This window comes from Aquarana catesbeiana, linkage group LG05, assembly GCF_042186555.1.
Source record: "Aquarana catesbeiana isolate 2022-GZ linkage group LG05, ASM4218655v1, whole genome shotgun sequence".
In the NCBI taxonomy this organism is placed as follows: domain Eukaryota; kingdom Metazoa; phylum Chordata; class Amphibia; order Anura; family Ranidae; genus Aquarana; species Aquarana catesbeiana.
The window spans coordinates 561,303,332-561,375,420 of NC_133328.1; the positions used below are offsets into that span (position 1 = coordinate 561,303,332).

At 43.8% G+C, this 72,089-nt stretch overlaps 1 protein-coding gene across 1 annotated transcript; it reads right to left on the reverse strand.

Annotated features, from left to right (window-relative positions):
- Positions 1-14,618: 14,618 nt before the first annotated feature.
- Positions 14,619-51,016, reverse strand: LOC141145336 (cytochrome P450 2D20-like). Its single transcript, XM_073631923.1, has 9 exons — positions 50,631-51,016; positions 36,393-36,555; positions 28,607-28,759; positions 27,913-28,073; positions 26,666-26,839; positions 24,707-24,848; positions 20,979-21,166; positions 17,646-17,787; positions 14,619-14,975 (listed from the first exon to the last, which is right to left on the reverse strand). The coding sequence occupies exons 1-9, from the start codon at positions 50,820-50,822 to the stop codon at positions 14,797-14,799; spliced, it is 1,494 nt and encodes a 497-aa protein (XP_073488024.1). The 5' UTR covers positions 50,823-51,016; the 3' UTR covers positions 14,619-14,796.
- Between the last annotated feature and the right edge of the window lie 21,073 nt (positions 51,017-72,089).

Sequence of the window (72,089 nt, forward strand, 5' to 3'; positions counted from 1 at the left end):
ATGATCTAACGTGCAGCCCTACAATGTAGATCATTTATAAGGAGTGGTTTTCAGTGCTCTGGCCTCCAGAATTGTTTAATAGTGTTTTGTAACAATTAGAGGGGAGGGCTTTGAGCTCTGTCTACAATTTTTAGTTTCTTTTTTTATCAGCACAGTTCACAGTCTTAACATGAAAGCACAAGTCTGCCTGGCTTTAGCACATATTTAAAGCCCAGAAGAAAGGCAGGCTCACCAACCAGGTAAGTTTCATCCAAGCAAGACTTTCAGTGAAATTTAGGCTGCTCACAGATCTCTCTGTAAACACTAACAACCCACTCCTCTCTGTTCAGCTGATTAATAAGCAGGGCTGTAAGGGAAGTACCCGTCCTCTACAATTAACCCCATCTTGAGCCTTCCCCAGGCTGACTTTCCACAATATATACAGTGCCTTGGAAAAGTATTCATACCCCTTGAAATTTTCCACATTTTGTCATGTTACAATCAAAAACTAAATGCATTTTATTGGGATTTTATGTGATAGACCAACAAAGTGGGAAGTAATTGTGAAGTGGAAGGAAAATGATTAATGGTTTTCAAGGTTTTTTACAAATAAATATCTGAAAAGTGTGGCGTGCATTTGTATTCAGCCCCCTTTACTCTGATACCCCTAACTAAAATCTAGTGGAACCAATTGCCTTCAGAAGTCACCTACTGTAATTATTAAATAGAGTCCATCTGTGTGTAATGTGATCTCAGTATAAATACAGCTGTTCTGTGAAGCCCTCAGAGGTTTGTTAGAGAACCTTAGTGAACAAACAGCATCATGAAGGCCAAAGAACACAACAGACAGGTCAGGGTTAAAGTTGTGGAGAAGTTTAAAGCAGGGTTATCCCAAGCTTTGAACATCTCATGGAGCACTGTTCAATCCATCATCCAAAAATGGAAAGAGTATGGCACAACTGCAAACCTACCAAGACATGGCCGTCCACCTAAACTGACAGGCTGGGCAAGGAGAGCATTAATCGGAGAAACAGCCAGGAAGAGGCCCATGGTAACTCTGGAGGAGCTGCAGAGATCCACAGCTCAGCTGGGAGAATCTGTCCAGAGGACAACTATTAGTCATGCACTCCACAAATCTGGCCTTTATGAAAGAGTGGCAAGAAGAAAGCCATTGTTGAAAGAAAGCCATAAGAAGTCCCTTTTGCAGTTTGCAAGAAGCCATGTGGGGGACACAGCAAACATGTGGAAGAAGGTGCTCTGGTCAGATGAGACCAAAATTGAATTTTTTTGTTTAAAAGCAAAACGCTATGTGGGGCAGAAAACTAACACTGCACATCACCCTGAACACACCGTCCCCACTGTGAAACATGGTGGTGGCAGCATCATGTTTTAGGGATGCTTTTATTCAGCAGGAACAGAGAAGCTGGTCAGAGTTGATGGGAAGATGGATGGAACCAAATATAGGGCAATCTTAGAAGAAAACCTGTTATGGGGCGTACACACGGTCGGACTTTTCAGCTACAAAAGTCCGACAGCCTGTCCGACAGACTTTCGACGGACTTTCGACGGACTTGCGGCGGACTTTCTAATGAACAGACTTGCCTACACACGATCACACAAAAGTCCGTCGAATTCTTACGTGATGACGTACACCGGACTAAAATAAGGAAGTTGATAGCCAGTAGCCAATAGCTGCCCTAGCGTGGGTTTTTGTCCGTCAGACTAGCATACAGACGAGCGGATTTTTCGACCGGACTCGAGTCCGTCGGAAAGATTTGAAGCATGTTTCAAATCTAAAGTCCGTCGGATTTGAGGCTGAAAAAGTCCGTTGAAAGTCCGGAGAAGCCCACACACGATCGGATTACCAGCCAGCTTTAGTCCGTCAGCGTCCGTTGGACTTTTGTAGACGAAAAGTCCGACCGTGTGTACGCGGCATTAGAGTCTGCAAAAGACTTAAGGCTGGGGCAGAGGTTCACCTTCTAGCAGTACAGCGACCCTAAACATACATCCAGAGCTACAATGGAATGATTTAGATCAAAGCATATTCATGTGTTAGAATGACCATGTCCAGACCTAAATCCAATTGAGAATTTGTGGCAAAATTGAAAATTGCTGTTCACAGACGCTCTCCATCCATCTGACAGAGCTTGAACTATTTTGCAAAGAAGAAAGTGCAAAAATGTCACTCTCAAGATGTGCAAACCTGGGAGAGACATCCCCAAAAAGACTTGCAACTGTAATTGCAGCGAAAGGTGGATCTACAAAGTATTGACTCAGGGGGGATGAATACAAACACACGTCACACTTTTTAGATATTTATTTGTAAAAAAATTTAAAAACCATTTATCATTTTCCTTCCTCTTTACAATTGTGTGCCACTTTGTGTTGGTCTATCACATAAGATCCCAATAAAATACAGTTACGTTTTTGGTTGTAACATGACAAAATGTGGAAAATTTCAAGGGGTGTGAATACTTTTTCAAGGCACTGTAATTACAAACTGTACACAGAAACAAGATTTTTTTTAAACATTAACCCTAAACATTTAAACTTATTTACATCATAGAAAATCTTTTCTGAGAGAAACATTGAGACCACCGCTACTGATCTACAAAACTAGACTTTGCTTTAAAACCCAACTCTGGGCAAAAAAAAAAATCCCTTGCAGTGGGGCTCTGCCTGCACTGTAAAGCCTGGTACACACTACCAGTTTTTTTCAGCAGGCTGAAAGAAAAAAAGACAAAGAGCTCGGGAGGAAATCATGTACTAACAATCCGATGTTAGTACAGCAATCTCCCCAATGAGCTATTATGTTCTGACAGGGGGACGACCCCCGCCAATACTAACCAGTTCAGACGTTAGCTGTGAATGCTGTTTGGATGCCGATCAGCAGACCTTTTTCGTTCATTATTATTATACAGGATTTATATAGCGCCAACAGTTTGCGCAGCGCTTTACAACATGAGGGCAGACAGTACACTTACAATACAAATCAATACAGGAGGGATCAGAGGGCCACTGTCAGGTCCCACAGTTACCAGACTGGTGAGTCCGCTTGGGCAGAGGGTAGGCTCCCTTACGTATCCGAATCGGGGCCCCTGATAGAGCAGACAGGAAGCCCGCGAGTACGGAGTGGTATGAGGGCCTGGTATGTGGATCCTGGAGAAAGGTGGACTTTCAAGCAGCAGGTAGGACTCAGGAACACTGGAACTGATGCTGAGCAGGAGCTTACTAGGCTGGTCACACACAGGCAGAGGTCGGCAACGGGCTGGCAGCAGAAGTACAAAAGGAGCAGGCAAAAGCGGGGTCAAACAAGCCGGGGTCAGGTTCAGGCAGCAGTCAAGGAGGTCCAAAAGGCAAGCCGGGTCGTAACAGATCAGAACTTCAGAGATACGGAGACACAGAGAGGATCACGGAACTTTGGCACAGAACTGTTGATCAGGCAGCACCGATCAGTGATAGAGGCAGACCTAAATAGGCTGATTGGCGCCAAACACCGCGCTCGTGCGTGCGCTGATACGCCCGGATGCCCGCGCACCTGCACGCGCCCAAGCGCCCCCAATCACTGGCGCGCATGCCAGCACCACCAGGCACGCCTGCAGTAACTCCCATAGGTGGACGCGCGCTAGCGCGAACGAGTGCGCGCCCGGACGCCACCCCGCACACCATGGCCGGCCAGACTAGACACACCAGCGCTCCCAGGAATACGCGCCCCAGCACGCACAGGAACGCGCGCCCCGGCGCCCAACCAGGTAACCTCTCTAACAGTGCCCCCCTTCTCAAGGGCAGACTCCGGCTGCCCAGCTGGGCCATCTTCGAGGCATGAGAAGCTTTGAATGACTGTAGAAGCTCCCTGGCATGCAAATTGCTTTCTGGTTCCCAAGAGTTGTCTTCGGGCCCATAGCCCTTCCACTTTACGAGGTATTGGACTTGGTTGCGTCTTCTGCAATCTAAAATTGCCTCCACCTCAAACTCTTCTTCGCCGTTAACTAGGATAGGCTTGGGTAGACCGATACTGCGGCCAACAAAGGAATTGGGAGTGACCGGCTTCAAAAGGGACACATGGAAGCCTGGATGTATCTTCAGGGAATTAGGTAGGTCAAATTCATAGGCCACGTTGTTAATCTTCCTTTTAATCAAGAAGGGACCCAAGTATTTAGGGCCTAGTTTTCTGGACAGACAGGCCAACTTTAGGTTAGTGGTGGATAACCAGACTGGGCTGCCAGGTTCCAGGACAAGCTCTCCACGCCTCTTCCTGTCGAACATCCTCTTGTAATCTTCCTGAGCTTTGGCCATGGTATTCTGCAGTAATTTATTGTTTGTTGAAAAAAAGTCCAAGGTTTCGGACACTGCAGGGACGGAGCACTCGGGTATTGACCCAGGCAAGAAGGATGGATGGAAGCCATAATTAGCATAGAATGGTGATTGGTTGGTAGCTGAGTGCAGTGAGTTATTGTAGGAGAACTCTGCGATGGGAAGCAGGGAGGCCCAGTCGTCCTGGGAGAATGCAGAGAAACAGCGGAGATATTGCTCCAAGGTCTGATTCGTCCTTTCAGTTTGTCCATTTGACTGAGGGTAATAGGCCGAAGAGAATGCCAATTCAATCTCCAAGGAGCTGCAAAGGGCTTTCCAGAATCTGGAGGTGAATTGGACACCTTGATCAGAAACTATATTGGTTGGCACTCCATGTAGTCTGATAATTTCTTTGATAAAGATGGTAGCAGTTTCCATAGCCGAGGGGGTGCCCTTCATGGGGAGGAAGTGGCCCATTTTAGACAGCCTATCTACCACAACGAAGATGGAAGAGAAACCTTCTGATGGGGGGAGTTCAACGATGAAGTCCATTGAAATCATGGACCACGGCCTCTCTGGGACCAGTAAAGGTTTTAGCAGACCCCGTGCCCGTGGCCATCTGTGCCTTAGGGGTCCAGCAAAACCGGGTTCCTTGTCTGATGAGTTCAGTAATGGGAGTTATTATGGAAGAAAATCCTTTAATGAACTTCCTATAAAAATTGGCGAAGCCAATAAAGCGCTGTACTCCTTTTTTGTCTACAGGTGCAGGCCAATCCAGGATAGCGGATACCTTTTGCGGATCCATCTTGATACCCTCTGGAGAGATGACCAGGCCTAGGAACTGAATAGATTGGAGTTCAAACTCACATTTTTCGAGTTTGGCATAAAGCCCATGTTGTCTGAGCCGGGTAAGTACGTTTCGTACGTGTCTGCGGTGGTCAATCAGGCAAGCAGAGAAAACCAGGATATCGTCCAGATAGACGATGACGTACTGGTCCAGAAAGTCACGGAAATCATCGTTGACAAAGTTCTTGAAGGTGGCTGGCACGTTACACAGGCCAAAGGGCATGACAAGCTACTCGTAGTGCCCAAATCGAGTACGAAAGGCCGTCTTCCGCTCGTCCCCCTATCTTATGCGGATCAAATTGTAGGCTCCGCGGAGATCCAGCTTGGTGAAGATGGTAGCGCATCCTAATCTTTGAAATAGTTCAGGCACTAAAGGTAACGGATATCTGTTTTTTATAGTAATTTTATTTAATTCCCGGTAATCGATGCTGGGACGTAAAGAGTGATCCTTTTTTTCAACGAAGAAGATGCCCGCACCTGCAGGAGATGTGGAGGGACGAATTAATCCTTTCTTTAGATTTTCGTCGATATAAGTTTTCAAGGTGCCAAGCTCCTGCTCAGTTAGGGGAAAAATCCTTCCGAAGGGAACTTCAGTTCCGGGTAAGAGCTCTATTGGGCAGTCGTAGGGCCTGTGTACCGAGAGAGTCTCTGCCCCCTTCTTACTGAACACATCCAGGAAATCCCGGTAGGGTTCGGGAAAAGTTTGGTAAAGCTTGGCATCAGAGTCTAAGCAGAGGCACTGAGATGGTGTCGTGGATGTTCCCAATAAGCAGTGTTGTTTGCAATAATTGGACAGAAACTGGATCTTGCCTGTGGACCAGTCGATGCTGGGATTGTGAGCTTGTAGCCAAGGCATTCCCAGGATGATTGGAAAGAGAGGAGAGGAGATGACATCCAGGCGTAAGAGTTCCTGATGTTCCGGGCCAGTAGTGACCAGTAAAGGAACGGTCTCCTGGGTAACTGGTCTGGAGCTGAGGGTGGAGCCATCTGCTAAGAATACTGCCAGTCCCTGGGCCTTGGGTTGGATAGGAATATTATGGTTCTCAACGAAGGTTCGGTCAATGAAACCGCTGCATGCTCCCAAATCAATAATGACCGGTACCGGGATGTTCCCTCCAGGTAGCTGTAACATAACAGAAAGTTTTAAATGATTACCGGATCTGGGTGAGACAGGTGCACACAAAGAAGAAGACGGCAGGCACTTATGTCTCTTGTTGGGGCAGGCCCTCACAAAATGTCCTGGTTCTCCGCAATATAGGCACAGATTGAGCGCACGTCTGCGCGTATTTTCTTCTGAGGTCAGAGAGGGACGGAGCAGCCCTAGCTGCATGGGTTCTGGAGCTTCCTGGGCCGGAACAGCTGAGACGGGAGAAGCTTGGTTCGGGGCACTAGGAACCCTGGGCAACATCCAAGTGAGACGTGGGTGGCCAACGGACCTCTCAGAACGTCTCTCTCTAAGACGGCGGTTAATCTGGATTGATAGGTTTATGAGCTCATCCAGCGTCTGAGGTATCCCCACACGTACCAATTCATCTTTAAGGGGATCGGATAACCCCAACCGATATTGGTGACGCAAGGCAGCATCATTCCACTCCGTATCAGAGCTCCAACGTCTGAACTCTACAGCGTAGTCTTCGGCCGCTCTGCGACCTTGCTGTAGAGAGTGCAAGGCGGCTTCTGCAGTAGCCGTTAGTTGAGGGTCCTCATATAGCTGAGCCATCGCTGAGAAGAGGTCATCCAAGGAGTCCAGAGATCTGGATTTTTGCTCCAGAAGACGGTGGGCCCAGGTCTGAGGCTCGCCGGTCAGAAGTGATATGACGAACCCCACCTTAGTGGCTTCCAGAGAAAATGTACAGGGTTGTAAGGCAAAATAAAGTTCACATGCGTTGCAGAATGCCCGGAACTTGCAACGTTCTCCAGAGAACTTTTCGGGTGTAGGCACCTTGGGCTCCGGGGGGAGTATTACTACAGAGGGTGCTGTGGCAGGGCCGGTAGGTGCTGCTCCTTGAAGAGATGCTGAGAGGGCCTGGACCTGTCCTTCCAGTCTCGTATAGCCTTCTTGTAGGCTTTTAACCGCCTGGGTGAGGCCCGCTAGGTGCCTACAAAGTTCATCCATGGGGGAGGCTCCCTGCCCGGACTCAGTCATGGCTGCCTGATACTGTCAGGTCCCACACTTACCAGACTGGTGAGTCCGCTTGGGCAGAGTGTAGGCTCCCTTACGTATCCGACTCGGGGCCCCTGATAGAGCAGACAAGAAGCCCGCGAGTACGGAGTGGTATGAGGACCTGGTATGTGGATCCTGGAGAAAGGTGGACTTTCAAGCAGCAGGTAGGACTCAGGAACACTGGAACTGATGCTGAGCAAGAGCTTACTAGGCTGGTCACACACAGGCAGAGGTCGGCAACAGGCTGGCAGCAGAAGTACAAAAGGAGCAGGCAAAAGCGGGGTCAAACAAGCCGGGGTCAGGTTCAGGCAGCAGTCAAGGAGGTCCAAAAGGCAAGCCGGATCGTAACAGATCAGAACTTCAGAGATATGGAGACACAGAGAGGACCACGGAACTTTGGCACAGAGCTGTTGATCAGGCAGTACCGATCAGTGATAGAGGCAGACCTAAATAGGCTGATTGCACCAAACGCCACGCTCATGCGTGCGCCGATACGCCCAGATGCCCGCACGCGCCCAAGCGCGCCCCCAAAAACCGGCACGCACGCCAGCACCACCAGGCACGCCTGCAGTAATGCCCATAGGCGGATGTGCGCTAGCGCGAACACGTGTACGCGCACGCCCGGACGCCACCCCGCACACCATGGCCAGCCGGACTAGACACACCAGTGCTCCCAGGAATACGCGCCCCAGCACGCACAGGAACGCGCGCACCGGCGCCCAACCAGGTAACCTCTCTGACAGCCCTGCTCGTTACAGCTTACAATCTAGAAAGGAGGGTCAAGTGGAAACAAAAGGTAATAACTGTGTGGGGTGAGCTGATGGAGAAAATGAAAATACAGTTGTTAGGTGGGGGTAGGATAGGCTTCTCTGAAGAGAAGGGTTTTCAGGGATCATCTAAAAGCTAATAAAGTAGTAGATAAGTGAGCAGATTGGGGTTGGGCATTCCATAGGATTGGAGAGGCTTTGGAAAAGTCCTGGAGGCGAGCATGGGAGGAGGTGACGAGGGAGCTAGAGAGCAGGAGGTCTTGAGAGGAACGAAGAGCACAAGTAGGTTGGTATTTAGAGACTAGGCTAGTAATGTAGCTGGGGACTAAATTGTGGATGGCTTTGTGCGTAGTTGTTAGTATTTTGAATTTAATTCTTTGGCCAAGCAGAAGCCAGTGGGGGGATTGACAGAGAGGAGTAGCAGACACAGAGCGATTGGTAAGGTGGATGAGTCTGGCAGCAGCATTCATGATGGATTGAAGAGGTGATAGACTATGTAGAGGTAAGCCAATGAGAAGGGAGTTGCAGTAGTCGAGGCGAGAGATGACCAGAAAGTGAATTAAGAGCTTTGTTGTGTCATTTGTTAGAAAAGGGCGTATTTTGGAGATGTTGCGGAGGTTGAGGCGGCAGGATTTGGACAGTGATTGGACGTGTTGCTTAAAGGGGAGTTCAGAGTCCAGGACTATGCCTAGAACCTTGGCATGTGGGGATGGATTTATAGTTGTGCCATCAATTATGACAGAGAGATCAGGGGAAGGGGCATATGGGGGAGGAAAAATTATAAGTTCGGTTTTGGATAGACTGAGTTTGAGGAAGTGGTGTGACATCCAGACTGATATAACTGATAGTAAATTATTGATACGTGAGGAGACAGAGGGACTGAGCTGAGGGGTAGAGAAATAGATTTGGCGTAGAGGTGGTATTGGAAGCCATGAGAGGCTATCAGCTGACCCAGGGAGGAGGTGTAGATTGAAAATAGGAGAGGTCCAAAAACAGAACCTTGGGGGACCCCAACTGAGAAAGGAAGAGGAGAGGAGGAAGTAGAGTTGTAATAAACGCTAAAGGTGCGGTTCGATAAGTAGGAAGAGAACCAGCGAAGAGTACAGTCACGGAGACCAAAGGTGTGGAGTTTTTTGAGGAGGAGGGGGTGGTCAACCATATCAAAGGCAGCAGAGAGATCCAGGAGTAGGAGTACAGAATAGTGTCGATTGGTTTTGGCTGTTAATAGATCGTTTGTTAGTTTTAGGAGAGCAGTTTCTGTGGTGTGTTGAGGACGAAATCCAGACTGAAGGGGATCATGAAGCCTAAGTTCGAGGAGTTTGGATAAGAAGAAGAGCAAGGAGATGGGGCATAGGTTGTTAAGATTGGATGGGTCCAGTGAGGGCTTTTTAAGTATGGGTCTTACAAGTGCATGTTTTAGAGAGTTGGGGAAGATGCCAGAAGAGAGGGAGAGATTGAAGATGTGGGTTAGAGAGTGTAACATAGAGCCAGAGGGTGAGCGTAGCATTTGTGAGGGAACAGGATCCAGAGGGCAGGTGGTAAGGTGGACATTACCAAGTAGTTTAGCAACCTCCTCTATAGTGGTGGGGTTGAAAGAGGGAAGTAATGATTGTGCCTGTGGGCATGAAGTGTAAAGTGTGGAGGGTATCAGAACAGTAGAGATCTCCTCGCGAATTGTATCAATCTTCAGTTTGAAGTGATTGGCGATCTCCTGGGCCGTGAGTGAGTTGGCGGGTGGAGGCGGTGGACGACGAAGTAAAGAGTTGAAGGTAGAGAAGAGTTGACGGGGACGGGATGATAAGTTGCTAATGAGAGTGATAAAATAGGTCTACTTGGCAGACAGGAGGCTGGAATTGTATTTTTGGAGGGCAGATTTATATTGGTTGAAATCTCTCTGAGACTTATGCCCCATACACACGGTCGGACTTTCCGATGGAATATGTGCGATCGGAGCTTGTTGTCGGAAATTCCGACCGTGTGTGGGCTCTATTTGACTTTTTCCATCGGAATTTCTAACACACAAAGTTTGAGAGTATGCTATAAAATTTTCCAACAACAAAATCCGATCCTTTAAATTCTGATCGTGTGTAGACAAATCCGACGGACAAAGTGCCACGCATAAATTAAGAGACGAAAGCTACTGGCTATTGCCCCGTTTATGAAGGGGTCGGGGCCTGATTTTGTGTGTAGTGAGGGGGGCCAGTGAGGCTAGAAGCGTTGGAGACAGAAGTGGCTAGGTTGGTGCAGGATAGGGGTGAGATTTTGTCCTAGAGGTTGTCGATAGCAGAGTAGAGAAGAGAAGGGATGAGATGACGTAGGTTTCTGCGGGTTACTTTTAGGTGGTTGGAGGGCAAGGAGGTGGAGGAGAGGGAGAGAGTGAAACTAATAAGGTGGTGATCAGAGAGAGGGAATGGATAGTTAGAGAGGTTGCATGGAGTGCAAAGGTGAGAGAAAACTAGGTCAAGGGTATTGCCTTTGGAGTGAGTAGGAGCATGTATTCACTGCTTCAGTTCAAAGGAGGAGGTTAGGCTGAGAAGTTTGGAAGTGGCAGGAGTGTTAGTATTACTAGGGATGTATAAGTTCCCGAGAATGATTGTGGGGATTTCAGAAGAAAGAAAGTAGGGTAGCCAGGCAGATAAGTCATCAAGAAAGGTTGATACTGGTCCAGGGGGCCTGTAGATCACAGCTATCCTTAGAGAAATTTTAGTGAAAAGACAAATGCAGTGTGCTTCGAAAGAGGAGAGTGACAGAGAGGGAGGTGGCTGAAGTACCTGAAAGGTGCTATGTGGGGCTAGAAGGATTCCGACACCTCCTCCCTTCCGTCCACTGGATCTGGGGGAGTGAGTCCAGAGAAGACCACCATGGGATAGGGCAGCAGAAGACGCAGTGTCGGATTCGTGGAGCCAGGTTTTGGTAATGGCGAGTAGGTTAAATGAGTTGGCGATAAAGAGGTCATGTAGAGAGGTGAGTTTGTTGCAGACAGAGCAGGAGTTCCAAAGGGCACAAGAGAAAGGGAGTCTGGTCTTGGGAAGAATAGAAATGGGAACTAAATTGTGTTGATTGCGGTTGCTGCCAGGGGGTGCAGGATGATGGGTGCATGGGGTAGAGTTAAATGATGAAGGCCCAGGGTTTGGGGATATATCTCCAGAGGTTAGGAGAAGCAGGAGGGTGAGGGAGGTAATATGGGAGTGGGATTTATATGAAGGGACATGCCCCAGGGTCTTGGGGATTTTTAGTGTGTGCATTTAGAATTAGCAGGAGTTGGTGGGTGCAGTAATAAGGAGAGGACAGAAGTGAGGGTGATATATATATATATGCTGTGGGGGAGTGGGGGGAGAGGGGTGCAGGAGAGATGGTTTTAGGATAGAGGACAGAGCTGTCAAAAGGAGTGGTAGAGAGTGCATATTACAAGGAGAAAGAGCTGAAGGGGTAAACTAGGTCACCTGATGTCTGTGTGGTGTTTTTCTAAGAATTTTCTTGTGTCCCTTTGCTTTGTGCATTTGCTGAAGTGCAGAGTCAGAAGTGCTCCCACTTATAGAAATAGCCCCACTTTGAGGAAGAGCCCCAGGGGCGAATGTTTGCCCCCTGCACATGCCCCTTCGACAGAAGCCAGACCGGCTGTTGTACACATGGGCCAAAAGTCGGCTGGTTTCTGTTGAACCAGTAGCGTAGCGTGGGGGGTGCAGGGGGTGCCGTGGCCCCGGGCGAGACATTTAGGGGGGCGCCAGTATGTGTCACTACCGGCTGCCTCCTCCTAATTTTAAATTCCTGTGTCCCTGGGCTCCGGCCGCCATGTTCAGTGTCCGGCACCCTGTGATTGGGCATATGGGGGTCATGTGAGGCGTAGAGCTGGCCTATCCTCGATCGCACCTGAAGTCCCACCTTCGCACATGACATAGTGTAGTATGGTGGGTCAGTCAGTGTAGTATGGTGGGTCAGTTAGTGTAGTATTTCGGGTCAGTTAGTGTAGTATGGCGGGTCAGTTAGTGTAGTATGGCGGTTCAGTTAGTATGGCGGGTCAGTTAGTATGACGGGTCAGTTAGTGTAGTATGGCGGGTCAGTTAGTGTAGTATGGTGGGTCAGTCAGTGTAGTATGGTGTGTCAGTTAGTGTAGTATGGTGGTCAGTTAGTGTAGTATGGTGGGTCAGTTAGCGTAGTATGGTGGTCAGTTAGTGTAGTATTGTGGGTCAGTTAGTGTAGTATGGTGGGTAGTTAGTGTAGTATGGTGGGTCAGTTAGTGTAGTATGGTGGGTCAGTTAGTGTAGTATGGCGGGTCAGTTAGTGTAGTATGACGGGTCAGTTAGTGTAGTATGGCAGGTTGTTAGTGTAGTATGGCGGGTCGTTAGTGTAGTATGGTGGGTCAGTTAGTGTAGCATGGTGGGTCAGTTAGTGTAGCATGGTGGGTCAGTTAGTGTAGCATGGTGGGTCAGTTAGTGTAGTATGGTGGGTCAGTTAGTGTAGTATGGCGGGTCAGTTAGTATGACGGGTCAGTTAGTATGACGGGTCAGTTAGTGTAGTATGGCGGGTCAGTTAGTGTAGTATGGCGGGTCAGTTAGTGTAGTATAGTGGTCAGTAAAGGAATCAGGTTGGTCAGTTTTGAAATCAAGTAGGTTAGTGTAGTGGTCAGTATAGGAATCGGGTAGGTCAGTACTATTGTATTTGAAGGGACTCAGGGGGTGCTAAAAGTCCACAGGTTAGGGGGGCGCAAATTATTTGCCTTGCCCGGGGTGCTGGCAACCCATGCTACGCCACTGTGTTGAACCACCCAATATTTGGCCCGTGTGTACAAGGCTTAAAGGTTAATTGCTAATCTTTGTCGGCTCCTCTCTAGCACTAGACTAGTCCCCGCCACTAGACCAGCCAACCACAGCATTTGCACCCTCATGCTCCACTGGTCTGGTCATCAAGACCAGTCTATAGTGGGAGAGAAGTCCAGACTGTGTGTGCTATAAGTCCACATCCTAGCAAATCATGTACAACTATGAACAGAATATGTAGTCATGGACTTTGTGTGGACAAATAGAAGAGAAACTGAGTACCATAAAAACAGCTTTATTATGTACCATTAAAAATCTATTGCACAACATTAAAAATTATCCTCCACATAGGCGTTCATGACATGCAAAGATTCCGATTACAGTTCATGTACATGTGGACTCAACAAAGTTTCAGGCTGGATGCATGTAAACTGAGTTTGTTTCTAAGATACTTATCAAGAGCCCCCTCCTTGGAATATATGTGCCTTGACTACGTTGACTACCTTGCTGACTTTATGGTGACTTACTCACACTGGGTCTGGATGGTTCCCCATTGGGAATTTGATCCTTTTATTTTAAGATTATGTGTACAAGACCATTGGCTGTTTACTGAATGTACTTTAATTTTCAATCCGAGAGGTAGTGGCTTCACCTTGGCTTACTCATTTGCACCTTTATGAGCAACATACACATGCTATGAATTCCAGTCTACTCTACTGGCTGATATTACTCTATTAAAAAGTGGGTCCCAGTGCATTGATTCTGTCACATGTGCTCCTGAAGAAGGAGTCCACATGTGAACTGTGATTGGAATCTTTGCATGTTGTGAACCCCTATGTGGAGAGTAACTTTTTATGTTGTACAGTAGATTTTTAATGGCACATACCAAAGTTGTTTTTATGTTACTAATTTTCTCTGCTATTTGACCACACAAAGTCCATGACTACATATTCTATTCATAGTTGTATATCATCAAGACCAGAGCAGGGTCCATGGCTCTTCTTTGGACGTGAGGACGCTGAGGGACAGTCTTTTATTAAACCCCAGCAGCGTGGGCGCAGCCTCATTGCAGTGGACAATTTCTCATTTGGCCAAAGCTGGGCTTTAATCTGATCACATCTATCTATCTATCTATCTATCTATCTATCTATCTATCTATCTATCTATCTATCTATCTATCTATCTATCTATCTATCTATCTATCTATCTATCTATACATATACCTACATACATACATACATACATACATACACACACACGAGGGGTCTTCAAAAAGTTTCTGCACTTTTATATTTTCGATGGAAAAGGTGAGGGCGGGAGGAGTAGAAATTGGTCATGTTTGAGAGTGTCATGGTACTAGTCTGTCTGGCAAGCTGGCTGACCTTGCAGTTTAGTAAGAGTTGTCACACTGTGATGAAGATGGCTGCAAAACGTAAAAAAAATGTGGAAACTTTGTGAAGAACCCTCATATATATACTCCCAAAAGGTAGTCACGGCACTCTATGTTTGAGACAAATGCACAGATGCTCACCCATAAAGAGATCCATGCAAATCCAAAAGTAGTATAGACGCACCCATGGGTCTTGCAGAGGATGTAGGTCAAAACAGCAGCTTGTTTTTATGGTCAACGTTTCAATGAAGCTCAGTCGATCTTTCTCAAGACTGTTTTCATCTACCTCCTCTGTAAGACCCATGGGTTCCTCTATACCACATTTGGATTTGTGTGTGTGTGTGTATACTGTGTATATATACACTTTAAAAGTAAAAATATTTTAATGACGGGCAGAGAGAGGTAATACATACACAATAGGCTGAGTGTGAAAGTGTGGACTTTAATTATAAAAGTAACAACTGTCTCAACGTGTAGTAATCAATCATTGTTCACTTGTACAGCAGAGCAGAAGAGGTTGAATTGGACGTTTGACCATAGGGTACAGCAGCCTGTCTGAGACCATTCTTTTCTCCAGTACTAAAAATCATCCTTCCTGTATTAGCGTACTTGGAGGCAGATTTGGAAGGGGTGTGGGCTAAAGTTAAACATAAATAAGGGATCGTGCCGAGGAGGTGGCTGTTTATCCGGGATGTAAAATTCAAAACGCTGCAGTAGAGATGTAAAGAAAATAAAAAGGTCCATTCTTGCCAGTTGCTCCCCCACACATATGCGACGCCCTAAAAAATAACAAGAGTAAAACTTCAGAGCTGAAACCGGAGTTCTGAAATCATGAAGAATAAAATACATACGTCAGGCTAGAACATTTTGTATTTAAAATGACTCACACAACACAGCATCACGTGATGAGAGGGGAGAGCCTACAAAATATAGTTGCACTCAATTTTTTTTAAACTCAGAATAAAGTATATACAGTTTATAGCCAAAATGTTTTTTTTTGGTTTAGTTTCGTATACAGTTGGAAAGTTATAATACACCTTTTCATTTTTTTTTGTGTCAATTTCTCTCCTAAAGAAACAATAGGAAGTGAGAGGAAATCTCCATGAAATGAGGGTAATTGTTACCAGAAGAAATATCTCATTGTAAGATATACCTCCACTTCTTGTTCTGGTGACAATTGCACAATTTTGAAATTCCCCTCACTTTCAATCCCAGTAATGGTCACCAGGAGAAATAGAGAAGGGGAATCTACCCAGCAAGGACCCCGACAGAAATTAAAAGGTGACAGAAGTTTTAACCCTTTACTGCTTTTCTAAAACTAAAAAAAATTCTGGGCTGTACTGTATATCATTCCTTTCTCCTCAACAATAAAATGCATAAGTCACACTTCTGTATTGGCACATAGGAACTCCAGAGCTAGTCTAAACAATTCCTCTCCTTTCTCCCCGTTTGATTTCCAGCTGCTCTCATACCCCCAACTACTTCAACTCCAATACCTAGTCTCAGTGCCAGAACAAGGTCATCTAAAGCCCAGGGCAAATCATGCCAAATCCCCCCCCCCCCCCCCAAGATGTATGAGCATTATGCGTCAGCAAAAATCCACTCCCCACCACAAACAAAAAAAAGTATTGAGCACTAATCTATATGCTTACCCCCTAAGCATAAGTTGCTTCTCCTCCCAATACAAATCCTCCTGCTGAAATACCCTTCCCAGCACGAATCCTTGCCCCAAACCCCCAGCTCAAAACCTCTCATTCCCCAGATGCCCCCAGCACAAATCCAACAACCCTGAAACAAATTCCCCCCTCCTAGTACAAATCCTCTATCCCTCAATTTTCCCCTCTGAGCACAAATCATGCCCCCCCCCACATTCTCCCCAATCCCCCATCCTAGCACACCCCCCCCCTAAATTTTCCCTCCTAGCACAAATGCCCATAATCATCCCTGCTAGCACAAATCCCCTGCCCCCCATCCCCCCATACCATATTACCTTATCTAACACAACCCCCCCCCCAAAAAAAAATCCCCCCTCCTAGCACACCTCTCTAAATTTCCTCTCCGAGAAGAATTCTTTTGCCGCCCCCCAAATTCCCCTTTCCAACACCTTGTGGTGCCCCCCTTACCTCACATGATACCACAGTGCCCAGGACAGCCACCCCTCCTGCTCTCCCCTTGTCCCAGCCCTGCCTAGACTCACCACTTCCACTATCCAGCTGCTCGGCCACATGTTCCCTTACTCACCAGTACTGTTCCACAATTATCCTGACCCCTTTACTTTCCAGTCTCCCAGCCACATGTTTCATTCCTCAACAGCACTGTTCCACAAGTAGCCAAAAACCTTCACTTTCCAGCTCCCTAGCTACATGTTCCTTTCCTCACCAGCACTGTCCCACAAATACCCCAGCACCTCCATATTCCCGGTTCCCAGTTCCCTTCCTTCCCAGCACTGTCCCACAAGTGTCCTGACACCGCAACAATCTCCCCAGTGGTGGAACTATATGGGTCGCTGCAGTCGCACCTGTGACTGGGCCCTGCCGTTCTGCAGCTGTGGGGGGCCCCAAGACCCGGCAACTCTCCCTGCACCCCTGACTGTCCGTTTAACATGCAGGAGGGGGAGGCGGTGATCGGCAGCTCTATGGAGCCCGCGAGTCACAGGATCTTCCTGGGGCTTATAGTTCTCTCTCCAAATGTATTCAGTGAGTCGCTCTGCTTCTACACTCTTGATGATACATGCCCCGGTCAGAGGCCCCTCCCCTCTCCACTGTATACATTCGGAGAGAGAACTACAAGCCTCAGGGAGATCACACTGCCGATTGCTGCCTCCCACTTGGGGGGGAGGTACAGAGATGTGCTGGGGGTCCAAGGTGCACAGCAGAGACCAGCCAGGTACAGGGGAACCTCTGGAAGGGGGGTGACTGTCTGGGGACCCTGATGTAAGGTGGGCCCTCTGGGGACCCTGATTTAAGGGGGGGCTCTCTGGGGACCCTGATGTAAGGGGGGGGCTCTCTGGGGACCCTGATGTAAGGGGGGGCTCTCTGGGGACCCTGATGTAAGGGGGGGGCTCTCTGGGGACCCTGATGTAAGGGGGGCTCTCTGGGGACCCTGATGTAAGGGGGGGCTCTCTGGGGACCCTGATGTAAGGGGGGGGCTCTCTGGGGACCCTGATGTAAGGGGGGCTCTCTGGGGACCCTGATGTAAGGGGGGGCTCTCTGGGGACCCTGATGTAAGGAGGGGCCCTCTGGGGAGCAGAGAAAGATCAGGTTCCCTCCCCTACCACACAGCTATGTGCTGTGTGGCATAGCTGTGTAGATTTCAGGACCAGATGGCCAGAAATACAAATCTTTTCGTAGGTAAAACATTGCAATGATATTTATTTTATATCTGCATTTAGCTGTTTGTCCGGAGTTCAGCTTTACAACTACAACTATCAATGACTGAGCTTACTTTACCTGCAGAAAATGGAATAAAGGCCTCTTGTTTTACAAACTTTCCGTCTGAATCCAGGAAGTGTTCTGGGTAGAACTGATGCGGCTTCTTCCAAATGGTCCCATCTTTTAAAACAGATGTTAGGTTGGGTATGATAGTGGTGCCCTAAAGTACAGAGCAAAGAAACCCATAATTATAAATATATATTTTATGTGCATTGTTTTTTGAGTATACACTACACACCCATACCTGGGCCTGTGATCTCATGTTTTTCAGCTGGTAACTTTAGCTCCATAAAGATTGTTTTATTAGAGTGGCATAACTAGGCAAAATGTCAGCTAGACAGGGTTTTAATTTGTATAGCAGGACAGGAAAGAAAGTGCTTTCTTCTCCTGGACTGTGGTGAATAACTGCTGTGGAACTTCTTTCCTTGTTACTGCTGTGCTATCCTTCTGCAGTGTGGACAGGGGTAATATTTAATAATGTAGAAGTGTAGCAGCCTTCTTTAAAGAGACCCCTTTGCAATGTTCAAAAAAGGAGGAAGAAAGAGGAATTCCCTCAGAAACACATCCCCTACCACCAGTACTTCTACACAAGGATGACTTTCAGGGGGGCAGGCACCAACTGACAAGTGGCATCTCCGTCATGCAGCCCGACGATAACAATTCTGCTGTGTACTCTGCTCCAGTGGTGAGGCTTTCCTGGCACTGGATCCTCCAGCCGCATGTGTGTGCTCCATCTGTCTTTCATGCCCTGTAAAGCTACACTCCTTGATGTGTCTGAGAGTGCAATTTACTTTTTTTATACAATAAATGTTGTTGTTTTAAAGCCTGTGTTCCATCAGATTAGGCGACCCGTCAAATCTTGTAACGGAAGTGTTGTTTCGTCACGGCCATCTTTGTACACTCCGCACTCTGCTGCAGTAAAGCTACAGTCTGAAGTCGCGAAGCGGGCATCTTATTACACCCACAGAAGTCTTGCATTTCACACTTATTTTTACAAGTAAACTGAGCTTATATCGTGAAACACAGTATTTAGAAGTCCGTGACACTGTTTTGATATTGAATTTTAAAAACAGCGGTCTTCTGTCAGATTAGCAAACATGTGAGATCAACAGGCTTGCCGCTGCTTTTAAAATTCAACATCAAAACAGTGTCACGGACTTCTAAATACTGTATTTCACAATACTAGCTCAGTTTACTGGTAAAAATAAGTGTGAAATGCAAGACTTCAGTGGGTGTAAAAAGATGTCCGCTTCGCGACTTCAGACTGTAGGCTTAGTGTGGCCGAGTGCGGGGTGTACCAAGATGGCCGTGACGGAACGTCACTTCCATTACCAAATCTTACGGAAAACCTGCTACACTATATCCTCTACAATCAGTTTTCTGTTTTGTTTATGTTTTGTACACTCCTATTGAAGTAATGCTTTCTCTACCTGCTTAGCACTAAAGTGTTAGCTGGTTTGTAAATGAGCCCAAGTACCCTGTATAAAGCCCCATTGCTTTCTGGTGTATTAAGAGGATGATTTAAGACACACCAGTCTTTTGCAAAAATCAAGGGTTCGAAAAGTCCCCTGTTCTATTCCTGTCAATAGATGCTGAAAAGGCATTTGACAGGGTAGACTGGGGATTTATGATGGAAACAATAGAGAATGAGGGAATAGGCCCTAAGGTGTTACAACAGATTAAAACCTTCTATAATCACCCTACAGAGTTATGCCGCGTACACACGGGCGGACTTTTCAACCGGACTGGTCCGACGGACTTTCCGACGGACTTCCGACGGACTTTTGAGCGAACGGACTTGCCTACACACGATCACACCAAAGTCCGATGGATTCCTACGTGATGAAGTACGACCGGACTAAAATAAGGAAGTTGATAGCCAGTAGCCAATAGCTGCCCTAGTGTGGGTTTTCGTTTGTCGGACTAGCATACAGACGAGCGGATTTTTCGACTGGACTCAAGTCCGTCGGACAAATTTGAAACATGTTCCAAATCTAGAGTCCGTCAGATTTTCGACCGAAAAAGTCCGCTACAGGTCCGATGGAGCCCACACACGGTCGGATTGTCCGCCGGATTCGGTCTGTCGGACCCGTGTGTACACAGCATTAGAAAAGGTTAATGGGAGCTTGTCATTACCCTTCAAAATGTTTATTTGAACAAGACAAGGGTGTCCGCTTTCTCCACTCCTGTATATACTATCGTTGGAGCCTCTATTGGTCACTATACCAAATAGTACAGATATAGGAGGGGTGAAAATCGGAGACGAGGAGCATAAAGTGGTGGCATATGCAGATGGTGTTCTATTTTTTATAACCAATCCTAAAACGCTACCAAATTTAATAAAAGAACTAAAAAAATATGGAGCACTGTCAAATTTAAAGATCAATCCTATAAAATCGGAAAAGTTTTTTATGGATGATAGCTAGGAAGGAAGATACTATACTGTGCAGCTCACAGGATGTGACAAGGACATTGCATTTCTGCAAGATCAACAGGTGTTTTCTGTATTTGCTGAAAATGTTTTAGCTTGAAAAAATAAAACTATCGCAGACACCACAGCTAAGGAATGTAATCTGCAATATATTTACATTTTTATTCTTGGGTTTTGTTATCCTTTAAGAGTGTTTTTTCTTTTGGGGGAGCATTTTTTAACGATGTCTCATTTTTTTTTTGAGGACTCGTACAGAAGCTACCTAATCTGCAGGCATCGCTATGTTTTCTCATTTATTGCATTTCATTTCATTTATTTCATTTAACAGAATATAAAACTCAAACTTTGTACAGTTTTTCTTCAAAGGATACAATGTAATCATGTAAAGTGGAAAATGTATTAAAGGAGAAGTGCAGCCAAATGAGCGTGACCCGTTTTCAGCAGACACCGGGCTGAAGCCAGCTGTCGGCTGACGTCACAGAGCTCAGGCAAGATTGCAACAATGAAGTCGGGATCCGCCCACATGCCTGGACCGGCACCCAGCTGAGCTTCTCAGGGAGTCGCTGAGAGCCTGAGCCAGCTTCTCCCACCCCCTCCATAGCCCAGCGCTCTAGTGAGCATGGGGGGGCAGAGGAGAGAGTAGGCAACTGACAGTCACCAGCTCTCTGATCAGGGAGCCCTGAGAACCGAGCGATCAGTAGTGTTTGGACGCTTGGTTCTCAGTCTTAAAGCGAGTGGGAGACAGATGCTGCATCGGACCGATGCTGCATCCACCTAGGCGAGTATGAGTCTTAAAAACCAAAACAAAATCATACTTCTTAACAGTTCAACTGAAAAAATATCCAGCTTTGTTCTAGTCTCTAATGCACATCGTTCACCTGCAAGTTTCCCCTTCTCCTTCACCCGTTCTCAGTCTTTACCTTGGGGATTTCAAAACCCTGGATGTTGGTGTCTCTGTATGTCATATGGAGCAGAGCCATAGGCAGGATATTTCCATAGCGCTGGACCTCATGAATGACTGCATTGGTATATGGCATATTGGACTGATCTTCTATTGTAGGCAACCTATCTCTTCCAATCACACGGTCTATTTCTTTATGAACCTTCTCTGTTTAAAAAGAAAATTGCGCATTATTATTCAGTATTTAGTTGGGAGTACCTTAATAATACCTTATCCCATCTTCCTAAACTGAGAAATGCTGTGTAAATTCTGTATTTGAACAGCTGTAGAGAAGAGAGGGCTGCAGATTTGCAGGCACAATATATGTAGGAGTTTTTGTTTTATCTCTATGTATCACCTCAGGCGAGCCACTTCAGTGGGTATATGTAAAGGTTTACAACAACTTTAAAAGAAGAAGTACAATCAAAGCTCGTTTGGCTGTACTTCTCCTGTAGATCACAGGAGTGCAGTTCGTTCTGCACTCCTGTGACCCGTTTTCAGCAGACAGCGGGCTGAAGTCTGCTCTCTGCTGACATCAAAGAGCCAGTCCAGGCTTGGGCAAGATCGCGACAATGGAGTCAGAATCCGTCCGCATGCCTGGAACGGCACCCGGCTCAGGCTCTCAGCGAGCCACTGAGAGTCTGAGCTGGATGCTACTGCCCCCTCTACAGCTCAGTGTTCCAATGAGCGAGGGGAGGGAAAGCAGAGAGCCATGACTGACAGTCACCAGCTTTCTGCTCGGGGAACTGGGAGAACCGAGTGATCAGCAATGTTCGATCTCTCAGTTCTCAGTCTTAAAGGAAGGGGGAACAGATGCAGCATCGGATCGATACTGCATCCACTTAGGTAAGTATGAATCTGCAAAAACCCCAAACCCCATACTTCCCTTTTAAACTACATCTCCTAGGAATCATTGCACAGGTTTTTCTACTGGGCACACATCCCTGACATCTTAGTGCTGATTCCTCCTATTTGTTTATCAATGGGCAGGCCAGAGCCAGTATGTAAAAGCATAAAACCACCTATCGATAAACCTGTGGGAAAAAAACAGCACAATGAATTCAGGGACGCATGTGCAGCTGGATCACATTCATGGAGTCCATCTCGGGAGAGGGCAGAGGAGTGTGGCTACTTTCCCACATACAGAATCAAGATAGCCACCTTCTAGCAGGAAGTTTCAACAGAGCAACTAGAATAAAGGATTTTGCTAATCTGGAGAAGGCGACAACAAAAGAAGGTACATTCTGAAATTAAGTATACATAATGGCAAACATATTTTAAATAATAAAATGTAAGTTTAGTTTCACTTTAAAACATGTGTAAACCCAAACAATAGAAACCTTGTATAATTTTTAAAATGTTAATGTATTTTGTATAAATTGTAGTGTTATTTTAATAGTTTTGTGAAGTGATATCACCTATAATGGGAAGTACCTGAACAAGGATTGCGACCAGGTATTATTTTAAAGTGTATATCAAGCCCAACCTTTTTTTTTTTCTAGTTTTGAATCGCAAAGGGCAGGAGTAGAAAACCTGTCTGTGTTTTTACTGATACAAGCCTCCGTTAGAGAGATTTACCCTCACTTCCTTCCTTTACTTACTGACACATTTTTACCAGACAAGAATGTGTTTCTTTAGTAGAATGGCTAGGACCCTTGTCAGACGTTTAATTTTGTATATGTCCCTTTTGCAGGTTCTTCCTCATTTCCTAACTGGTGAAACAGTTTTTGGCTTGACATACCATTTAAAACAACAACTGTCTGTTCCCGTCTCGCAATTGTTCTCCTGTGTTGTCACCCTGTCACATGGGCTTCTAGGGGAAAGTTTGAACAGAGATTATTACTCGGGCATGGTTCACGGTTTTCACCATTAGAAAACCCACCATGAGAAACACCATGCTGCTATCTCTGGAGTACATGCATGTAGACAGGACATGGCTACAGAAGATCAGCAGCAAGATACAACAAAGGATAAAAAAAAAAAGGTGAAAACAAGTACAGTATTTTATTTTTTTAAACTGTAGCTGCTTATAAAACACAGTGTTCTATCAAACTTAGGGCTGGTTCACACTGGTACGATGCCAAACATCGCATGTGATCCGCACAGCATTGCTGTGCGGATCACATGCAATGTCTGTGCAATGCAAATTCAGCCATACAAACTGTATGGCTGAATTTGCATTGCACTCGCACCAAACTCATGCAGGACCCTTTTTGTTGTCCGCAACAGAATCGGAACGCATGCGTTTTCACACCTATGCGATCCGATTCCTGTCTGAATTCACAGTTTGCACTGCGATCTGCGAACCGATCTGGGGTGTCATTAACTTTGTTAATGCGGTTCACAGAGGGCAGTGTGAACTGCCTGCGAGTCAGGTGCGATGCGGAAACCCGCAGTGGATTCGCAGGGTTTGCCGCTTCACACCAATGTGAACCGGCCCCTCAAAGTGTATTTAAACATAAATCATATATTCGTTTCCACAGTGAATTTCAATTATTTCTAGCCTACTCCTATTAAGAGTGAACAATCTTGAAGAACTTATTTTGTGAAGATCCCCACACATTTAGGACATATTCACACGTGACTTAATTTCTAACTCTTAACAAACGCTCCTATAGCGTTAATGCGCTTTAGTATGAGTGTTAGACTTGTGTTAATGCGCTTTAGTATGGGTCGAGTTAATGCACTTTAGTATGCGTGTTAGACTCCTATTAATGCGCTTTAGTATGGGTGTTAGACTCCTGTTAAAGTGGTTGTAAACTCAGATGAAAAAAAACAAAAAAACCTGCAAGACAAAAGCATGATGAGCTAGTATGCATTGCATACTAGTTTATTATGAAATATTTTTATTATGAAATACTTTAGAACGATGCTGTTGCAGCGATCCCGGCACACCTCTGTGACCGACGACATGTTGTTTCGGGTTCGCGGGCTCCAGCGCTGTGATTGGCCGGAGCCGCGATGACATCACTCCCGGCATGCACGCGCGAGCCATCGGTAACCACACAGCAGCTGAAGAGACAGCACGAGCGAGCCGTTTCTTCAGTGCGCATGTGCCGATGACGTTAGCACATGCGGATACAGTGAATATCTCCTAAACTGTGCAAGTTTAGGAGAAATTCACGGTACCTACAGGTAAGCCTTATTATAGGCTTACCTGTAGGTAGAAGTGGTTATACAGGGTTTACAACCACTTTAATGCACTTTAGTATGGGTGTTAGACTCGTGTTAATGCACTTTCGTATAGGCATTATTGCGCTTTAGTATGGGTGCTAGACTGGCGTTTTACTTACATATCTGACGCTTTAAAAATGCTCCCCAAACACCCTATGCGCAGCTTTGACCAGTAATGCCTTTTTTTTTTTTTTCTTTTTTTAAAAGGCTTATTAGTATGGGTGTTAGACTGGAGTTTTACAAGTCTTAATGATGCTTTAAAAATGCTCCCTAAATGTTCTATGCACAGGTTTGACGTGTTTGATGTATGTAGGCTCCAGTAACGCCTATTTATTTTATTTTTTATTTTTTAAAGGAAGTGACATTACAGGAAAAAATCTATTTGATGTGTAGCTTGTAATTGTGAGTGCACCACCCCACTCTCTACTATGGATGATGGGACTGGCTGCACACATACAAATTCTTTGCCATATTTGTATATTTAGGTGTTTGGATGCAGTCAGCTTTAACTAAGTAAAGACAGTAAATACTTACCCTGGATGTGAGGGTAGTGCAGCATCATTAAAAGTGACCAGCGTAACGTGTTTGAGGTTGTATCTGTGCCAGCTACAAAGAGATCCGCTGTGATATACAGAAGGGTCTTCTCACTAAATGTGCTGTTGGGATTGTCCTTATTCTAGTAATAAAAAGTAGAACATACAAAAATAAAGCATGTATATTGATATCAATTATGCTTATCCTTTTCAAAGAAGAATTGCATTTACATATACTGTATATTTTAACAAAAAAAATCTCTTGTTTTATTCAGATACATTTTAAGTAGAATACTACATGAAATGATGGTAACCTTTACTGTGTGACTTTATCTAATTCAGATGACCATCTCAGTGAGAACCATGTTAGATAACTTTGGGTCTTCCTTGAGACATCCCAGCCCCGATGGGCTAGCATTTCAAACCTCAGGATGGAATCCTTGAAATTGGGCAACAGTCAGTTTAGTACATTTCAGAGAATGTATTAAGAAACAATAAACTTAGGAGAAATGCAACTCCAGACTTCTCATGGCAGTCAATACAGGGACAAGGGCCTTTAAGCCCAAAACTAACAATCTATACTCTTCAGACAGAAAAATATCACCAGGCAGCACAAGTACTTTTAGAAGCAGCTCTGACTTCCTGCAATGTCCACCGGCAGCAGCCTTTACTCAGCTCTTCAGGAACACTCTCCAACAGTGACATTCTATCTCAAAATGCCACATACAGGCAGCAATCGCCCTGCTCCACAATTCCTGGATGGAGCCTTTTAGCAAGTCAGCCTATAACCTTTCTGGCTTCAAAACACAGCCCCATTCTTGGTCCCACTCTCCCTGGGCAGCAGGCAGCAGGCCTGGGAGGCAAAAGATCTCCAACACAGCCCCCTATTCTGGTTATAGCCCAGGACGTAAATAAGGTCACCATAAATATTTAGATCCTCTCCCAGCATGCACAACTGGCAATAAACCTCCTAGTGATTTGCCAATGAAACATACAGATTTTTAACTCAGTACTATTGTATTTTCTGTGTCTGCCTGCTATGAACACTCTCCTGCAACAAGCGGAAGTAAACAATAGTCTAAAGCTGAAAATAATACTTATTTATTATTACAGGTGTATATATATATATATATATATATATATATATATATATATATATATATATTTATATTGCATACTATTTGCAAAGCATTTTACATTCATACTTTACACTCACATCCGTTCCTACCCTCAAAGAGCTTACGATCTAAATTCTCTAACTCAGGTTTATACTTACACACTAATTAGGACCAATTAACCTATCAGTATGTATTTGGAGTTTGGGAGGGAACCCATGCAGGCACAGAGAGAGCATGCAAACTCCAGGCAGGTAGTGCCAGCGTTGGGATTTGAACCAATGACACTAGGGCTGCTAGGAAAAAGTGCCCCACTTAGCTATCCATAATACTTGCATACATTCATGCTAAACAATGCGGTTGGACAAAATTCCTGCTACAGGCTATTGTATTCTGACAGCCAGTGGTGCCAGCCATCAGAATAGCAGAACGGTGCCTGCATCTGATTGGATGTAGGCACTGTTTGGCCAACAATTAACAAGTCTAACAATTTTTTCCACCTGGCTCCTTTGACATAAGGGCTATCCACAGAGCAAGTTCTTCAGATTCCGCAAAAATTGTCAGAAATTCGATAAATGTATATGAAAATACTGTATAAATAATATCTTCCTGTAACTCTTCAAATGTAGCACTGGGCAGGATTTGGTGTGCTATTCCATACACCAGGTTGTCACAGAGGGAAAGCTAGCCAGCAGTGGCGATAGCATATCCATATGTGTATATTTACTTCAATAGAAAATTTGATGCAACATAATGGATTTTCCCTTTATCCCATCAGGTGACAAAGCAGTATGAGAAAAGACAAAATATGATAAAGAAAAATATTTCAGAAGAATCCTTCTTACTTTTTCCATCTCTTCAAAAAAGGCATCAATAAAATCTCTCCTGATGCTGGGATCCCAGGTGTCTTTGTGTTTTTGGATGATGTCTTCCAAGAAGCCTAGATAAGTGCATATAACTCGGAAAAGCTTCTGATGGGGTCCAGGGACCTTCATCAGCCAAGGGAAGAGTTTGTAGAACTACAGAAGAAACAACCAACAGGCTTATTTTTCATTGTTCTTAATAGCAATAAAAATATGGGGGTTGAGTCCACCCCTTCTACAGTCAATGGTAATGAATCTTCATACATGAATTACCCTTTGTGACAGACTCACCAGGGACAGAGGCTTTTGGAGGGGACTGAATGCCAGCCTCTTGCCTACTGATTATGGGCCCTGGCATTTGGGGGAACGGTGCTCTTTGTGAGCTGTATGCCTGGGGACACTTGAGGTGGTGTTACTTTGGATTCGGGTCCTTGTCCCCCAGGACACACAGACTCTGGGAACCCTGTGTATGCCATATGGGAAATGGTGACTGGGAGGGTATGTCTTGGATTGCTTAAAACGGGACAGTAATATTTCTCCACAATATCTTCCAGGATATATGTAAAGACTATTCTTGGTTTGTTTGATTCTGAACTCAACATGTTAGTTGAGAGAGCTGATCACATTGACCTCTAGGACTGGGTAGGAGCCAGACAGTCTACTCATACTATAGTTTGTTGCCCACTAGGCTGAGGAGGGGGGGGATCACTATTTGTATTGGTAATTGTAATTAGCTCCTGCTATTGTGAGGTGTCCTGTGTGTCTATCCTAAAGGTCATGTCTCTGAGTCACCTAGTCTGGGTAAATGATGTTAATTAGGTTTCTGGGTAAAGTTTTATTGTAAGCCTGCTGTATATATTTGTGTGTCAGTTCAAATAAAACAGTCCATGTTAGCAGCTAAACAAGTGTTGTCTTGTTTTGTGCTTGTGAGTGGTTGGAATATCTGATATCTAGATTCAGACTGGGAGGAAGTGGTATACTGACGGAAGCACTCAAGCAGAGTGTGGGACGTTATCGTTACACCCTTGTTACAGTACTTGTTGATACCGTTATGAACGCAAGATCACATTATGAGCCTAAGAATAGTTTAAATACTATGATTGGCTATCTGCTGTTAACAAGTTACACACGTTAAAGATGCAAAATAGTTGGTGAACGGTTGGTTCATTAGGTCTGTGTATTCGCAAATATGACAGCAATGCAGACACAAACTATACACGAATGGCTACCTGAGTAATAGGTTTTGATGCCAGTTCAAATGACTCTCTTAGCAGGTGGATCATCCTCTGGAATGATGCGTCGCTATAATCAAATCGGTCTCCAAATATTATGGAGCAGATAACATTGCTGACCGCATTATTAAGCAATATATATGGGTCAAAAGGTTGTCCTGAAGAGATATAATAACCAAGATTATGGTAGCATTATTCAAAAAATCTAACCTAATTACCAATAAAAATTAAAGAAAAGCTAGTATAAAGATTTGTTCATGGTAATCAAATTCTAGATATCATTTTGCTAATGCAAGCTTGTTCTGTATTTATTAGAGCACTGAAAGAAATGTCTTCAGGCTTGCTCACACCCAAGTATTCTCTCAGGTGCTTAGAATGTGCATCCAAACTGCAACCCAATTCACTATACTATACAAATGTGTGTTATTTCCTTGAATAGTCATTATTTTTAACCGTGGGACTGTTACATCTTTAGTTGCAGCCTTTAGTCACTTTTTTTCCATAGGAGTAGAGAGGACATCCTATACATCTAATTTAACACTCCATAGTGTGAATATGCATCACAGAATTCCACCATAATCATTACTACATACCCCCCTGTGCATTGTAACCTGTTATTCAGATATTACTTTGTTACCCCAGAAGAAAATATTGGATGCTGTACAAAACCTCTAATCACATGTTGTCTTACCTTCTTCATCCTGAAAAGCCGAGCAGAGGTAGCTGGCTTCCTCCCGTACACGCTCTTCAATAGATTTTTTTCCCATCCCGAAGTTTCTCAACGTATAAAGAGCAAATCGTCTTTGTTCTTTCCAGTGATGACCGTATCTGTTGAATGCGATGCCTACACCATAAAAACCAGGATTACCAGGATTGATAACATATAAAAAGTGAATTTAATTTATGTAACCTGGACTGTAGCTGATAACTGCTGCTGAAGCTCTTCTTTTGTTGCTGCTTTATTATCCTTCTGCAGTGTTAAACTGAATATTCAATAGTGCAGTAGCCATCTTCAAGGAGACTACTTTAGAATGCTCATCTATGGAGTGTCTCCAGTGCAGGGGGCAGTCATCTTGGCTGGGTTTGGGTCGTTCCTGGAAGGAAGGTGATTGGCTGCTAAAACAAAGCAAGGAGAGGAGGGTCTCCAGGCTGCTAAGATTAATAGAGAGGACAATCTTAAAGTAGGTGGAATGGGAAAAAGAGACAGGACTGCTAGCTGAATGGAACCCTGCTGACCACAATCAGATCAGACCTCATAGAGTCTGCTCATCACACAGGACCTTGCTCCTGAGATAGGAACTTTCTGCCTGTGAAGGCATGAAGTGTGATTTGAATGCCTGGTGAGATCGCACTGTATTACAGTGCACTCCCACCGCTTGAAGTTGTAACGGAGGAACCAAGGGACTGTATCAGCAGGAATGAAAGAGGGAAATTGCAACAACGCCTATTTCTGTCTGAGGCCTTGAACTAAATCAGAACACATGTCCAGAGACCCAGAAAAGAAAGTCCCGGGTCTGGTAAGAGACTAACATTGCACAACTTAATCTGTTTTCCTCTTGGGAACTGTAGTCTATTGTTCCCTAACTTTGCTGGCCAATGTTTTTTTTTTTCTTTTTCATCATTTACTGGCCAGTAGGATAAAATAAGGATTGTTATATCAAGTTGGGACTGCCTTTATATACTGTTGTTGAGCAATTTTTCTGCTGTATGCTCCCAAAGGACAGAACATACCTCTCCAGCTATCCAGATCTGCTTACAATCACACTACCACAGATTTGAAGCCCGCTCTATTACATTAATATTGTGAAATCTAGATTTTTAGTCGCTCTTTAGGTGCAGGATCAAGCTTTCCAGGCCTCAGTGCTTCCTACTTCCCTCCTTTGGGTATAGCACTCATTGACGCCCTCTTGTGCTACTACTGGCTTCTCAAATTAAATGATGCTTATTACCTTGAAGGTTGGGCGGACCAGCAGAACTTTAAGACTGTTTTTTAATGAAACATGGAATGTTCATCTATAGCACCATTTGATTTATTACGAATGATACCTCTCATACCCCTGATGAAGGAGCTGTCTGTTCTCTGAAACGCATCGGGTGGAGGAAGCTATACTGCATCATTATCATTCTAACAGTTGGTGTATCCAATGGCTGTTCATACCATGTATCTATGTTTCTTTTATCCAGTGATGTATCAAAAAAACTATTGTTTTTATCAAATTTATTTTTTCACTTGGTATATAATTAAGTGCTTACAACGTCCCACCAATAGGGGAACCCCCACTTTCTTTGTCTTCAATTTTCAGGGATGTGGCACCTAATGGAGTTCAGTTATCTTTATTGTTGGGTAAAAGAAATTCAGTTCTGTTAATTACGTATAGTCAGAATGCTGCAGGTGGTTAACCACATCTCTCAGAGTAACGTATTTGTCTTATTGTTTATTTGTATAAGTACATTTGCTAATCTTCTCTTCATTTAGGCTATGCTTGACCTAATAAATTATTTTAAATATATCAAGGTGTGTCAGTAAGTGCTGTGTGAGTGAGGTGTGTTATCTTCAGGTGGGCAGAGAAATCACATAGTGGCTCCTCCAGGAGAAGCGCTACACTAATAAGGGTTTTACCAATTATAATACTATGCTGACTGCACTGTTTGATGTCTGCACCAAGTAAAGTCCTTCATGGTAAAGTGCAGACAGCTCCTCCTGCCTACAAATACAAATCAGTTCCTTTGGGTTTAGGGAGGATGCTGGGTCCTGGGCCCTGGATGCATAGAGGTCCTTGACTTCCAGATAAAACCTCACTTTTGGCAGTGTGTATAATAATTAGATCTTGCTTATTGGAGAAGTCACAGAGGTAACATCATCAGAGATCTGAGGTCCCTCCATTATTCAATCCCTGTCTTAGAGAACTATGGCCTCTCATTATATAAAAAAATACATCTGCTGTGGCACTTAATTATAAGCACATTTGCATTTACAGTTGTCTTATGGCCCCCCTATGAAGTCCCACAAATACTACCTGTTGATCCTGCCATCAAAGTCATCCTAAAGTAGTTTCCTGTATCGGTATTGCACTGATGCTGCACTGCTCCTGAACTCAGAGCAGAATTTCACACTGAACACCCAGCACATTGCACTATGGCAGCAAAGGTGTCAGTGCATTGCCTGACCAATATATCAACAATACAAAAATGATCAATGCCCCCACCTATAACTGGTCTTTACGGCAGGGAGCACTGGAAGGGCAAACGCATGTCAAATAAAACCAAAGAATCTCTTTTTTTTTTTGTATTGTTGATATATTGGTCAGGCAACGCACTGACATCTTTGCTGCCATAGTGCTATGTGCTGGGTTTTCAGTGTGCTCCTGTACCTTTAAGGAGGGGTGGTCTCCCTCCAGTCACCTGCCCTCCATCTATCCATCAGAGTGCATGTGCTCCCACTGTGGATACTCTTAAAAGTTAAAGGTAGGGACTGCAGGTAACAGGGTGCCTTGCCGGAGCCTGCAGCTTACACATGTATTTGCAAATGTGTGCAACTAAATCCCTGTTTTAACGCATGCTGTTAGAGAGGTCAACTTGCTTGGTTGCAGGCTGGTCGGTAAGTTGAGTTTGGAAATTCTTTGGTTTTATTTGATATGCGTTTGCCTTTCCAGTTCTCCTTGCTGTAAAGGCCAGTTATAGGTGGGGCAGTGACTATTTGTTGTCCTGTATGGTAGAGTGGCAAGACGGAAGCCACTTCTCAGTAAAAAGGCACATAAGAGCCCACCTGGAGTTTGCCAAAAGGCACTTGAAAGACTTTCAGACCATGAGAAACAAAATTCTCTGGTCTGATGACACAAAGATTGGACTCTTTGGCCTGATTGGCAAGCATCATGTCTGGAGGAAACCAGGCGCCGCTCATCATCTGGCCAATACCATCCCTACAGTGAAGCATGGTGGTGGCAGCTTCATGCTGTGGGGATGTTTTTCAGCGGCAGGAACTGGGAGACTAGTCGGGATCAAGGAGAAGATGAATGTAGAGAGACATCCTTGATAAAAACCTGCTAGAGAGCGGTCTGGACCTCAGACTGGGGCGAAGGTTCATCTTCCAACAAAACAATGACTCTAAGCAAACAGCCAAGATAACAAATGAACGGCTACGGGACAACTCTGTGAATGTCCTTAAGTGGCCCAGCCAGAGCCAAGATTTGAACCCAATTGAATATCTCTGGAGAGATCTGAAAATGGCTGTGCAACAACGCACCCCATCCAACCTGATAAAGCTTAAGAGGTCCTGCAAGGAAGAATGGGAGAAACTGCCCAAAAATAGGTGTGCCAAGCTTGTAGCATAATACTCGGCCTTTGTTTAATACTTTTTTGCAGCACCTTTGGCACCAATTACAGCCTCAAGTCTTTTTGAGTAGTGATGAGCTCGGGCGTGTTCGGATTAAACCCACTAGGAAGCCGGCACTGCACACCGCCAATCATAGGCAGCGTGTGTATGAGCAGCTGCCGGTCGGAAATGCCTCACTGCCTACGATTGGCGGTGTGCAGTGACGGATTCCTGGCGGGTTCGATCCGAACATGCCCGAGCTCATCACTACTCAAAAAGTCTTGAGGCTGTAACTGGTGCCAAAGGTGCTTCAACAAACTATTGAACAAAGGCTGTGAATATTTATGTACATGTGATTTTTTTCATTTTTTTATTTTTAATAAATTTGCAAAGATTTCAAACAAACTTCTTTCACGTTGTCATTATGGGGTATTGTTTGTAGAATTTTGAAAAAAATAATGAATTTAATCCATTTTGGAATAAGGCTACAACATAACAAAATGGGGAAAAAATGAAGCGCTGTGAATACTTTCCGGATGTACTGTATATTGTTTGGTAGACATGACAGGTTAGCTTTAGAGTCACCTCGCCCTTTGGTTGGCTAGGATACTGACTGACTTTGTATACCTCTCAGGGAATGCAGCGGAAGCATCTTTATGCCTATTAGCTTTCATTGGCCTTGGGTGCTCCCTACTTCTCCTCCACTGTGCCTAAAATTTACTGGGAAATCCATCACTGACAGGGGGATTTCCTTATAATGAATAACCATGTTAACTCATGTGAAGAAATTGTCACTAGATTGTCTTTGGCATACTGTATGAGAAGCCAGAAACCGACTCAGCTCACCAACACCTACCTAAACCCTACACATGACTTTTAAGTGGACCTCTATCACAAGGTGCAAAATCTGATTAATCTGCTTAATAACTGGCTATGCAAAAACAATTTTTGCTACCTGTCCACCATCTTGGTGTTCTAAAACAAACTCCAAGAATACAAAAAAAATGTATTAGCTACTGTACTATTCTAGTGGTAGTAAAGCCACACGATTTTTTAGTTTTGGATATAATAAGTAAGGCTTTAGATCCCCATCATTCTTTTTAGCTGTCTGTATCTCATTGGGGAGATTTCCCTTCACTTCCTATCCCAAGAGACACAGCAGAAAGTAATGGGAAATGTCTCCAAAACTGTCCTATCATCTCTGTACCTGTGACAATTCTCATATTTTGGATTTCCCTTCACTTTGAATACCAATGCCAATGTTTACCAGGACAGGTAGAGATGGTGAATCTACTCAGCAGGGACACAGACAGCAATAAACACCTTACAGAAGTTTTAACATATCCCTTTTGCTATCTAAAACAAACAAGTTCAATACTGTTTGCCTAAAGTAGTGACGTGACAAGGAAATTTTTGTGCAGTGATGTAGTACTCTGGCACTATAAATACTGATGTCATTTCATCGTGTGACTCGGGTAGATGATTTCTGTGTTTGATACATCATGTTTATTGCCATCAGTGTAAAGTGCAACAAAGTGAAGCACATTTAGAGCTTGTTTACCAGACATGTGCCCACTGAAATATTTCGTTTCCAAATTTCGTTTTCGTCCGAAAAATAAATTTATTTCGTTACTCCCGAAATTCGTTTTTCTTTATTTAGTTTTTCGTTAAAAACTTGCATTCGTCCGAAAATCCAAATTAATTAAGGTCAAATTTGTCATTGAAGGCTTATGGTGTCTGTCGAATGTTCAAAGAAGATTCGACGGAGCAGCTAAACTGTACGATGCCGTATAGTTTAACTGCTCCGTCGAATCTTCTTAGAACTTTTAACAGACACCATAATCGTAAATGAAAGTAAGTTGGCTGTACGTGTGTTAGTTCTAGCTGTTTTACTGCCCCTCCTCTTTGGTTACAATCAGCCAATAACATTCATCATCATCATTATTTTTATTTTACTTCCCCCACCGTGTTGAATCTTTTCTCTCTACGTCGAATCTTTTCTCTCTATGTAGAATAAACTTGGAATAATAGAGTTAAGGTTAGGCACAATCGACCACAGGTTTGATGGACACAGATTGTTATTGTCAGCATCATGTCGAATCTCCTATCTATATCGAACTGTTGTAGTCACGAAAACGAAAATAAAGCATTTGTTTATGTCGGATCTTTCGTTTTTCGGATCCTGCACTTTCGTTATTGTTTGTTAAAACGATAACGAAAATACCTGAAATTCGGACGAAAATGCATTTGGACGGAAACGAATGCACATGTCTATTGTTTACACTTGTGGTTTGTGGGGGGGGGGGATTGAGAGTCTAATAGACCCCTGATGTCTAACCTGTCACCTGCCCATGCTATCACATAGTGGGCAAGTTAAAAAAAAGTATGGACAAAGCTTCTCTTTTGGGTCATAGGAGTACACTTACTTTGCTCTCCTATGACCCAGAGTCAGCTAATAGCAGGCGATTGCCCTCTATCAGCTGATGTGGCAGAGCCACTCCAGGCTCTGGAAGGATATGATAATATTGTTGGGATCCACCCAGCTGCCTAATCAGCAACTGGCTCTGCCTCTCGGTGCCCTGCTAAAAAAACCAAAGCCAACAGCTTCTACCCCCTTGCCTGGCACCCCTCTTCTACCCCCTGCCTGGCACTTCAGTAGCACTCCAATGAGTGCTGAAGGGCAGAGTGGAGAGAGTTTACTGATAGTCGCTGCTCTCCGCTCCAAGCAGACCAAAAACTGAGAGATCAGCGGTCATGTGATCAATCAGTTCTCAGTCTTAGAGATGTGAGACAGCTGCAACATCACACCAATGCTGCAGCATGGAGGCGAGTATGTATGAGAAGTCCATACTTTAAATAAAAAAAAAAGTTAAACAATTAAATTGTATAAAAATTTTAATAAAGAATTTAAAAAACACCCCCGCTCCCCCTACGCACACATGCAAATTTAAAGCCATAGAACCCACATGTATATGTAAACAGAAACCGCACCAAACATGCAATTTATCACTGTAAATGTCAGAGAGAGGGAGAGAGTAATCATTCTACGGCCATAATTCAGGGTTAAAGTGTTTGTTACCCCAACACTTCATATTCCTGATATGTGGCTGCTGTACCATGTACTTGTATGAGAAAGTATCCTGTTCTCTTTGTATTTCTTCCTTTGTGTGCAATCCATGGTATCCCCACCAGTCCCTCTGCTTTCCTATTAAAAACTGAACATACTAAGCAGGAGAGCACATCGTGGTCAGTTCTCTAGCTGTGCTGGGAAATCAGCCTGCTCTCCTCCAATCATTAGACTTGTCCTGACATGCCCCCCCTGCACAGCCATTCACTGGGAAGTTTAGTGTGATGCTGCCCCCCCCCCCCCCAGCTTTTATGCAGCTGAGAACAGAGGGAATGTGATCACTTATAAAAAAGGGAAAAAAGGTATTTACATTTTTTTTTGTATCTATACAAACATGTTTGACCTTTCATTACATTTTTAAACTGAATGGGTTGTTTTACAAGGTGATCGTTTACAATCACTTTAACTCTAAACCGATTGATTGATTTATTGATTGATTACCTGTAAAGGCTTTTAAAGTTTTAAAGCATCACCTAGGAAAAAGTTTAGGTACTGTGGTTTTTCACTATTTCGCAGAAACTCTCCAAATTATCTACAACTTCAGAGATGGACAGGGGCTTGTGTTTAAGTCCTTTTATTGATTGTTCAGAATATGAAAACACTTTAGTGTGCTTAATCTGGGAACAGGTTCACTTTAATCATGAGGTGGGGTAATGTCAAGGTCCAGTATACAGCTAGTCCCATCATCCAGTGTCCTCACCAGGCTCATAGGACCGAGCAGTAGAAAAGCATAGGCACTTGGTTCCTGCATGGTTGACAGAAAAACATGGCTACCATCGCTAACTGCCTGGCTGCCATGCCGATCCAGTTGGTTTAATACTTTTGATTCAATGCCCCAGAGTATGTGACATAAGATAAGCCACTGGACCAGACAACTTCCGTTTTTACAATGAGGCCAGCAATGGCGACCTGTATATTACTGTAAGTAGGGGTCTTCTGGAAATTATAAAAAAAAAAAGATCAATGGGTACACTAGATCATTGTGTGCCCCACCCCAAAGTAGCTGTCCTACCTCAACATCATTTTTCAGTTAATTACCATTATTTAATCCGACATGTTCAAACATGGGAATAGAGGGTCTGTCTGACGTGTCTTCCGATTTTGTGACCAAAGCCTCCTTAATGGCATCATATCCATTTAACACAACGGTCTTTTCAAAGAATATGTCAAGGCTGAATATGTCTCCATACTGCGTCCTCAACTGAAATCAGAAAAAAATATTACATATGAAAAGTGTGACACTGAACAGTATAGGTCATTATTTAGCAGCATAATAAAAATTCAGATAAGGGGGGCATGGTGGTGGTTCAGGATGCTACCATGTATCAGGCGGAGGCCCTCAGACAGCTGTCTGATAAGGATACATATTCTGAGCTTAAAAGTGATCCCACTAATGATTATAAATGTATTTTGAGCAGTTTGGTTTTGAAGGGGGTTTGTCTGGGCATTTTAACACAGAAGGAGGGTGAGAACATGGTTCCTTCAGCACCTATTGTGTCAGTATTTCACCATCTCCCAAGGACACACAAAGGTTTGGACCCACTTAAGGGACGCCCCATAGTTGCTGCGATAGGCTCCCTTAATGAACATCTAGGTTTATGGGTGGATTGTCATCTACAGCCCTTAGTGAGGAGCCTCCCTGGTTTATCAGGGACACCAAACAGTTGTTGCAATGTTGTGGAGATTTTGGTATGGGAGGATGGAGACACTTGGGTAACGTGTGACGTGACCAGTCTCTATTCGTCAATACCCCATCATTTGGGTTTGCATGCTGTGGAATTCTCTCTTGATCGCTTTAGCAATTATTAAGTGACTCACAAGGAATACATTTTCGAATGTTTAGACTTTTTTTTGACATATAACTTTTTTCTTTCGATGGGGGTTTCTATCTCCAGAGATGTGGGGCAGCTATGGGAGCTCGTTTTTCACCATCTTTTCCCAACCTGTACATGGGTTGGTGGGAGAGGCACCGCATTTTTGGGGATCGATCAAGAATAATGTTTTACTGCCGATTCATAGACGATCTGCTGTTCGTTTGCTCAGGCACTGTAGGTGATTTGGATCCTTTTTTGGGTTATCTTAATGACAATCATCTGAACCTGCAGTTTACTGGGCAGATGAACAGCGAATCTATTTCCTTTTTGGATGTCACTCTTTTCATTAGGGATGGTCATGTCCAGTCTAGCATATATAGGAATCCTAATTCTGGTAATGCATTACTTCGTGCTGACTCGGGACATCCCTATCATGTTACGTGTGGCATTCCTGTGGGACAACACGGAGACTATGCAGTAGGGATGAGGATTTTCAAAAATAAAAAAGCGGAGTAAAAGATTTTTGAAGAGAGGCTACGTTGAGAACATGCTTCTTAGGGCTATTAATATTGCAGAGGGCACAGAGAGGGAGAAACTATTGTGTGACAAAAAGCCTAGACGAGGTAATGTTAGTTTACCAGTGTTCTCAACCCCTTTTAGTCTTGAATTTAGGAAAATCAGGAATATTTTGACATGCCATATTCCTACTCTCTTTGAGGATGATATTTTTTCTAAAGTTTTGTCAGGTGGTTTTTAAAGCGGTATCCCATCAGGCCCCTTCCTTAAGTAACTCAATATCACCTAGTGAGTTTAGATCAGGTTTCACCACTAGGACTTGGCTCGATTTTAAAGGGGTCTTCAAAAGTGGCTCTAATAATTGCCCGTGCTGTCCTCGGGTTGTAAAAGGAGAAAAATTTCAATCCACATCTAGTAATAGAATTTATGATTTAACAAGTTTTATCAACTGCAACATGAGATATGTGATCTATTTGATCACATGTAAGGCTTGCAGGGTTCAATATGAGGGTCGCACTATAAGAAGACTGAGAGATCGTTTAAATGACCACATTGGAAATATTGATAAGAAGCAAGCTACTAATGTAGCCCCACAATTCAATAATTTCCAAAGTGGGGACACTAACCTGCTTCAAATACAAAGCATAGAGAAGATAACCACACCAAGTAGGGGAGGAGATAAGTTCAGTCCTGTGTAAGCGGGAAGTATTCTGGATATTTTCTCTTAGTACCAGAATTCCCCAGGGTTTAAATTTTGAGTGGGATTTACCCATTTTTATGATTGATGTATGCCATTGTACATATATTCTTTTGGTAATTTATCATTATTTTTTTCTTTGCTAACTATTTTTTTTCTCTGCTGGTCATTTTTTCTCTGCTGGTCATTTTTTCTCTGCTGGTCATTTTTTCTCTGCTGGCTATGTTTCTAGTTTTTCTGTGTATCTGGCATCTCATTCCTTTTGTATTAGGGAACATTCACTTTTTTGAGTAGTGTGTAATTTTTTGAGATCAGGGGGGAAGGATGCAGTTTCCTTTTCTTTTTCCTCCGCTCTTTAAGGTTTCTATATGGAATAGAATCTCTATCTTTTTTTGTGTTTCCGTTTTTGTTTTTAAACAATTTTCTGAACAAGAGATTTTATTGGTCTGAAGTTGCAACAGCTGAGTCTGATTTTTTTTCTCAAATAACATTTTTATTTTGTTTAGCTTATAAAGCAGAAGATAGACATAGCTTGTGCATTTCAATGTACAAAAATCAACATAATAGCCACAATTCAGCTTATGCACATATTGTATCCAAACATAGCATTGTGAGTGACATGCCGCCATATCTGGTCTACTGCTTAAATCATCAATTCTCAAACAACTTCTGCTACGTGCTATTATATAGCTATAGAAAGGCAGGGAACAAAGAGTAAAAGGAGATAAGAAAGACAGATTAGAGATTACAGAGAGGAATAGAACTAGAGAGAGGGTAGAAAGGAGAGGCATGAAGAATAGGGGAGGGGGTTCGACCCTCAGCTCAGGGTGGATCCTCATGGCTGTGCCATTCCTCCCAGACCTTATTGTGTGTTTCCAGCCTATCTTGTAGTCTAGCTGTCATCTTTTCCATAAGTTTTACATCTTTTATTCTGGCATAAAGGTCCTCTTGGGAGGGGGGGGGACGTCTTTTCCAGTGGAGGGCAACCAGGCATCGAGCAGCCGTCAGTATATGTCTTAGCAGTTTTTTAGAAGGTTTAGGAATCCATAAGGGAGACACCCCTAGTAGAAATAGTTTTGGAGTCAGGGGGACTTGTACTCCCAGTAGGCGGGATAGCAAGAGCTGTGTCCCTGTCCAAAAAGGTACAATTTTGGGGCAGCTCCAGTATACAGTATATGGTAGAGAGTGCCTTTTTCTCTCCCACAGCGCCAGCACCTATCTGAGCATGAGGGGTATATGACATGGAGGACGTCCGGTGTCAGGTACCAAAAATAGAGGATTTTATATGAGTTCTCCTTATAGAGGGTACAGTAGGAGCTTTTTGCCGCCTGAGACCAGATCGCCCGCCACGTCCCCTCAGGTATTAATTCCCCCAAAACTTTTTCTCAGCGTGGGTGGTGATGGAATGAGAGTTGAGCAACCGGTAGATATCAGATATCAAGCCTCGGCGTGCCGTACCTTCTAGGATTATGCTCTCGAAAGGGGATGGCGCTGAAGGTTGGAGGTTCGGGGCAATAGATTGGGCATAGTGACGTATCTGCAGATATGGATAAAACACCTGGCGAGGCAAGTCATGTTTTGTCTGTAATTGGGCAAATGATAGCATTCTACGTGTTCTGGGGTCCACCAGGTGACCCATGTGAAAAAGATTCCGTGTTGCCCAAGGAAGAGACATCTGGCGTGTTAGACCGGCAGGCAGGTCAGGGTTATAGAGAAAGGATGTGAGAAGTGACTGCTCTGAGCCGAGCCCATGGGCATGAGACAGTCTTCGCCAGAGCGACCTAAGTAGGGTCATTGACCCCAGGAGTCTCTCCGGGTCCACCCTCGTGTTCGCACTCCAGAGCAGGCTGTTTGGATGTATAGGAGCTAGCCATAGCTTTTCAATTTCTGCCCATTTATTATATGCCCCTTGGGGAAACCAGGAGGTAATAGCCCGCAGTTGAGATTGAGTCTGATTTTAATGAGATGCACTTGTGCTGTCATGTGATTTATGTGTTATAAATGTGCTTGTAGTATTTGCAACTTCTGTGGTTTAGCACTTCTATAGTGTGAAACGCGTCAACCTACCTACATTTCCTCTGCCTGTACCCATCCAGTGCTTTTAATATTTATGCTTCAATAAAACTTTATACTTTACTTTCTGTGTGGGTGTGCTGCCGATCTGAAGATTCTGTGTTCCAGTATAGGTCATTATATAGCAGCATAATAAAGGTTTCGGTTCTGTTTACTTTTCCTTAAAAAGGAAGGATTTCAGTTAAAGTCTACCATTATCCATACCAGGCACAGCAATATAAAGATACACTATATTACCAAAAGTATTGGGACACCTACCTTTAAACGCACATGAACTTTAATGGCATCCCAGTCTTAGTCTGTAGGGTTCAATATTGAGTTGGCCCACCCTTTACAGCTATAACAGCTTCAACTCTTCTGGGAAGGCTGTCCACAAGGTTTAGGAGGTGTGTCTATGGGAATGTTTGACTATTCTTCCTGAATCACATTTGTTAATATCAGTAATATCAGGCACTGATGTTTGATGAGAAAGCCTGGCTCACATTCTCCGCTCGAATCCATCCCAAACGTGTTCTATTGGGTTGAGGTCAGGACTCTGTACAGGCCAGTAAAGTTCCTCCACCCCAAACTCACTCATCCATGTCTTTATGGACCTTGGTTTGAGCACTGGTCCAAATCATTTGTTGAAGGGGGGTTTATGGTGTCGGGTTGTTTTTCAGGGGTTGGGCTTGGCCCCTTAATTCCAGTGCAGGGAACTCTTAAGGTGTCAGCAAACCAAGAAATTTTGGACAATTTCATGCTCCCTACTTTGTGGTAACAGTTTGGGGATGGGCCCTTCCTGTTCCAACATGACTGCACACCAGTGCACAAAGTAAAGTCCCTAAAGACATGGATGAGCGAGTTTGGGGTGGAGGAACTTGTCTGTCCCGCACAGAGTCCTGATCTCAACCTAACAGAACACCTTCAGGATGAATTAGAGCGGAGACTGTGAGCCAGGCCTTCTCATCCAACATCAGTTCCTGGCCTCACAAATGCACTTCTGGAAGAATGGTCAAACATTCCCAAAGACACACCCCATAAACGTGGACAGCCTTCCCAGAAGTGTTGAAGCTGTTATAGCTGTAAAGGGTGGGCCAACACAATATTGAACCTTACGAACGAAGACTGGGATGCCATTAAAGTTCATGTGCGTGTAAAGGCTGGCGTCCCAATACTTTTGACAATATAGTGTATATTTATGTCAATTGCTTACCACTGATACCTAGTGTTGTCTGTCTGGACTTATTATGAACTCCAGATATCTATGAGAGCTACAACTACGTCTGTTTATTAGCTTTCATTTGTCACAACACTCCTACGGCTTATGCCGCGTACACACGATCGCGTACTTTTCGACGGACTTTACGACGGACTTTCCTGAATGAACGGACTTGCCTACACACAATCAACCAAAGTCCGATGGATTCGTACGTGATGACGTACGACCGGACTAAAACAAGGATGTTCGTAGTCAGTAGCCAATAGCTGCCCTAGCGTCGGTTTATGTCCGACGGACTAGCATACAGACGAGCGGACTTTTCGACCGAACTCGAGTCCGTCGGACAGATTTGAACATGTTTCAAATCTAAGTCCGTCAAACTTTTGAGAAAACAAAGTCCGCTGGAGCCCACACACGATCGAATTGTCCGACGAAATCCAGTACGTCGGACCAAGTATGCCGCAAAGTCCGATCGTGTGTACGCGGCATTAGTTTCCACAGGGACACCTTCTTATGCATACCCTTTGAATGTATAGTTTGGAAACTATAAGTATGGACCCTAAAATTACCTTTAAGTTGGTTTTTACATTTCATGAATGACTTTATATCTAGTACAAGATGTATCTGGTGGTGACTATCATACTTTTTCTGTATGTTTTTAAAATGAAAATAAAGAATTAAAAAAAAAAAAGATATTTGTATGTACAACAATTGAGCTTTTCATTCACTCTTCTTTCAACAATTCACAGTAATCTATTAGGCTTATTGTACACGAGACGTTTTAAAACCTCTCCTGAATGATTCAACCTGACACATAGTAACCGACATTTAAAAACGTTAATTTTGCCGCTTTTACATGCCTCGTTTAGCCGCGTTTGTGCTCGTTTATTTATTTATTTTTTACATTTTTTTTTTCAAATACTCAAAAATGTATCTCCATTAAAAACGGCTGTAAACTAAATGCAGCTAAATGCGAGTTACCGCATTTACACGCGTTTACAAGCTGTTATAGGCATTTGGCGTTTCAAATGCCTCTGAACATCCGTCCTGAATGCATTTTTTTGCTTTCCAAAAAATGCTTCTAAACTCAACTGCTTAGAAAAGACCCTGTGTACATGTACTAATAAGATAACAGAGGAGAGTTCAGGGGCAGCTGAAAAAAACGCCCAACTGCTCCTAAACATCCCTTTACCAGCAGCAGTGTACATGAGGCCTTAGTAATTACTATTACTTAACCTCTTCAATACTGGGCACTTATACACCTTCCTGCCCAGACCAATTTTCAGCTTTCAGCACTGTCGCACTTTGAATGACAATTGCGCGGTCATGCTACGCTGTACCCAAACAAAATTTTTATCATTTTGTTTCCACAAATAGAGCTTTCTTTTGGTGGTATTTGATCACCTCTGGGATTTTTATTTTCTGCTAAACAAATAAAAAAATGACCAAAAATTTTGAAAAATAAATGTTTTTTTTTTGTTTCTGTTACAAAACTTTGTAAATAAGTAAGTTTTCTCCTTCAGTGATGAGCACTGATGGGGCTGCACTGATGGGCACTGATAAGGCGGCACTGATGGGCACCGATGAGGTTGCACCAATGAGGTGGCACTGATGAGGTGGCACTGATGGGGCACTGATAGGCGGCACTGATGGGCACTGATAGGTAGCACTGATATGCAGCACTGATGGGTACACATAGGTGGAACTGATGGGCACTGAAAGGCGGCACAGATGGGCACTGATAGGCGGCACAGATGGGCACTGATAGGTGGCACAGATGGGCATGGATAGGCACTGATAGGTGGCACTGATGTACACTAATTAATGGTACGGATGGATGCCAATCAGTGCCAAACAATAATGCCTGCTAATCAGTGATGCCCATTGTGGGCACTGATTGGCATCCATTGTGGGCACTGATTGACATCCCTGATGGTCTAGGGTGGCATACCTGGTGGTCCTAGTGACGACCCCAGTGGTCCAGTGTTGGACACTGGCAAAAAAATCCCATAGTGGACAGTCCCTATTTATAGTGGTATTTGAAACAAAGCCAAAAAAGTAATATATTGCAGCTTACTGATCCTTAACCACTTCAATACGGGGCATTTTCACCCTCTTCCTGCCCAAGCCAATTTTCAGTTTTCAGCGCTGTCGCAATTTGAATGACAATTGCGCGGTCATGCAACACTGTACCCAGATTAAATATTTATCATTTTTTTTCCCCACAAATAGAGTTTTATTTTGGTGGTATTTGATCATATCTGCGGTTTTTATTTTTTGCGCTATAAATAAAAGAAGAGCGACAAGTTTGAAAAAAAAACACAATATTTTTTACTTTTTGCTATAATAAATATCCCATTTTTTTAAAAAAAAAAGCTAATTTTTTTCTCAGTTTAGGTCGATATGTATTCTTCTACATATTTTTGGTAAAAAAAAAAAATCACAATAAGCGTATATTTATTGGTTTGCGCAAAAGTTATAGTGCCTACAAAATAGGGGATAGTTTTATGGCATTTGTATTTTATTTATTTTTTTACTAGTAATAGCGGCGATCTGCGATTTTTATCATGACTGCGACATTGCGGTAGACATATCGAACACTTTTGACACCATTTTGGGACCATTCACATTTATACAGCGATCAGTGCTATACAAATACATTGATTACTGTATAAATGTCACTGGCAGGAAGGAGTTAACACTAGGGGGTGATCAAAGGGTTAATTGTGTTACCTAGGGAGTGATTCTAACTGTAGGGGGAGGGGACTCACAAGGGGAGGAGACCGATCGGTGTTCCTCTGTACTGGGAACACATGATCTGTCTCCTCTCACCTGACAGGACGTGGATCTGTGTGTTCACACACACAGATCCACGTCCCTGCTCTGTTAACGGGCAATCGCGGGTGCCCAGCAGACATCGCAGCCACGGGGCACGCGCATCAGCTCCTGAGTGACGCAGCGGCGCGCACGCGCCCCCCAGATGGCCAGGAAGCCCAGGATGTCATATGACGCCCGCCCAGGATGGGAGATCCCTCCTGCAGACGTCATATGATACTGGGCGGGATGGGAAGTGGTTAAAGTGATTGCAAACCTTTATATATACTCTGTGAAGTGACTTGGCTCAGGTGGTACATAGAGGTGAAACAAATCCTAAATTAGTTGTACTTGTCTATCTGCAGCCCTTTCTTCTCTACAGCCATTCAAAATGCTGAATTTTAAAGCTTTTCTGAGAGTTCAGAAAGAGGGGGTGGAGAGTTGAAGTTACACTTTGCAGAGCACAGTGAAGAGAGCTCTTACAGCTGATTGGAGGGAAGGGACACACCCCCGTCATACAGCACCCTGGAACAGAGCTGAGACTGTCAATCTGCGGGACCTCCCTCCCCTGTCACCTTGTTCCTCTTGGTGTCAGGAAAACTTGTCAGAAATGATTCATTCTCATAGCAGAGGAATGAAGCAGCAGGCAAAAGTGACACTTAGTGCTCCTAATTGAGACAAGTACACACTATAGAGGGATATGCTTGGTTTATATTTCATGTCTGTGGTTTAAAACCACTTTAACATGCTGTGGCTGCATTAGTTTTCTTTTTGAGATGTTTTTCCTGTTATTTTTACCTGGTGATCCGGCCACTAACACATGACACCTATGGACAGCAGTGTTAACAGTCTGGGGAGAGGACAGTGTTAGATGTACTAGAAAATTTAGATTCACTAACAGATTAAAGCTGAACTCCAGCTCACACTCTTTAGGCAGTTACAGTAAGGGCCCTTTCTCGCAGGCTTGCTGACCAGGTCCACCTGTCTGTTTTTCAAGTGGACTTGATCGGAAGCTCTGTCTGAGTCTATGGGCAGGCTGATGTAAATGGACTTGTGTCCGTTTACACCATTCTACCTCCAAGTCCGTCCAAGTCTGGTAGAAAAAAAAATGAAAAGGACTGCGTCTGTTCTGTTTTTCCAGACCTAAACATGATGGAGTGGAGGTAGCCTGATGTACAATGGATACGTCAATTTACATCTGAATGCCCATAGAGACATCAATGGTCTGTCTGTGTCCACTGTGTAAATGCACCTCCAATGCAATACTCCCAACGCACATGTTCATGCACAAACGGCTGTATTTTAAATTGGGTGCTGAAGTGACCATTGGCTGGAATCGAATGCAATCATGAAAAGGAAAAAGGAAAAGCGACGTTGTCACATGCCTGATGAAAGGGTCCTGCGTGGCTCCGAAACGTTGCTTTTACTTTTTGATACTATGTGATTAAAGTTTTGGACCCATTTTTTGGAGATCCTGGTGTGCTGGTGACATTTCCTTTTTTACTGTGTAAATGCAGGCACAAGCTGAAATGGCACAGATGTAAAAAAAAAAACTGACATTCAAGTGTTTGTAAAGGTTCAGATTTTTTTTTTTAAATAACAAACATGTCATACCTACCTGCTCTGTGCAATGGTTTTGCGCAGAGCAGCCCCAATACTCCTCTTCCCCGCCGACGCTCCTCCCCCCTGCTGAGTGCCCCCAAAACAAGCAGCTTGCTCTAGGGGCACTCATGCGTGCTCGCTCCTTAGTCTATGAGACACACAGAGCATGGCTGGGCCCCGCCTTCCGATCCCTCCATACTGGCTGTGATTGACAGAAGCCGGAGCCAATGACCAATAGGAGGGAGAGACCCAGAATATTAACTGGATCGGGATTAATTTCAGGTCAAATATAGGGGGGGCTGAGGGGGGCATTGCAGCCTTTAGAACCACTTTCAGCTCTGATTCAGCAGGGAATTTGCTCATGGTTTGCTTGTTGAACAGAGCATCAGGCGCCAGTGGCGTTGGGAGGGGGGGCTGACGGGGGCTGGAGCCCCAAGTGTGCCCCCAAAAAGCCCCGGGTCTCAAAATCCCTAAATGCATTATTAGCCCCAAGCTGCGGCAACAGGGAACGGTCTCCCACGAGCGGCCGAGTGATGTACAAAAAAGTCCCACCTCCGGGACCCGGCTCCTATGACGGACGTCACACTCGTCCAATGCCGAGATCGAGGGACATGTGACATCCATCATAGGCGCTGCCAGTTCCAGGAGGAGGCGGGAATGACACTGGGAGATCCCCTGTCTGAGTGGTGGTGAATGCCGGGGCTCAGGATGAGTGTATTCACACACTACAGGTAAGGCTGAGCACTGACCAGCAACAATCTGTGTATGTCAGATAGGTGAGTGTATGTGTCAGATAGGTGAGTGTATGTGTCAGGTAGGTCAGTGTATGTGTCAGATAGGTGAGTGTATGTGTCAGGTAGGTCAGTGTATGTGTCAGATAGGTCAGTGTATGTGTCAGATAGGTCAGTGTATGTGTCAGGTAGGTCAGTGTATGTGTCAGATAGGTCAGTGTATGTGTCAAATAGGCCAGTATATGTGTCAGGTAGGTCAGTGTATGTGTCAGGTAGGTCAGTGTATGTGTCAGGTAGGTCAGTGTATGTGTCAGATAGGTCAGTGTATGTGTCAGATAGGCCAGTGTATGTGTCAGGTAGGTCAGTGTATGTGTCAGATAGGTCAGTGTATGTGTCGGGTAGGTCAGTGTATGTGTCAGGTAGGTCAGTGTATGTGTCAGGTAGGTCAGTGTATGTGTCAGGTAGGTCAGTGTATGTGTCAGATAGGTCAGTGTATGTGTCAGATAGGCCAGTGTATGCGTCAGGTAGGCCAGTGTATGTGTCAGGTAGGTCAGTGTATGTGTCAGGTAGGTCAGTGTATGTGTCAGGTAGGTCAGTGTATGTGTCAGGTAGGCCAGTGTATGTGTCAGATAGGCCAGTGTATGTGTCAGGTAGGTCAGTGTATGTGTCAGATAGGTCAGTGTATGTGTCAGATAGGTCAGTGTATGTGTCAGGTAGGTCAGTGTATGTGTCAGATAGGTCAGTGTATGTGTCAGATAGGTCAGCGTATGTGTCAGGTAGGTCAGTGTATGTGTCAGGTAGGTCAGCGTATGTGTCAGATAGGTCAGTGTATGTGTCAAATAGGTCAGTGTATGTGTCAGATAGGTCAGTGTATGTCAGGTAGGACAGTGTATGTCAGATAGGTCAGTGTATGTGTCAGGTAGGTCAGTGTATGTCAGATAGGTCAGTGTATGTGTCAGATAGGTCAGTGTATGTGTCAGGTAGGTCAGTGTATGTGTCAGGTAGGTCAGTGTATGTGTCAGATAGGTCAGTGTATGTGTCAGGTAGGCCAGTGTATGTGTCAGGTAGGTCAGTGTATGTGTCAGATAGGCCAGTGTATGTGTCAGGTAGGTCAGTGTATGTGTCAGATAGGCCAGTGTATGTGTCAGATAGGCCAGTGTATGTGTCAGGTAGGTCAGTGTATGTGTCAGGTAGGTCAGTGTATGTGTCAGGTAGGTCAGTGTATGTGTCAGATAGGGCAGTGTATGTGTCAGGTAAGTCAGTGTATGTGTCAGGTAAGTCAGTGTATGTGTCAGGTAGGTCAGTGTATGTGTCAGGTAGGTCAGTGTATGTGTCAGGTAGGTCAGTGTATGTCAGATAGGTCAGTGTATGTTTCAGGTAGGTCAGTGTATGTCAGATAGGTCAGTGTATGTGTCAGATAGGTCAGTGTTTGTGTCAGGTAGGTCAGTGTATGTGTCAGGTAGGTCAGTGTATGTGTCAGGTAGGTCAGTGTATGTGTCAGATAGGTCAATGTATGTGTCAGGTATGTCAGTGTATGTCAGATAGGTCAGTGTATGTGTCAGTAGGTCAGTGTTTGTGTCAGGTAGGTCAGTGTATGTGTCAGTTAGGTCAGTGTATGTGTCAGGTAGGTCAGTGTATGTCAGGTAGGTCAGTGTATGTGTCAGGTAGGTCAGTGTATGTCAGGTAGGTCAGTGTATGTGTCAGATAGGTCAGTGTATGTGTCAGATAGGTCAGTGTATGTGTCAGGTAGGTCAGTGTATGTCAGATAGGTCAGTGTATGTTTCAGGTAGGTCAGTGTATGTCAGATAGGTCAGTGTATGTGTCAGATAGGTCAGTGTTTGTGTCAGGTAGGTCAGTGTATGTGTCAGGTAGGTCAGTGTATGTGTCAGGTAGGTCAGTGTATGTGTCAGATAGGTCAATGTATGTGTCAGGTATGTCAGTGTATGTCAGATAGGTCAGTGTATGTGTCAGTAGGTCAGTGTTTGTGTCAGGTAGGTCAGTGTATGTGTCAGTTAGGTCAGTGTATGTGTCAGGTAGGTCAGTGTATGTCAGGTAGGTCAGTGTATGTGTCAGGTAGGTCAGTGTATGTGTCAGGTAGGTCAGTGTATGTGTCAGATAGGTCAGTGTATGTGTCAGATAGGTCAGTGTATGTGTCAGATAGGTCAGTGTATGTGTCAGTTAGGTCAGTGTATGTGTCAGGTAGGTCAGTGTATGTCAGGTAGGTCAGTGTATGTGTCAGGTAGGTCAGTGTATGTCAGGTAGGTCAGTGTATGTGTCAGATAGGTCAGTGTATGTGTCAGATAGGTCAGTGTATGTGTCAGGTAGGTCAGTGTATGTCAGATAGGTCAGTGTATGTTTCAGGTAGGTCAGTGTATGTCAGATAGGTCAGTGTATGTGTCAGATAGGTCAGTGTTTGTGTCAGGTAGGTCAGTGTATGTGTCAGGTAGGTCAGTGTATGTGTCAGGTAGGTCAGTGTATGTGTCAGATAGGTCAATGTATGTGTCAGGTATGTCAGTGTATGTCAGATAGGTCAGTGTATGTGTCAGTAGGTCAGTGTTTGTGTCAGGTAGGTCAGTGTATGTGTCAGTTAGGTCAGTGTATGTGTCAGGTAGGTCAGTGTATGTCAGGTAGGTCAGTGTATGTGTCAGGTAGGTCAGTGTATGTGTCAGGTAGGTCAGTGTATGTGTCAGATAGGTCAGTGTATGTGTCAGATAGGTCAGTGTATGTGTCAGGTAGGTCAGTGTATGTCAGATAGGTCAGTGTATGTTTCAGGTAGGTCAGTGTATGTCAGATAGGTCAGTGTATGTGTCAGATAGGTCAGTGTTTGTGTCAGGTAGGTCAGTGTATGTGTCAGGTAGGTCAGTGTATGTGTCAGGTAGGTCAGTGTATGTGTCAGATAGGTCAATGTATGTGTCAGGTATGTCAGTGTATGTCAGATAGGTCAGTGTATGTGTCAGTAGGTCAGTGTTTGTGTCAGGTAGGTCAGTGTATGTGTCAGTTAGGTCAGTGTATGTGTCAGGTAGGTCAGTGTATGTCAGGTAGGTCAGTGTATGTGTCAGGTAGGTCAGTGTATGTCAGGTAGGTCAATGTTAAGCAAGTGAGCCTATCACCTATCCCAAACCCGCCCCCCGACCACCCCACCTCACTCCCACCCCCCGCTATAGCTCCGGGCTGAAGCCCCTGGTCTTTTTCCCACCTAGCACCTTTTTTTTTTTTTGGAGGGGGATGATTTTTACATAACTAAATGAAAGCTGACCATTGTCAGTAGTAAATGGTTTATCTGAACCTTAACTGCCACTTTTGCAAGACAGCTTGGTCTATTCAAAAAAATAACAGACTTAAGCTAAGAGGCTAAGCTTGCATTGGTAGAGGACAAGGGTGTTTACATGCCACAGTCACAATGCTTCACTTTGCATCAAAAATGATCTAAAGTCACAATCGCCACCGCCTGTCAATTGCCTCTGAAAAGCGTTCTGAATGTGGATCATTCTTTAGAGGAGGAGTGCGTTTAGACGCACATCTAAATATAGCCTTACTGGTAGGATTACTAGGTGAAAATAAAGAACAGAAAGCCTAAAAAAGGATTCATATAGGCACCACATCTAAGAATTGATAAGCTGCAAATATTTGTTATAAATAAATGTTTGTTTTGGGGTTTTAGTACCGCTCTAACCCCTCCCACTCCCAGCTAGCTTCAGTTTGGTAGCAAGCAATAGGAAGATTATAAGGTCTGCAATATAAACCTGACAGAGGTTCTCCCTTTTCTCTAATGTTTATTGTGTTAATAATATTATAGCCTTTTTTTTTTTTTTTTTTTTTTTTTTTTTTTACCTTTGATAAACTTTCCGGAAAGTTGTTGAAATCCACTTGGAAAATATTTCCAATCAGAGGCAGTGGGAAGGGTCCTGGAGGGTAGTTGGCTCTTCTTCTGTTCTTTATCCAAACAGCCACCAGAACAAGGACAGTGATTGTAAGTCCTAGAAGTGTTGTGGTCCACACAGACGGCGCACCCAGAAGCTGCATACTTAAACGTGATCTCTCTCCAGCTAGTCTTTACCTTCTAAATACAAAGATGACAATTCTTTAAAATATAAGGCAGACAGTGACTGCATCTGACCTAACCTGTGCTTCTAAAATCCCAGCGATGAATGCCAATTCATGTTGAAATTCTCTGACTTATACAAACATTTTATCAGCAAGCCAGGGAAAAAAAGTTCCCTCCTTTGTTGGCTGTATTTCAGACCTTTCCCTGTTAACCAACAGTTGTACTGTTACAATATACACTCTGGAAACAATACAGACTTTTTAGCTACTTTGTGAGTGACCTGATGATAAAAAATCTTGATGAGTGAATTATTATTATTATTATTATTATTTCAGGTACTTATATAGCGCCGTCAATTTACGCAGCGCTTTACATATACATTGTACATTCACATCAGTCCCTACCCTCAAGGAGCTTACAATCTAAGGAATTATCATCTTTTTATTCTACAGGGCCTCTGCTTTCAGAAAATATATAATGTTCTGGGGGTTTAACCACTTAAAAAGACCAGGCCTTTTTTTTTTTACAAGTAAAAATCTGTATTTTATTTAGGGCTGTTACTGATTAAAATTTTCGTGTTCGATGAATCGATTTTTTTTTAAAAACGATTAATCGACTAATTTCGATTAATTATAACGCACATACAGAGTCAACTACTTTTAGCTGATTTAGCACCGTTGTTATGGCAACGGCCAAAGCCGGACATAGCGGGGCATGGCTAGGACGTCACACATCATAAACGTCATTACCGCCCTTTCCCCTGGTTCTCCTCTCTCCCCCCTCCCCCCTTGGTTTTCCTCTTCCCCCTCCCCCTTCTTCTCCTTCTCCCCCCCCTTTTCCCTTCCTTTCTTTCCTCCCTCCCCATCCCCCTCCCCCTTTTTCCTTCCCCTGCCTTGTCTGCCCACTCCTTTTCTTCCCTTCCTTCCTCCTTCCCTCCCTTTTCTTCGCCCCCCCCCCGATTATGTTAATTGACATTCATCCTTTTTTGCTTAACCAGCTTACTCATTAGGCCCCCCACCTGGTTTATATTTGTTTATGCTTTCTATTTATTTAGAGAGTTCCGCACAATCCCCCTTGTCCGCCGGGGGGGGGAATTTATTTGGGCGGCCTGGTGCCACACATGATCACCTAGTTATAGGGTAAGCTAATTCTATATATTATAATTTGGTTATTCTCCCTTTTGTACATGCTGTATTATGATTATTGTATCTATTATGTTTGTGTTTTATTATATTATCTGTTTCATAGATTGGTCCTCCTGAGGAAGTGGTAACCTCGCGAAACTAGTCGAGACCGGGAACTCACCTGTTGAGCCTTGACCTTCCTCTCCCCGAAATAGGACAGCATACCTTCTGGGGGTGTAATTTATACCCCCGGTGTACTATATGCTAAATACCGTGAATTAAAACGGAACTAGGGCTCTAAGCCCAAAGTAGATTGCTTTTCTATATTTCCTGCTCTCTTTCTTTCTTCTTCTGATCGCTCCCCCCCCTGCTCTCTATGCTTTGTTACCCTTATAAACCTCTAACCGCACTTCCTCGCCCCCCCCCTCCACTCCCTGCCCCCCCTCCCTCAAAATGGCACTGGATAATATCAAAGTGATGTCACTAAATGCCAGGGGACTAAACACGCCTGAGAAAAGATGTACTGACATCGCTTTCATCCAGGAGATGCACTTCAAAAATAACAGACTAAATTACCTACAGAATAGATTCTATCCTCTGACATACCATTCCACCAACCCGACATCCAAGTCTAAAGGGGTGATATTGATATCTAGCAAAGTTCCCTGGTAAGTCCAGGATACTTTGATAGACCCCATGGGACGATACATCTTCCTTAAAGGACTTCTGGGAGATACACAAGTCACATTAGCAACTATATATGCCCCCAACTAGAATCAGGCCTCATTTCTAGATAATACCCTGAGCAAACTCCAGGACTTCGCACAGGGACAATTCATCCTCGGGGGAGACTTTAATGCCCCCCTGATCCCATCCATAGACGCCTCAACGGGTACATCGTCTATTCCCCCGAGCCATCTCAAACGCATAACCAGAATATTCCATAGAGCTCAGTTAATAGATGCTTGGCGGTTACACTAAGGAGAATGTGACTACACGTTTTACTCCCCACACATAAAATCTACACAAGAATAGACCACTTCCTGATCCCCCATACCCAACTGCATGCTGTACGAGACACATCAATAGGCAACATCACGTGGTCAGACCAAGCACCCATATTTCTGACATACATATTGACCGGTACTACATCACCCAAACTTCGTTTCTGGTGACTGAATGAAAGTCTCCTACAGATTCCGGAAGTACTAGAAGAAGTAACTAGAGAGCTAAGATTATACTTTTAAACAAACGACCGACCTGACTGTGACCTGGGGATTTTATGGGAAGCCCATAAACCAGTCATCAGGGGAATCCTTATCAAGCATGGGGCCCCCATTAAAAGAGAAAGGCAGAAACAACTTTCCCAACTGCTACAAGAACTGAGAACTTTAGAATCCAGACACAAACACTCTGGTCAACTGGTCATTTATGTTTTCCGTCCTCAGACATATTGGCCTGGGAGAGGTAATGCTAAGCCGGATAGCTGGAATCTACTCCAACCCAACCGCTCAGGTAAAGGCGAACAGAGTACTATCGGAACCTTTCCCAATCAAAAACAGAACTAGACAGGGCTGCCCACTATCTCCCCTCTTATTCGCCATCTTCCTAGAACCTTTCCTCTCCGGTCAGACTAAATCCGGACATACAGGTGTTAAAATTCGGTAAAGCACAACACAAGGTCTCGGCTTATGCCGACGACCTGCTCTTATCACTAATGAATCCATCAGTATCATTGCCAAACCTTCTTAAACAATTTGAAATCTACGGCACTTTATCTAACTTAAAGATAAACTTCACAAAGTCGGAAGCAATGGGAATAGCGGTGTCACCACAAACCCTCTCACTGGTGAAATCGGACTTCCGCTTCAAATGGAAAACAACTTCACTGCATTATTTAGGCACAAACATCCCAGCTAACCTTTCCCAAACATATGATCTCAATTTCCCCCCTGTGCTAACAAAAACAAAAGTCTAATGCCCTGTACACACGAGCGGACTTTTCAACCGGGCTGGTCCGACGGACCGAATCCGGCGGACAATCCGACCGTGTGTGGGCTTCATCGGACCTTCAGCGGACTGTTTCTGTCGAAAATCTGACGGACTTTAGATTTGGAACATGTTTCAAATCTTTACATCGGAAATCTGCCGGACCCAGTTCCTATTCCGGTTCCTATACCCAGTTCAAAGTCTGTATGCTAGTCCGACAGATGAAAACCGACGCTAGGGCAGCTATTGGCTACTGGCTATGAACTTCCTTATTTTAGTCCGGTCGTACGTCATCACGTACGAATCCGTCGGACTTTGGTGTGATCCTGTGTAGGCAAGTCCATTCGTTCGAAAGTCCATCGGAAGTCCGTCAAAAGTCCGTCGAAAGTCCGTCGGAAAGACTGTCGGACCTTTGTTGCCGAAAAGTTCGCCCGTGTGTACAGGGCATTACTAGATGAATGGCACACAAACCTGCATTCTTGGTTTGGCCGAGCAATTTACTCAAAATGTAAAAAAAAAAAAAAAAAAATACCGAATTCATACTTCAGACAGGTACAGACACTATTTCCATGCTTTATCTGGGCCAACAAAAAAACACGTATCCCTCGCACCCTTACCAAACTGACCTTACCAAAACATTATGGGGGCCTAGCATTACCGGATGTCAGGAGATATTACCAAGCAGTGCATTTCGGCAGAGTCATTGATTGGCATCGCCACAGTGAACTGAAACTATGGGCACAAACAGAACAAAATCAATCTCCCATCCCCTTGAAGAGTGCTGGGACTCCCTACCAGCTAACTTAAAAACACATCCTTTGATAGGGAATACTTTGAAACAATTTTCGCAGGCCACAGTACAAATACTACAGACAACCAAGACAGAAAGACCCCAGATCTCTCATTAACCTTTAAAAGCAAAAAAAAAAAATGTAATTTTGCCTTAAAAAACAAAACAAACAAAAAAAACCTGTCTGCCTGAGAACAGAAAGGGACATGAGATGTTGTTACAGTCCTCCAAGGGCATAGAGTCAAGTGGGGGTCATCTTGCCCTTACTCGGCTTCCTGCCTAGCCATCGGACGCACCGGATCGCTTCCGGGATTACCGACAGCTCCAGTAAGCTTGAAAACAACCGGAGGCACCATTCCTGCCACCTATAAAAGTGATCCCGTGGCGAATCCGCCGCTGGGATCACTTTTATCTGTAAGCTGACCACCTGAAGAAAAAAAAAGTACAGGGGTTATGGCAGCTACCCAGATAGCAAGCAATTGTGCTGCAAGATTGAAAATGACTTACTAAGCTATTGCTAGACTTGCCAGGCTTCACAAGTTTGTTGCATAATTGCAGCAAGTCTGCATTGCATAACTCCAGATCAACTTTCTTTGCAAACTTTCTGCAAGTCTGCTGCAAGTTTTGGTTTAGTTATGTGGTGTAATAGTTATCCTACCACAGGGGTCACTGTGGCTGAATTGTCATGCTGTGGACTTGCAGAGCTCTTGCTGTAGACTCACCACTGCAACTTTGCTCTTGCTAGAGACTTGCCATGCAAATTTGCTACACATTGGAAAAGTGTCAACTAGAACTTGTGCTTCAACTTGCCAGTGAAAATCTGCAGCAAGTTAACAGACTTACAATTCAACACTGCCATACATTTGTGGCAAGTTATCCTTGCTATCTGGGTAGCTGCTGCCATAACCCTGGTACCTAACTGTAAAGTCATGACGTACATTTACAGTTACGCAGTCGGAAAGTGTTTTAAAGAGTTATGCCCTGTACACACGGTTGGACTTTCTGACGGAAAATGTGCGATCGGAGCTTGTTGTCGGAAATTCCGACCGTGTGTGGGCTCCATCGGACTTTTTTCATCGCAATTTCCGACACAGTTTGAGAGCTGGCTCAAAAATTTTCCGACAACAAAATCCGTTCGCGTAAATTGCGATTGCGTGTAGACAATTCCGATGCACAAAGTGCCACGCATGCTCAGAATCAAGTAGAAGAGCAGCACTGGCTATTGAACTTCATTTTTCTCGGCTCGTCATACGTGTTGTACGTCACCGCGTTCTTGACGTTTGGAATTTCCGACCAACTTTGTGTGACCGTGTGTATGCAAGACAAGTTTGAGCCAACATCCGTCAGAAAAAATCAGATGGATTTCGTTGTCGGAATGTGCGATCGTGTGTACAGGGCATAACTCCACTTTTGTTGAGAAAACAATATTCCCCTCTGGGTGATCTATGTTCATTGCAGAGGTTTTAATAAAATTTGTTGTAGATTCCTACCTTATGTCTTTCTGAAGGAATAGCTGTTTGTGTGTCTTTGTCCATGTGCTGAGTGAATCTGTATGGGAGTGGTTTTATAATCATCGGTCAGCTGCTACACCTGCAAGGCTCTAATGAGCCAAACATTAGATGTGATTTCTCTTTGAGTATTTCCCTAAAAAATAAAATTTTTGTTGCAGGAGAAGCTTAAAATCTGATTTGTAAATTAGAGCAGACTTCTGGAAAAATCAGTAAGCCAATCACACAAAAAGGAAATGATATCCCTAGGGGGGCGTTTCATACACCATCTGTGTACAGGACGCCTCCAGGTAGCCATATCGCATTTTACAGAATATTACAGAGCTGTAGATTAAAAAGGAAAGGTAATTTTGAATAACATTCAATTACAATATGACTTGTGTCGCAATTGTATACGCTATACTATTTATTTATTTTTTTGCTCATTTTCTCCCAAGGAAAGTGGAGTTACCTCATGGATGAGCCAGGGACGGAGCATGGATAAACATGAATGAGGATGGATGAGCTCATCCATCCTCATCCATGCTCCATCCCTGGCTCATCCATCCTCTTTCATGTTTATCCATGCTCCATCCCTGGCTCATCCATCCTCATTCATGTTTATCCATGCTCCATCCCTGGCTCATCCATCCTCATTCATGTTTATCCATTCTCCATCCCTGGCTCATCCATCCTCATTCATGTTTATCCATGCTTCATCCCTGGCTCATCCATCCTCATCCATGCTCCATCCCTGGCTCATCCATCCTCATCCATGCTCCATCCCTGGCTCATCCATCCACATTCATGGATGATTATTATACAGGATTTATATAGCGCCAACAGTTTGCGCAGCACTTTACAAGGCAAACAGTACAGTTACAATACAATTCAATACAGGAGGAATCAGAGGGCTTGTTAGAGCTTACAATCTAAAAGGGAGGGTCAAGTGAAACAAAAGCTAGTAGCTGTGGGGGATGAGGTGATGGAGAAAATGAAAATACAGTTGTTAGGTGTGGGTAGGATAGGCTTCTCTGAAGAGGAGGGTTTTCAGGGATCGTCTAAAAGCTAATAGAGTAGGAGATAATCAGACAGATTGGGGTAAGGAGTTCCATAGGATTGGAGAGGCTCTGGAAAAGTCCTGGAGGCGAGCATGGGAGGAGGTGATGAGGAAGCTAGAGAGCAGGAGGTCTTGAGAGGAATGAAGAGAACGAATAGGTTGATATTTTGAGACTAGGCTAGTGATGTAGCCGGGGGCCAAGTTGTGGATGGCTTTGTAAGTAGTTGTTAGTATTTTGAATTTATCTTGTTGGGTGAGCGGAAACCAAGGGAGGGATTGACAGAGAAGAGTAGCAGACACAGAGCGGTTGGTAAGGTGGATGAGTCTGGCAGCAGCATTCATGATGGATTGAAGAGGTGATGGTTATGTAGAGGTAAGCCAATGAGAAGGGAGTTGCAGTAGTCGAGGCGAGAGATGACCAGGGAATGAATTAAGAGCTTTGTTGTGTCATTGGTTAGAAAGGGGCGTATTTTGGAGATGTTGCGGAGGTTGAGGCAGCAAGATTTGGACAGTGATTGGATGGGGGGCTCAAAGGAGAGTTCAGAGTCATACCAATCAGCAACTAATTAGACTTGTCTTTACAGATGGCTATTGTTTTTTTTTTTAGTACAGGTAACAGCGCAAAGCATTTTCCTGTCTTTAGCCCCTGGTGACACTGGTGCAACTTATCATGCATTTTGATATTTTCAAAACGCATGCCAAGTCGCCAGGGTGGATTTAAATCAAGTTGATTTAAATCCTCATTCATGTTTATCCATGCTCCATCCCTGGCTCATCCACCCTCATTCATGTTTATCCATGCTCCATCCCTGGCTCATCCATCCACATTCATGCTCATCCATGGCTCATCTGTGCCACATCAGTTCTCATCCGTGCCACATCAGTTCTCATCAGTGCAACATCCATGCCACATCAGTTCTCATCCGCGCCACATCAGTGCTCATCTGTGCCACATCCATGCAACTACAGTGCCTCACAAAAGTGTAAAAGGTGCAATTGGTACAGCTTGTGAGGAGAGGAGGGAACCAGTGCAGCATCCCTTCCTCATTCATCCACATTCATGCTCATCCATGCTCCATCCCTGGCTCATCCATCCTCATTCATGTTTATCCATGTTCCATCCCTGGCTCATCCATCCTCATTCATATTTATCCATGCTCCATCCCTGGAAGACCCAGCAGTCACGGACATTCCCGGGGGCATGCCCCAGGGGGCTCGCAGGAGGGCGATTCTGGGAGGACGTTATAGTACGCCCTCCCAGAATTATCAGACTGCGCTGTCGCCATCATTCGGCTATGGTCTGGTCGGCAAGTGGTTAAGGGGGTAAATCCTTCTGGGGCTGAAGTGGTTAATTTAGGCCAATATGTATTCTGCTACATATTTTTGGTAAAAGAAAAATCCCAATAAGTTATATTGATTGGTTTGCGCAAAAGTTATAGCATCTAAAAACTATGGGATATTTTACTTTATTTTTTTATTATTATTTTTTTTTTTTTTTACTAGTAATAGCGGCAATCAGCAACTTGTAGCAGGACTGAGATATTGCGGCAGACAAATCGGACACCTAACTGACACTTTTGACACTTTTTTGGGACCAGTGACACTAAAACAGTGATCAGTTTTTTTAAACCCACTTATATCCATACACTGACTGCAATCCCCACAGCTCACAAATAAAATCCCACCAAAGGGCACTGAGCAAAATATGTATCTTGTATCTTTAGCCATAATGTTAACCATAAGCAAGCTTTTTAGAGCTTCATAATTCACAACACATTCACTTTTTTTGCAGCAGAAATGCCGCAGATACACAGCAAGGGTCTCTCTCCAGAAGAAAGAACAGCAGATGACAGGTAACACACACAGTAGGTATATCCATGGTGTAATGGTAAGCATTCTGGATTCTGAGTGGGATCTTGTTTTAAAAGTATTATACTGTCATCGTCAGGCAAACACTTGGTACTGCAAGAACACATACATATAATGTATACAGTATACAGAATATTGACTAAATTTGAGTTTACTGAAACTCTCAGGCTTATCTGTAGTGTGTTAATTATGCCAAGATACATTGGGGGAAAAAATAAATCGTGTGAAATTCAGCACTATGTAATTGTATATAAAAAGCAATGTCAAATCTGCACTGTAATAAGTAGATATCGGTTTTTAGAAATTATTGGGAGAGCCACACAGCTTTTTTAATTAAGTTGGCATGTACAAGCTCCTAAGATCTACCAATAACCATGTATTTCAAGGGCTTACCTAATTGGATACAAATTGAGTTCCCTTTAGCTCCATAGGTTTGTCAAATGTAAAGGAGATTGTTCAGAGATTGTACATATTGTAACATAAATGGCCAAAAACTTAGTTTTTGCAGAACATTATAGCAACCATTTAGAAACATTATTATTATTATACAGGATTTATATAGCGCCAACAGTTTGCACAGCGCTTTACAGGGCAAACAGTACAGTTGTAATACAATTCAGTACAGGAGGGATCAGAGGGCTTGTTAGAGCTTACAATCTAAAAGGGAGGGTCAAGTGAAACAAAAGGTAGTAGCTGTGGGGGATGAGGTGATGGAGAAAATGAAAATACAGTTGTTAGGTGTGGGTAGGGTAGGCTTCTCTGAAGAGGAGGGTTTTCAGGGATCGTCTAAAAGCTAATAGAGTAGGAGATAATCAGACAGATTGGGGTAAGGAGTTCCATAGGATTGGAGAGGCTCTGGAAAAGTCCTGGAGGCGAGCATGGGAGGAGGTGACGAGGAAGCTAGAGAGCAGGAGGTCTTGAGAGGAACGAAGAGAACGATTAGGTTGATATTTTGAGACTAGGCTAGTGATGTAGCCGGGGGCCGAGTTGTGGATGGCTTTGTAAGTAGTTGTTAGTATTTTGAATTTATCTTGTTGGGTGAGCGGAAACCAAGGGAGGGATTGACAGAGAGGGGTAGCAGATACTGAGCGGTTGGTAAGGTGGATGAGTCTGGCAGCAGCATTCATGATGGATTGAAGGGGGGATAGTCTATGTAGAGGTAAGCCAATGAGAAATGAGTTGCAGTAGTCGAGGCGAGAGATGACCAGGGAATGATAATAATAATAATTAAGAGCTTTGTTGTGTTAGAAAGGGGCGTATTTTGGAGATGTTGCAGAGGTTGAGGCGGCAAGATTTGGACAGTGATTGGATGGGGGGCTCAAAGGAGAGTTCGGAGTCATACCAATCAGCAACTAATTAAACTTGTCTTTACAGATGGCTATTGTTTTTTTTTTAGTACAGGTAACAGCGCAAAGCATTTTCCTGTCTTTAGCCCCTGGTGACACTAGTGCAACTTATCATGCATTTTGATAGTTTCAAAACGCATGCCAAGTCGCCAGGGTGGATTTGATTTAAGTCAAGTCGATTTAAATCACGAGTTAAATCGCTAGTAAAAAGGCTTGATTTAAATCATAATCTTTAAAGAGCAACTGTCCTCTGTCCCACAGTGGCTCCTCCTCTGACCCGCTGTTGACTCACCGACAGTCCCATTCACTTTAATGGGACAGCTGGTAATGTGGCAGTGACACAACAAGGTGAGGGATGTGGCGGCAGCAGGTGAGGGGATGTCCGCTAACAAGCGCTGCCATGATGGATCTGAAATGACAGGTGCTCTTTAAATGTAAGGACTCATTCTTGCCAGTACAGGAAGTCCCTGACTTACGAACACAATAAGGACTGTATGCTTGTTCGTAAGTCGAAGTTGTTCGTAAGTCGCAACACTGCATTTGTAAGTGTAACTTCCGGGCGGGACACTGCATTCGTAAGTGTATCGCCTGTGCATGGATGTGGGATGTTCCGGGCGCTTGTTATGTTATCTGGGGCTCTTCTGGCCATGCGGTACATGTAGTATTGCAGTGTGGGATGTGTCTGAAGGTGCTCGGAGGTATCTAGGACCAGCGTGGAGCACAAGTGGCTGGCATTTGAGTCGTTCGTAACTCAGGTGTTCGTAACTCGGGGACTGCCTGTAGTTAGAATCTTTAATATTTGCAAACAAAATGAAGGTTTCCTATTTAAAATAATAGGCTGTAAGGTTAGTAAAACAGTGATATCAGAACTGATTCAATCATACAGTTTGTAGTGTACAGAAATTTACAAAACAACATGATAAAGGAATATTCCTGAACGTTGTTTTCTCTCATGGTTACTCTGAAATTTTGTGAATGCATTAATGCAGTGCATGTTATCTCAACTTGCAGAGTTTACCAAAAATGTAGCTATTGCAGAATATACAGCCTCGTGCTACATAACCAAGTTCCATTTTATGCTGAATAAACTAAATTATGAATGCATCTTAAATAGAAAATTATCTTTAGATAGATTTTTACTCCAAAAGCATTTTATTAAAATAAATTTGATAAAAATCAAAAAAATCTGATTTAAATTTTTAAAAAATCAGATTTTTTTGATTTTTTTTTTTAAATCATTGATTTTCATCCACTCTGCAAGTCGCCCCCTATTGTCCGCAATAAAAATGGTGAAATAGATCATCGGAGTCAAACCAATTTTGAAAGTAGTTCTTTCACTACTTTTTACAAGTTCAGGTGCGACTTGCATAGACATCTGTGCACAAAGTCGCACAGATGTCTTGCAAGCCGCACTTGACCTGGGGCACCTTTGGGGACTCAAAGTAGAAGAGGAAAGTGGCAGCAAACAGTCGGTGTGGCCAAATTGAGTTAATGGTGGGAAGGAGGGCTTAAGGGTAGTGGTTAAATTAAACAATGGCAATCGGTCCCTAAGTATAATCCCCCCAGGTCAATCTGTCCCCCAATATAATGCCCCAGGTCAATCTATCTCCCCAAAATAATCTCCCCAGGTCAGTCTATCTCCCCAATATAATCTCCCCCAGGTCAGTCTATCCCTGAGTAAAATCCCCCCAGGTCAGCCTGTCCCCAGTACAAATCCCCCCAAGTCAGACTGACCTAATGGGATTCTACTGGGGGACACACTGGCCCCAATACAATCCTGGCAATAGTGGATTTTTTCAGGCCCTGCAAAAATTGCACAAATATTTATCAAATAACAGTTTTCACTAAAAATACACTAAAATCTTTATTAGCACACATATACAGTGCCTTGAAAAAGTATTCATACCCCTTGACATTTTCCAAATTATTTCATGTTACAACCAAATACATTAATGTATTTTATTGGGATTTTATGTGATAGACCAACACAAAGTGGCACATAATTCTGAAGTGGAAGGAAAATGATAAATGGTTTTCAACATTTTTTTACAAATAAATATGTGAAAAGTGTGGCTGCATTTGTATTCAGCCCCCCTGAGTTAATACTTTGTAGAACCACCTTTCACTGCAATTACAGCTGCAAGTCTTTTTGGGGATGTCTCTACAAGCTTTGCACATCTAGAGAGTGAAATATTTGCCCATTCTTCTTTGCAAAATAACTCAAGCTCTGTCAGATTGGATGGATTGTGAACAGTAATTTTCAATTGAATTTAGGTCTGGACTTTGACTGGGCCATTCTAACACATGAATATGCTTTGATTTAAACCATTACATTGTAGCTCTGGCTGTATGTTTAGGGTCTTTGTCCTGCTGGAAGGTGAACCTCCGCACCAGTCTCAAGTCTTTTGCAGACTCTAACAGGTTCTCTTCTAAAATTAAGGTTGATAGTTATTCCCGCGCTATCATGTATGGGTATCTACAAGTATGGAAAAGCTGCTTGCACCGCAAAGGGTCCCACTTGGCCCTACAATGGAAATAAATGAAGGGTATGGTGCTGTGATAATCCCGTAGAAGGTAGAAAATGTTGTTAAAGGTAGTGGTGTATAGCATATATCCTAGTGGATAGATATGTGTACTAGTTAGGTATCACAACTTAAGGCTGTGGAGCCAGAAATATCACAAATAAAGAATATATATAAGGTGCCAAGAGCATAAATAATATAATACAACATAAACTTGCTAATATTGTGAATGGTGTTCAAACAGGTGACATGGTGTCAGACACTTCAGTGCAACCAATATAGTGCCCTAATGAGGGTAAGCACTAAAAAGCCCAAAAAACATAACGGCATAGATAAAATATTATGTAATGATATATTCATCAAATAAATAAAAATGCAGCTGGTGACAAATTAAATACAATACAGTGCAGAGAATGCTGCAATTCTGTGTATCATGCACAAACAGGGGTATACTGTGATCTCAATGTGTCAATGTGACAAAAAAAAAAGGTTACAAATATTCTAAAAATATGTCAGGTGCATTGTATACGCATAGGAAAGTACACAATATAGTGCCTAGTATAATAAATAAAAAAATTAATTAAGTGACGGAGATATTAGTCCATAGTGGATGAATAAAACATCCAGTGATTTCACACAAAGCAAGAAGATTTTTCGTAGGGCATATAGTATGCCATAAGGTGTATCAACCAGGGAAAGTAACACCGTGACTCCTCTTCGTGACAAAAAATCCTGCACTAGTAAGTAATGGCTCCTTACCACATCTTACTAGGATAACAGTGTAAACAGCAAAGCTGATGTAGGCTCCTTTTCATAAACCTGCACCCGGCTATGTTCTCCAGACTCTAGGTCCCTCCAGAGATGTAATGGCCATAGATGGAAGAAAGGGAATCCCCTGATGAAGTCACGAGGCACGTGACGTCACGCATAGGGACAGGAGAGGCACATCCCATTGACGGACGTATACGAGCTTGCCGCTCGTCGGTGATATGCTGTATTGCTGTGTTTGCTATGTGAGTACTTTTATCCTGATAAACTTCGACTGTTTGAAAATGTAATGCTACACTATGAGGCATTCCCTTTCTTCCATCTATGGCCATTACATCTCTGGAGGGACCTAGAGTCTGGAGAACATAGCCGGGTGCAGGTTTATGAAAAGGAGCCTACATCAGCTTTGCTGTTTACGCTGTTATCCTAGTAAGATGTGGTAAGGGGCCATTACTTACTAGTGCAGGATTTTTTGTCACGAAGAGGAGTCACGGTGTTACTTTCCCTGGTTGATACACCTTATGGCATACTATATGCCCTACGAAAAATCTTCTTGCTTTGTGTGAAATCACTGGATGTTTTATTTATCCACTATGGACTAATATCTCCGTCACTTAATTTATTTTTTTATTTATTTCACTAGGCACTATATTGTGTACTTTCCTATGCGTATACAATGCACCTGACATATTTTTAGAATATTTGTCACCGTGTGTATTCTCACATTGACACATTGAGATCACAGTATACCCCTGTTTGTGCATGATACACAGAATTGCAGCATTCTCTGCACTGTATTGTATTTAATTTGTCACCAGTTGCATTTTTATTTATTTGATGAATATATCATTACATAATATTTTATCTATGCCGTTATGTTTTTTGAGCTTTTTTAGTGCTTACCCTCATTAGGGCACTATATTGGTTGCACTGAAGTGTCTGACACCATGTCACCTGTTTAAACACCATTCACAATATTAGCAAGTTTATGTTGTATTATATTATTTATGCACTTGGCACCTTATATATATTCTTTATTTGTGATATTTCTGGCTCCACAGCCTTAAGTTGTGATACCTAACTAGTACACATATCTATCCACTAGGATATATGCTATACACCACTACCTTTAACAACATTTTCTACCTTCTACGGGATTAGCGCAGCACCATAACCTTCATTTATCTCTTCTAAGATTGCCCTGTATTTGGCTCCATCCATCTTCTCATCAACTCTGACCAGCTTCTCTGTCTCTGCTGAAGAAAAGCATCCCCACAACATGATGCTGCCATCACCATGTTTCACGGTGGGGATGGTGTGTTCAGGGTGATGTGCAGTGTTAGTTTTCCGCCACACATAGTGTTTGGCTTCTAGGCCGAAAAGTTACATTTTGGTCTTATCTGACCAGAGCACCTTCTTCTGCAAACAGGACAAATTGCAAACAGGACTTCTTATGGCTTTCTTTCAACAATGGCTTTCTTCTTGACACTCTCCCATAAAGGCCAGATTTGTGGAGTGCACGACTAATAGTTGTCCTGTGGACAGATTCTCCCACCTGAGCTGTGGATCTCTGCAGCTCCTCCAGAGTTACCATGGGCCTCTTGGCTGCTTCTCTGATCAATGCTCTCCTTGCCTGGCCTGACAGTTTAGGTGGACGGCCATGTCTTGGTAGGTTCGCAGTTGTTCCATACTCTACATTTTCGGATGATAGATTAAACAGTGCTCCGTGAGATGTTCAAAGCTTGGGATATTTTTTAATAACCTAACCCTGTTTTCAACTTCTCCACAACTTTATCCTGGGCTGTCTGGTGTGATCCTTGGCCTTCATGATGCTGTTTGTTCACTAAGATTCTCTAACAAACCTCTGAGGGCTTCACAGAACAGCTGTATTTATACTGAGATTAAATTACACACAGGTGGACTCTATTTACTAATTAGGTGACTTCTGAAGGCAACTGTTTCCTCTAGATTTTAGTTAGGGGTATCACAGTAAAGGAGGCTGAATATAAATGCACGCCACACTTTTCATATATTTATTTGTAAAAAATGTTGAAAACATTTTCCTTCCACTTCACAATTATGTGCCACTTTGTGTTGGTCTATTACATAAAATCCCAATAAAATACATTTGCATTTTGGGTTGTAACATAACAAAATTAGGAAAATTTCAAGGGGTATGAATACTTTTTCAAGGCACTGTACACAACAAAACTTACAAAATTCCTGTTAAAGTCTACTAAGACCTTGTTCACATGGGGCGTAAAGTGTATGCCCCCACAAAGGCCATGGGGGATATACAGGTGTTCCATGCATCCAGATTCATGTCAGTTGGGATGCAGCAGCTGCATGCACACAACTGCTGCACCAAATCTCACATCCATGTGGGTGCGAGTGCACAATCCCGAACACAAAAAGTGTGAGTTCAGGTCCCTGTTTGCTTTCTCTCATCTGTAAATGAATGCATAGAAATCTCTGTACAGAGACTCCTGTTCATTCACAATTAGAAGCATAGTAGACACAGTTTAGTATTCTTCAGTGATGAATGGACACAGGAGCGATCAGTACCGATTGCTCCTGTGTCCATTCAGGAGGAGGCTGGTAACATGCCATGTTTACCAGTCCCCATCCTAAACACTCCACCAATCTCCTGCCCCAGCAGCAGCTGCAGCTGGTGGGAGGGGGCAGAAGGGAAAACTTGCAGCAGTGCTGCAGGAGGGGGGCACCAGGTAATTCCTGAGGGGCAGAGCATTAGGGGGGGTCTTATTTTTACAGTTAACTCGCCCTGAGGCTCCCTTACAGCACCCAAGCCAGTGGGTGGGGAGAGGAGGAGAAGCTGGCAGCTGCAAGGGAGCCACAGATCGATGCCCATACTGCAGAAAACCTGTTGACTAGTCCCAGTGTGTTGTGTGTGAGAGGGCACACACTTGTACAATGGATGGTACACCACTGACTCAATTAAAGGTGCAAACATCCCCATTGGTGAATGTGGACAGCAGTTTAAGTGTGCTTTCCAGAGCAGTAAAATGTGAATAAAGGGCCCACAGAGAATAGACCAGCATTTATTTACTATAGAACTGTGCTACTCATTAATGACTAACAAAGCCAATATTGGATTCCAATTCTCACAAATCTTTTAACTCTGGGTTGTAAGTTTTTATGAAGTCTCTGGGTTGTTTTAATTTTCTTACTTGCACAGGCAGGATACAAATTGCTTTCGTACTTGTTGGAGAGGTTATAGTACAAAGCCAGCACATATCACTGTGGTTTTATTTCTGAGCAGCAAATGTCTGTTATCAACATTTCTATAACAGTGACTCTAAGCCCCCATTCACATTGGAGCAACTTGTCATGCGATTTGACAGGACAAGTCACATCCTTTTGCCGGCAATCATACTGTTCAAATCGGTGCAACGCTGACTTTGCAATGCCGCATCGATTTGTAGTAGTACATGCACTACTTTTGCCGATTTTGGGTGCAGTTTAAATAGACATCTATGCATGAAGCTGCACAGATGTCTTCAAAGTTGCACTGACATGTGGCTTTACAATTGTGCGATTTTCAGATGAAGTTGCGCGATTTCAAAGCCGTAGTCGATGTGAATGGGGGCTAAGCAATATCCTTATCTTCCTGTAATCACGTTTTTATGAAATAGTTCCTTAGTGTGTTTTTCTGCATCCCTGTAATGTCCTTCATGTGCTTCCAAATCTCTTCTTTTCCCACTCACTTCCATTTGTTTGGAACGAGTAGTGCAAGTCAGTTACAGTTATCTGCCCTGTGAACACTGCAAATCCCAAAGTCCATTGTCTATCTCAGAAGCGAGCAAGAGAGGGTGGCTGCATTCATACATACAGTGGTACCATAGTGAATGAATGTAGCCACCCTAACAAAAAGTCAGATCACTGCACCAAAAAATTTTTTTTTGAGATTTGGAAGAACAAAAGAAGGTCGTTTTTAAGTTAAAGTGTAAGTTAACCTGGAGTCCGGCGATCCCCTATTGTGACAGATCTGTCAGTACGGGTCTGCCTCCGCTTTACCAGTCTAGGGATTTGAAATCCCTGTGGCTTTCTCTCTTCTTCGCCTGTGGTGAAAGGACAGGCTTCGCAGGTTCTGATTGGTCAGCGCCGCCCATGTGACGGCGCTGACCAATTAGAATGCTCCTATATGTACCTCCTTACGAGGTACGTTTAGGAGATTAAGCCATGGGGATGTCTAAGCCCCGGACCGGTGAGGCGGCTATACAAGGTCTCCTAGCCTACGCCCGAATTCATGTTCATCAGATTTTGTATCATTAACTGCATACAGAGTTGATCAATGAATCTCATTAAATTGATAATTTGATATCTATTTTTCCTACTATTAAACACCTATTATGATGCAGCATGACCATTCACAAATCTTATAACCATTACCTCATTGCCTTAAAGCCCATCTACTGGTAAAACATGAACCCATGCTTTTCTGCTCTTACCCATTGAGTATTTTTTGGTACTTTCTGAAGCAATCATATACACGCCTAAGTCTGCCATCCAAGTCCCTAAGCTCCACAGTGTCCCGTTATGGAGGACCAGTAATCCAGCTCTGCAGATGTGGAAACCCATTATGCTTTGGGACGGTTTCTCTGCTAAAGGTACAGACCGACTTTGCCGCATTGAGGGGCCAATGGACGGGGCCACGTATTGTAAAATCTTGGATGAGAACCTTCTTCCCTCAGCCAGAACACTGAAGATGGGTCATGGATGGGTCTTTCAGCATTACAATGACCCAAAACATACCACCAAGGCAACAAAAGAGGGGCTCAAGAGGAAACAGGTTAAGGTCATGGAGTGGCCAAGCCAGTCTCCAGACCTTAATCCTATAGAAAATTTATGGCTGGAGCTGAAACTTCAAGTTGCCATCGACAGCCAAAGCAGTTTAAGGATTTAGAGAAGATCTGTAAAGAAGAGTGGACCAAAATCCCTCCTTAGATGTGTGCAAACCTGGTAAGCAACTACAAGAAACGTCTTACCTCTGTGCTTGCTAACAAGGGTTTCTCCACCATGTACTAAGTCATGTTTTGCTTGAGGATCAAATACTTATTTTACTCACTGAACTGCAAATCAATTTATAACATTTGTATTATGTGTTTTTTCTGGATGTTTGGTTGATATTCTGTCTCTATCATTTAAATTGCACCTACGATAAAAATTATAAAAATTATAGACCCTTCATTTCTTTGTAAGTGGGCAAACTTAAAAAATCTGCTGATGATCAAATAATTATTTTCCCCACTGTATATTTAAAAAAAAAACAATTTTCTACTTCTAAATTGCTGCTTTGCAATGTTATTTGTTTTCTTAATATTTCACAGACTTTACTTCTTTACTTTACAGGTTCTACTCCTTATAGAAACAGGGCCGGATTTGCCACAAGGCCACCGAGGCCAGGCCTCGGGGCAGCAGTGGTGCAGGGGCGGCGCCGCTCCTGCGGCGACTTCGCGGCCGCCCTCCCCCTTTCGGGCTGCCCGTTAAAGCGGGGTTCCACTCAAATTTTTAACTTAATCTTACCCCCTTCAATTAATTGGATAGATGTTCAAATGCTGCACGAAAATTTTTTTTTATCTCTGTAATTAACTTTATATTGTACTTTATTGTGGAACTTCCTGTCTCTCCTCCCATGGGAGTAGGCGTGTTTATTGCCTTTCCCCGGCGCCGCACTGTCTCCTAGGAGCTTAGTGTTAGGTTTCCCAAGATTCAGTGCAGGAAACAATGATCATGCGTGTGAACAAGCTGTGAATGAACAGCATTCACCGCATCCAGGAAATCAATGCTTGTGGGCTTCACATGCCCACAAGCAAGATGGAAACAGCCAGCATCACATTTTTTAAGTTATTCTTCAGTACGAAAACAGACAGAGGAGGAAATATTACACCCAAACTGTGAGTATTATTTTGGGATTAGTAAAGTGTCTCAATGACCTAAAAAAAAAAAAAAAAAGATTGGTCGCCGGACTCCCACTTTAATGTTCATTAGGGGCACTGGTGCCCATAGAAAAGATGGCCGCGAGCCGCCCACTACTGCGCATGCGCCGTTCCGAAGCCGGCCGGGCTCGGGAAAGCTCGTACGTGCTCGGCCGGGCGGCGCATGCGCAGTAGCGTGATTGCGCCACCCGGTGCCATTTTTGAAAAGAAATGTCTCCAACCTGTGTGTCACGGCGCCTCTGCTGCCGGGCCGCGGAGGAGACAAGTAATGTCAGCAGGGTGGCGGCGGGGGAGAGAGATGACATCTCTCATTGCCCGCACCGCTGTTCCGCCCTCCTCCATCTGGTGGCAGCCAGGCAGCTTGGCAAGTGACATCCCCATCTGGTTGCAGCGTAGCAAGTGACATCTCTATCTGGTGGCAGCTTGGCAAGTGACATCCCCATCTGGTGGCAGCGTGGCAAGTGACATCTCTATCTGGTGGCAGCTTGGCAAGTGACATCCCCATCTGGTGGCAGCGTGGCAAGTGACATCTCTATCGGGTGGCAGGCATAGTGGCAAGTGACACGCTCAGGGCTCCCAATGATTCTGCATTATGGTGAGTTGAACTATTTCATTTTATATTACAATGTAATGATAGAAATAATGCGTTTCAATCATCCTGACACCATACCAACCATGGTGCCGGGGATGATTGAAGCACTAACGCCAGCCATTGCCCTAAAAAATTGCCCGCGAAAAATCCTTATCCCTCGCAGGGGCGGCATTGAAGAACCCGGCCTTGGGGCGGCAAAGGGAGTAAATCCGGGCCTGTATAGAAAGGATCTTTAGCCAAGAAGCAGTCACTGGATTTTTATTTATGTCACAAGTCCTAGGAAACCTGTACTCCTGTGCTGTTGACCTCTTTCTAAAAACGAAGCCTCCTAGCTTTCTCCAAACTCAATATTTTCTAAGTCAACCCCCCCCCCACCGGAAGCAAGCAAGAAGCAAGCTTTCAGAACTCTACATTTGCATACTTATTCCAGGTCAGTAATTTATAAGTATAGAAGCGTTTGGGGGAGCATGACAACCAGGTAACTACCATTTTCAGTAAAAGAGGTCAGCAATAGTAGCCTCTGTATTTCTCTTTGTATAGGTTTCTTTTAAATCAGTTATGCCCCGTACACACGGTCGGACTTTGTTCGGACATTCCGACAACAAAATCCTAGGATTTTTTCCGACGGATGTTGTTGTCGGAAAATTTTATATCCTGCTCTCAAACTTTGTGTGTCGGAAAATCCGATGGAAAATGTGTGATGGAGCCTACACATGGTCGGAATTTCCGACAACAAGGTCCTATCACACATTTTCCTTCGGAAAATCCGACCGTGTGTACGGGGCATTAGGCTCAGCTGTCAAAACTATTCAAGACTCCTATATGAGAGTGTCACGGTATACAGGAAAAAAAAGAGTACAGCTTTGCCAGGTACTTATGGAGATGTTCCATTGCCCCATTATCAGTGTTCATAATGCTCCGCTGAATAATTTGCATTAGTGTTTTCCTTCCTTAATATGCCTGATAGATTGCACTAATTATGCTAAGAATGAGCAAAGAGGATATCAGGAACACTTATAGAAAAGGGCTGTGTAGACATGACTATGATAAAGTAGATGCAAACTGCATATTGCCTAAAATACCATCACATACTACATACCTCTTAAATAACCAGACAACACCCATTTTGGAGTAAATTGGCCTCAATGGCCATTTTATTAACATAACGACATAACCTTTATTTAACCATAATCTCCCATATATATATTAACTATGTTGAGGATCATTGGAGGCCCAGACCAAATTTTCTTCGTGTCAGCGTGTCCACACAAGGCCCCCAGTCGTAGCTCGCTGACTCGAAGACAAAACTGCTCTGCACCTTACAACGCTGACACCCATTTCCCAATGCCAGTTAAATCTCGGTTAACTGGCATCACCCGAGGATCCCATACCATGATGGTTCCCCACATATGCCATCTTGTACTTACTTTTTAATGCCTCCAAAGATCCCCAACTGCCACAGACCACAGGTGTATCACCTTACACCTGAGGACGCCCCAAAGAATGCAATGCTCTCCGAATGCCATCCTGCAGTCTCAAGCACCACATCTCTATGTCCACCGCGTTAAGATGAACACCATCCCCTCTGAGATACCGACTAGTCTCCACCTCCAACTCCCGGTGACGTACCACTAAACCTCCATTCCGGACAATAAATCTGCCCACCTCCTTGTTCACTTTTATTCAGGTCTTGTTGATCTTTTCCACCGACCTGGCCCATTGCCAAGACGTGCGGCCAATT

Excerpts from the sequence above, each read along its gene's own strand:
- LOC141145336 (XM_073631923.1), bottom strand. The coding sequence starts at position 50,822 with ATGCAGCTTCTGGGTGCGCCGTCTGTGTGGACCACAACACTTCTAGGA. Across the intron at positions 28,760-36,392 it reads ACATGTCGGATTAAATAATG|GCATCGCATTCAACAGATAC; the intron begins GTAATTAACTGA and ends TTTATGGTGTAG. Across the intron at positions 17,788-20,978 it reads AGGGTTTTGAAATCCCCAAG|GGCACCACTATCATACCCAA; the intron begins GTAAAGACTGAG and ends TCTGTACTTTAG.